Raw genomic sequence first — 72,089 nt, 5'->3', positions numbered from 1 at the left:
GACAGAGCGAGACTTGGTCTCAAAAAAAATAAAAATAAAAAAAGTTAAGGGGGCTTTTTTCACTAGAAGATATCTTATTTTGCTTGAACATCAGGTTTCGTTCTGACACTTCTAGCAAACAAAAATAAGGTTCAAGCTAAGACATTTTAAAGAACCAGTAATTGCCATTACAAAATGGTTACAAAGACTGTTATTATTATTCTCTATGTTCACTTCAATTTGACATTTTGCCACAATTGTTTGGGAGGAGAAGGAATAATGAATGAATCCATTATTTGTCTTCAGCGTGGCCAAGAGCTAGGTGATCCGATTCCCACTTGGTCATGCTTGGCTATACCAACACTCCCCTCCCACCCATCCTTCCCACAGTGGGTGTGAAGTCCTCTCCCTTCCCCATTATTGCCAACCCATCCACTTGCCTACTTTGATCTTGCTTGTTGCATGGAAATAACTCTATTTAAGGATTGTCAGTCTGTATAAAATTCATTGCAAAACTGGATGGCATTACAGAAATAATGAACATCCCATTCCACTTCAGTCCAATTCAGAAAATGGAACAGAAATAAAAGATTCCGAAACTATGAAATATTTGAATTTAATAAAACCCCTTTCACCCTCCAGACCCCCAGTTTTCCAAATAAACCCCTAACAAATAGTCCACGTGAGCCTTGTCAGGCAGTTTTAATATTCATTGTCCCACAGCAGCACTGAATCTAAGGAGAGCAGCATAAGGCATTTACATAATTGCACAAATTAGAGATACCCCAGAATGAAAGGTTTCCTGGTGGTTTTTCTCTGCTCTTTCATTTGTTGGTTACAAAATTAGGAGTCCTCCTGCTGTGCTGCAGCGTCTCCTCTCCTGGGCTGCGTGCAGAGCTCCACTGCACCACACCCCTCTGATAATGGCTATCTGGGGCACCTGAGTGGGTAGCCTGTGCCCAGGGCTCCTACCTGGGGACAGGCTGCTCCTCCAGCCCAGGTGGCTCCTGAGCCAGTGGCCACCTGGATGCATGCCTCCTTCTGTGCATGCCTCCCCACGCCTCCAACCCAACTCCAGGGTCTGTGAAGTGACGGCCAGAGATTAGGCGAAACCTTGCATGACACATTTGTACGAGATAGCTTATCTTTCCCTGCCTCTGTTTATAAACTGTCCTTTAAAAAGTCCTGGAAGGTTAACTGCCCTTGAAATGATTTGCTGGAATCTCCTTCTGCAGATTGAGAACAGTTAATGTTTGAACATTTTTAGAGCATGGGTAACTAATGGAAAAACTTGATTCCACGTAGTTTAACGAAGAGTTTGTTTCTTCTTTCGGAGATGTTGGCTGGTTTAGTGGAAGGAGGATTAAGAGCCTGCAGGCCTGGTTGAAGGTGCTGCACTGCTCCCTAACCAGCTGTGTCTCCCTTAGCAAACCTTCCCTCCCTAGCTTGGTTTCTCATTTGTCAACCTGCAAAAATATAATGTCCACCTCAGCTGTTTTATGTGATACCTGTTAGAATCAGGGAAGATAACTTTATGTTAATCATAAAAGAACTTTATATTATGATGAAGGTATAAGTCAGGAACCCCGGACTTAGATGCTGACTCTACCATGTGCTGTGCGATCAAATGCAGGTCAGCTCAGCTATCTGATTTCATTTTTATTTTAACAAAATAATTTTACTAATAAAAATTTAGTAAAATAATTTCCTCATTTGTCTCCCAACTAGGACAGTGTGAGTTCAAGTTCTTTGTAAAATTGCAAAAATAGTAAATCACATATACTCACTAGGTGACAGGAATTGTGCTAGGTATGCAGTATATTCCTTATTCTTTATAATATGTATTGTTATTTGAAAAATATTATTATTATATTTTCTATTTTAGAGTCACGGGGTATGTGTGCAGGTTTGTTACGTGGGAATATTGTATGATGTGAGGTTTGGGCTTCTGTTGATCCCATCGCCCGCATGGTGAACATGGTATCCAACAGGTAGTTTTTCAACCCTTGCCCCTGTCTTTTCCTCTCTCTTTTTAGATTCCCCAGTGTTTGTTGTTCCCATCGCTGTGTCTGTGATTTTTGTTTCAAGAGATGGGCTCTTGCTATGTTTCCCAGGCTGGTCTCGAACCCCTGGGCTCAAATGATCCTCCCACCTCGGCCTCCCGAGTAGCTGCCATTGCAGATGTGCACCACCATGCTGGGCAACAATGTGTTCTTTTATCATCACAGTGACCCTTTGAGGGGAATAATTATTATCCCAGTTTCCAGCTAAGAAAACTGGGGCCCTGATAAGTGGAGCCAACGTTCAATCACACATTTGTTTCACTGCTGAGCCTGTTTTTAATCACTGTCCACACAGCCAGGATTATTATTTTACTTTTATTGTTTCAGCTAATGACAGTGACATAATGAAGGCACAGAGGATGTTATTTCCTCAGAGATGGGGGTTCTTACGGTTGACCTGGTAACATTCCATTTACAGAGCACCTTATGTATTCCTCAATTATAATTGCATTTCCACAGGAAATGTTAAGTCCCTAAAAGACCGTGAGAAGGCAGAAGACCTCGGCAACCTTGATCCCGCTCCTCACAAGTTAGCTCTACTGCTTAGTACAATTACTGAGTCATCCTTGCCAGATAATCAAATATAATTTTTTTTTTAAAGAGACAAGGTCTTGCTCTGTCACCTGGGCTGGAGTGCAGTGGCGCAATCACAGCTCACTGTAGCCTTGAACTCCTGGGCTGTAGCGATCCTCCCACTGTAGCCTCCTGAGTAGCTGGGATTACAGGCACATGCCACCATGCCCAGCTAATTTTTATTATTATTATTTTTTGCAGAGACGGGGTCTCCCTATGTAGCCCATGCTGGCCTCAAACTCGTGGTCTCAAGGGATCCCCCCTCCTCATCTCCCTAAAGTGCTGGGATTAGAGGCATGAGCCACCAGGCCCGGCCTGTGAATATGTTCTGGATATAAGTTAAGATCTTTTGGAAATGAATTTCTCACTTACTAGATTCCTACTTTAGTACAGTGAATGATATCTCCTCTCTGTTGCCTTTGGTCATTTATATTAATAAAATGAGGAGGAGAGCACAGGGAAACACAAATATATTACACGAGGCTCTCTGACAAAGGATTTTTATCATAAAGGGCTGAATTTCTAAGCTGAGCATGGGTACTTGTTATTTATTTATGTATTTATTCATTTATTTATGTTGGCTTTAGAGTATTCACTTCCTTGTTATTGGATAATAACTATTAGAAGATAAATTTGTCACTCCTCCTTCTGGTCCCTCCTGCACTTACTCTGTGTCTGATAGCATTGATGGGTTAGCGGGGCGGGGTGGGGGGTGTGATTTTCTATATAGCCCGCACCTGATGATTCTGCAGGGAGAATAGTAAAGACCAGAATTGGGAGGATTGGAGGTAAGAATGAAAATGACTTCAGAAAGAAGGAAAAGGTTTTCACTCCGTCGAAATGATCTGTGCTCTAAGGATCCACCACCCAACCAGCCACTGGCTGACCACCATCAACATTCTCAGCACCAGGGATGCAAACGCTCTTGGTTGGAGCTTCCTTTCTAGCGGGAAGGTGATCTTGGATAGGGGGTGGGGGTGGAAGCAAAGGGATGGAAATTGCTCACTTGGGCCAGGTGAGGACAAATAACTTTCAGGGAAGAAGAGCAGAAATCTCTTTCAGGTAGAAGAGTTGGCCGGGCGCGGTGGCTCAAGCCTGTAATCCCAGCACTTTGGGAGGCCGAGACGGGCGGATCACAAGGTCAGGAGATCGAGACCATCCTGGCTAACACGGCGAAACCCCGTCTCTACTAAAAACACAAAAAATTAGCCGGGCGAGGTGGCGGCGCCTGTAGTCCCAGCTACTCGGGAGGCTGAGGCAGGAGAATGGCGTGAACCCGGGAGGCGGAGCTTGCAGTGAGCTGAGATCCGGCCACTGCACTCCAGCCTGGGCGACAGAGCGAGACTCCGTCTCAAAAAATAAATAAATAAATAAATAAATAGAAGAGTTGTTTGATCAAATAGTTTCAGATGCTCAAAATTTGTGGCGACCAGAGGGGAGGAATTCAGTTAAGACATCCTTCTACTGAGGATAAACAACATCTGGTGTCTACTATGTGGGCTTACAATTAGCCTAACTTGGAGGGAGTTTATATCCTGACTCATAGTTGCACCCTTTATGAAGGAAGTCTCAGCAGAAGAAGTCATGGCTTTTGGGGTGCTTTATTTGCAGAAACTGGACTCAGGGCAGGGCTGGGGAAGGTGGAACGGCGGTTATGGGTCATAGCCACAAAGACCCTGCTGCAAATATGTCATTAAAAGCAGGGAGCTCTGTTGCCTCAAGCTTTAGGGTGAGCCTAGGATCTTCCTTCAGAGCGCTTTGCTTCTGACTTTTGTCTTTCCCTCACAATTCATGTAGATTCTTTTATTCGTTGTTTGTTGACTCCTCCTATAGGCCTGATATAGGAAGAAAAATGAAGACATGCTCAGCTAAACTCATTTTGACATGCACCTTTTAACATTCTGCAACTGCCTTGGCTTTTGATGTACAATTTTTCTTCTTGGTCACTTTGCAAGCCAGGGACTTCTGGCTTGTGATGCCCCACCTGGGCCCTGCCTGCATGCTGGCATGCCCTAGCCCGCCTGTGTTACAGCTTGTACCTGCGTTCAGCAGTTCCCAAGCTCCTGTACCACGCCCAAGAAGAATGAGGATACGCTGGACATTGAAGGGTAAGGAGGGTGGAGAAGGATTTTATTGAGTGATAAAAAAACTTTCAGCTGAGAGTGGACATGGGTGCGGTCCCTCTACCCAAAGGTGGGAAAGTTCCACGTGTGGCTGGGTCCAGGGCTTTTCATGGACTCAGAATGGGGAGTGTGTGCTGATTGGTTTGTGAGTATGTGAAAAAGGTTAAAGTGAAGACACCACTTAAATGTGGGCATGACAGTGTAGAAAAACCAATTTAAGACAGATTGGATTAAGAAAATGTGGCACATATACACCATGGAATACTATGCAGCCATAAAAAAGGATGAGTTCGTGTCCTTTGTAGGGACATGGATGCAGCTGGAAACTGTCATTCTCAGCAGACTATCACAAGAACAGAAAACCAAACACTGTATGTTCTCACTCATAGGTGGGAAGTGAACAATGAGATCACTTGGACTCTGGAAGGGGAACATCACACACCGGGGCCTATTATGGGGAGAGGGAAGGAGGGAGGGATGGCATTGGGAGTTATACCTGATGTAAATGACAAGTTGATGGGTGCTGACAAGTTGATTGGTGCAGCACACCAACATGGCACAAGTATACATATGTAACAAACCTGCACATTGTGCACATGTACCCTAGAACTTAAAGTATAATAATAATAAAAAAAAAAGAAAAGCCAATTAAAGAAGAGTAGTTATACGTAAAATAGGTGAAGGGTGGGGACAAATCAGAGGAAACCACACCAAATAGGGAAGACAAGTTCTCAATCTAGTCTGAAGATTTAACTGGTAGCTTGGCTTTCAGGCTTTGAACTGTCTTTGTCTTGGAGGTGGGGTTTCACCAGGACCCACCCCATCTGCCCAGGCATTTGGTTGCCTCCTGTCACTATCACTTTCTTCTGCTCTCAAAAAATAGTCATGTCCAGCAGAGAAAATTCAGCGTTGGTGTGAATGCTGGACATGTAGTCTCCCTTAGTCTTATTTTGTGTTTGGTAGTTGATTCATGACTTCATGTCAATTCAAAAAGTCCTTTCTCAATTTGTCAAAGCCACTGCATATTTTTCTCCCAGGAAAGTGCAGGCAGTAGAACTATCAGATTCAGCTGGATTTTGCAGAGATTCCCAGCTAGCAGCTCTTCTTGCCTTTTCTGATCTAACTTCAAACCTGGGGTGGGTGTGGTGACATTGTTTTCTGAAGTCATAGTCAGACACCCCCCGTGATTTCATGATCAAACACCCTCTATGATCCCATAAGCAGACACCCCTATAATCCTATGAGCAGATGCTCCCTGTGATCCCGCAATCAGGTGTCCTTGGAGCTCCCTCAAGAGCCCCAGGCCCCACCTCTTTCATCCCATTACATGGCACTCTCAGAACCCCTTGCGAATTCCCCCGTTTGAGCACTCGTCTCCAACAAGCATCAGAATTAGGGGCAACAAAAAGTAACTCTTCATCAGGAACAAGTTGTCCTCAACTGAAAGGAGAAGGGTACAGGGAAAGAGAAAGAAATCCCTAAAGGTATTATGGATTTCACAGCTCTAGGGTAGATACTTGGAGAAATAAATGCTCTGAGCCACAGTCTACATATAAAATGGAATGTAGAAAAACTACCCCAATTCTTACCCTTTCCATTCCCTTCTCTTTTCTCTTTCCTCCCTCTCTTCCTACCTTTTCTATTTGTTCAATGCGTTTGCTGTTCACAAGGTCTCAGAGAACACTATGTTTCTAAATGGTTCTCTAAAATGCAGAGGTCTAGTTATATAGTGCCATTAGAATCTTCCTTCTCAACACAAGCTAACCACCTAGAGTCCTGACATTCATTCATGGATCCCTTTGTTCATCTCATTTACTGAGTGCATACTTTGTTCCAGTCCTAGTGTTTCCAAAAGAATAAAAGCAATGACAACTATTATTTGTTGAGTATTTTCCGTCAGTAGACACTATATTAAGTGTGTAATAGGCAAAATACATTCACAAAATGGTCCCAACAGCTTAATTGTTACTGCCTGTTTTCCAGATGAAAACTGAGGTTTCAAGAATTAAATCACTTGGTCAAGGTCAGCAGGGCCTGGGCTGGCACACAGCAGTTTGAGGATGGACTCTAATCTTGCTGTATGCTGTGCTCTTTCTAGGACTGGTTCTCCAACTTTAGCTGCATCAAAATACTTGGAGGACTTTTAAAAACATGCATTTCTAGCCCCTGCTTTCAAAATCTGTGATTTATAAGCCTGAGAATTCTCATTTCCAACAAGTTTCCAGATGTTCTTAATGGGGATCCCACTTTGAGAACCACTGCCCTATGCTCTCCTGCTGCAGCCACAGTCTCCCTCAGGTGTGTGTGCTTTAGGGAAGGTGAAATGCACCTTGCAATTAATTTGCAGCTCAAATTCATGCTACCCGTAGATGGAAGAACCTGCTTTCCTCACCCGGACTCCAAATGCTACCCTTTTCCTGCCCTGTATCTGCAGTTGTGAAGTCACCCTGGATTCTACTTCTTCCTTCTAGCGTTCTAAGAAAATACTCTGGGGAGAAAACCACTTTGACTTGAGGTGCTGGTTGCTCTTAGCGACTGGCTGCAGAAGCTACTCCATGTGGTTCAGGGTACTGGGAATGAAAGTGTGGCACACAATACAGGCTGGTAAAGAATCCGCACATTCACTTCCGCTCAATACACCAGCGTCAGACTCTAGTTGTACTAGAACACCATTCTGAATCCTGAAAACAGATAGCAAAAACAGCAGCTGTACGGGGACTGTTTATTTATGGAATCCCTCATGTAAACAGAGTGAGGGTGATGCATCATCACTTGGCCCATAAACATGACTGTGCTCTGGCAGAGGCCTTGTCCTCATCTGAGCCCACTGACCTCTTCCTGTGTCTGCAAACAGTGGCAAAACGGAAACAAGGGAAATAGGAGTGAGGAAATGGTGTTGAGTTGCAAAACATGGAGAGAACAATTGGCATTGCGATTCCCAGGATGAGCAGGACCCCAGCAGCTTGCAGAGGCACCAACTTGAGAGGGGGTGGTTCTGTTCTCTGGCCCTGAAAGTATGCACTTTCTGCAGCCTTGAATTTGTCCTGCCTCTAAGGAAGTTATTTACAGTTTTGCACAGTGGGATAGTTTTATGAGCCAACCCTCTCATTTTTATGAGGGTTCCTGGGGTAAAGCAGTTATACAATCTTACACCAGCACACCAACTTCAGTGAAGAACAAACAATATAAAGTAGGCCATCCAGACCCATAAAACAGGCAACACCAAACAGTCGTGATTTAAGTTCAGTTCACTGGTGACCTGGCTTATTACGATAAGATAGAGGAATAGACAGGGCGTACGCAGACAGAGCGAGCGAGTGAATGGGAAATAAATAATTCATTGTCTCCTTCCAGAAGCTGTAAGTTGAAGGGACAGAAATCTTGTTATCAGAAAAAGGACTAAAATTCAATTGCTAGAATGTTCTTTCAAATTACTTTTCAGATTTGTTGGTTGAAGGAAATGACACCACCTTCTACCAAATATTTGGTAAGCAATCCATCATCAACACAAGGCTTTCAGATTTTAACATGGCTTTCTATGTATGACAAACCAACTTCTCCTCCGTGAACCTGTGGAGAATGAGGTCTCTGGGTGTGCTTGTATTTACAAATGAGTTTGCTAAGCTTTGACTTCATAAGAAGACAAGGTTAATTAGGAGCTAGACTGTGGATCTTAAATGTATCGGCAGGCTAAGTAGCTGGTGACTGCCCCAATCAGAGTCAGCTTCAAGGAAATGAAACGGGACTTATTTACATTTAGAGTGATGCCCAGCTTCTTAATCACCTCAAAGCATTTACAGATTAACTTTACTACCAGCAGTTCAAGAGGCAGGATGAACCCTGGGAAGGCATGTGCTCCTCTGTCTCCCTCTTCTTCTGGAGCTGCCGATTCCTTATTTCTGCCTGTGTTCCTTGCATGTATCTTTTTGCTAATCCCTGGAAAGTTTCTTTTTGATACTGTTCTGCGAAATAATCTGTGGTTTATTTCGTAAGCCTCCTGGTAAAGCAGTTTTCTAAAACCTTACCAGAATTGCTAAGGGTCACCAGCATGGCCTGGTATATGCACATAATATAAGACAGAAATCATTCTGGTAAACTTTCTTTGATAGAAAATGTTTCTATGAAATTGTTGGGTTATTATGGATTGCACATGCTGGATAACAGAGGTGCCCCAGGCTTCTCACGTGGCTCTGTGGTTGCTTATAAAAGAACACTGGTAAGGATTAGATAAATTTTGGATTGGAAATTTCTAGTTAGCCAATAACAGTGACCAGAGCAGTTAGGATGATAGATACATATATCAACGGCAGCTTCAGTCACATTTTAGTTTAACACAATCTCCAATTCAATTTGAAATTTTTATTACGGTATTCTAATCTGCAGTCTCTAATTATTTTATAATTTCTGAACTCAGCAGAGGATGATAAGAGTTGCTAGAGGGCTGTGAGCGATAATAATACCTTCCCTGCCTTATCCAAATAACTTTTGTAAAGATTTATAAGATTTTTTTTGTCAACTGAAAGGAGTTGTGCAAATATAAGTTATCGTGGCGTTCCATTATTTAATATTTTAATAACATGTTTACCCATTTTTTGTTTTAGTTTTAAAAATTGAAACTACATAAAATACTATCTCTTTAAAATCTTTTTTTTTTCTTTATGCAACAAGCTACTATGCAAAATCTTTAGAGAAAACTGTTTTCTAGAAGGGATTAATGAAAAAAATGGACCTAGTTTGTGCGTTGTCAAGAGTATCTTTTTGGTTATACAGGGAAGAATGGAATATTTATTTGTATTTAAAGGATACGTATGCCTTATATTTAGAAATCCAATATACTAGGAATTTGGATAGGAGGGAGACCCTTCCTTCTTGCTAAATGACAGCAGCTACGAGACCAAGAAATAGGTTTTTGGGGTTTCAACTTTGACCACAGAAGTCAGTTGCTTATTTCAGCAAAAGGTGGTACACTTGGGTTCTAAGAGCCAATTCTTAAAAAATGAGCGGAAGCCAGCGAATCTGGCTTTGTGTCTTCATTATAGGCAGAACATTCTATATGTTACTGTTCATATTGTGCCAAGTCTGCTGGAGGAAGATTGGCGGCTACACCTCTTGGGCTTTCCCATAACAAGATGTTCATCTCTGGAGGCTATCCTGGAGAACCAACTGCACATAAATCCATTCTAATTAAATATGCCACTCTCCAGGGGGAGATGCCTTCGTTACAGGACTTACTTCAGGGGAATATAGATATGTGCATATCTATATTTTAGTGATAGACACCAGAGTCTATTTGCAAGCAAGGGAATATACCATCCCCCTCTTTCCCCTCTCATCTTACATCTTGCTATCTAGAGACTCACGCAAAACAAATCCCTTGGGATTGCACTTACTTTCAGATATGTGAAGTTAAGCCCTTCTCAGACACGCACGTCTTCCCATCACATGTACAATGAGAAGCTTTCTCTAACTCCAAATCCAGTGGTGCCATTTCCTAATTGAGGCACCTGGCCCAATTAGGAATAAATGAGTACTTGCTGATGAGAAAGTTAATTAGCAGTTAGTTACAGACACAACCAAGAAGGATTTCTTTAAAAAAATTATATATATATACATATATAGTCCATAGAAAAAATGTGAGGCTACAAATAAGTGGTCATCTTTTTGCTTGTTTTTAAAAATGAAATATTGTCTGAACTGAGATGTCAAGACTTATAAAACAAAGTTACCCCCAAACCCCAAACTGACTCATTAATCAGACTCTGCCTTGAAAATAGCGAGGTAAAAGAGGATTCTGGAAGCACATTCCATGCTTGGAAACAGTGTTGTCACCTTCTTCTCCCATTCCCTCCCTCCCAGTCCTCCTGGGAAGGGATCACAGGCAACAAGTGGCAAGAATATTCAGGTCAGGTTGGTTTTTGTTTTGCCTCCACTACACCACCAGTGAAGAAGAGTAAGACACTGAGACACTTGAAAAGCCATGTCAGGCCAGGCGCAGTGACTCACGCCTGTACTCCCAGCACTTTGGGAGGCTGTAATCCCAGCTACTTGGGAGGCTTAGGCAGGAGAATTGCTTGAACCTGGGAGGTGGAGGTTGTGGTGAGCCAAGATGGCACCATTGCACTCCAGCCTTGGCAACAAGAGTGAAACTCCATCTCACTAAAAAAAAGAAAAGAAAAGAAAAGAAAAACCATGTGACCTTCTACCCCAAGGATTTAGCTATTGTAGGATACCAGGTACCTGACAAGAGAGAAGTGAATCACGAGGCACACATTTTTAAAAAATCTACATGTAATCATACTCAAGACTTTTGAGCAAGTACTCAAAAGCAGACTTTGACTTTTATATGGAGAATAATTTACTTTTTAAAATGTCTTTTTATGTCAAAAGCAATCACAACGAAAGCAAAAATTGACAAATGGATCTAGTTAGACTTAACTTCTGCACAGCAAAAGAAACTATCAACAGAATAGATGGAAATTATACAGAATGAAGGACATATTTGGAAACTATGCATCTATAAGGAATTTAAACAAATTTATGAGATAAAAGTAAGTAACCCCATTATGAAGTGGGCAAAGGACATGAACAGACACTTTCCAAAAGCAGGTGTACACACAGCCAACAAGCATATGAAAAAAAGATTAATATCATTGATCATGAGACTAATGCAAATCAAGAGCACAATGAGATGCCATCTCAAACCAGTTAGAATGGCTATTACTAAATAGGCAAAAAATAACAGGTGCTGGTGAGGTTATGGAGAAAAGGGAACACTTATACACTGCTGGTAGTAGTATAAATTAGTTCAACCATTGTGAAAGACAATGTGGTGAATCCTCAAAAGCTAAAATTAAACTACCATTCAACCCAGCAATCCCATGACTGGGTATATACCCAAAGAAATATAAATCATTCTACCATAAAGACACATGCATGCAAATGTTCATTGCAGCACTATTCACAATAGCCAAGACACGGAGTCACCTAAATGCCCATCAACAGCACACTGGATAAACAAGACATGGTGCATGTGCATGTACACAGTGGAATACTATGCAACCATGAAAAAAATCAACAGCACACTGGATAAACAAGACATGGTGCATGTGCATGTACACAGTGGAATACTATGCAACCATGAAAAAAATCAGATCATGTCCTTTGCAGGAATATGGATGAAACTGGAGGCCATTATCCTAAGCAAACTAATGTGGGAACAGAAAACCAAATACCACATGTTCTTACTTATAAGTGGGACCTAAATGTTGAGATCACGTGGAAATAGAGATGGGAACAAGAGACCCTGGGCCTACTTGAGGGTGGAGGTTGGGAGGAGAGAGAAAATCAGAAAAAAATGCCTACTGGGTACTATGCTTAGTACGTGGGTGATGAAATAATCTGTACACCAAACCCCCATAACATGAGTTTACCTATATAACTTGCATATGTACCCCTGAACCTAAAATAAAAGATAAAAAGTTTTAAAAAGTCAAGCCACATCAGAGTGCTATGTATTTTATGATCCCATTTATGTGACATTCTGGATAACACAGAATCAGGAAACATCGTTGGTTGCCTTGGGCTGGAGGTGAGGAAGGGGAATTGACTATAGTGAGGCACAAGAGAGCTCATAATATGTGGTATATCAAAGTCTGTCTTTAAGAGAATGTTCTGAGCTAGTGGAATCCTTCTACGTACTTGTGGTGGTGGTTACAGAACTTTATATTTTCAAAACTCATGGAACTGTACACCTAAAAGGGGTAAATTTTACTGTATGTAAATCAATATACCTGACTTTAAAAAATAAAAAATAAATAAAATATCTTATTAAATGTCTATGTTTTCAAATAAATATAAATTATATTAGAGGAATTTACACTCAGGTGAGGAAAAAACACATTGTTCTGATAACACCTGAGAAAGGAGCTTAGCCAATTGTCCATTTCATAGCATGTAGACCTGCTGCTATAGTATTTTTCTGCTTCTATGAAAGTTATCACTAATTTATTTGCCCCACATTGATGATCTGCCTGCTCTTATGTATTTAGATGGTGTGCAAATTCTCTGAAGTTTTCCCTGGAGACAGTATCCAGAAACTTGTGGTGAAATTGGATATTACTACCTTGGTATTCTCATGTTGAGAATACCAGTGAGAAGGCTTACTTCTCACTAATAATACTTAGTGAGAAGGCTCACTAAGGGGCCTTCTTTTTGGTCGACAAGGCTGATATTTCTGGGTTCCTGACAATGAGAATGTGTGCAGAAAGTCTATTTCAAATTGGGACAATGACCTTTTAGTCCCACGTGCACTTTTACTTTTCTTTTTTAAAAAAATTTTACTTGAACTTTGGGAATAATACCCTTTGTTCTCAATTAAAATAGTATCCTGCAAGAATTTCTGAGTAAGAAGTAAGTCAAGACGAAAATAATCCGTGTGAAATGACTTCCTGAGAAATGACTTTTGAGAAAGATTTTTAACCAATACTCCATGGGATCACTGAATTTCTTTTGATTTATTGATGGTGTATTGTAAATATGACACCCTGTCCTAACATGATAATGACATGTCTTACTTCCTCCGATAATATGTGGTATATTAAAGTCTGTCTTTAAAATCTGCATTTTGAATTTTGGGAGGGTACTCTGTGTGCTTTTGCTGAAGTCTTTGGCCTAATATTTATGGTGCATGTTCTAAGATAAAGCCTGCAAAATTTACTTGGCTGATGATCAGGCATAAGTATGAGTATAAACATGTTTTCCAAATGATGGCAACACTGAATATCATGAGGGTTTAGTCAGTGGAACTACAGGAGAATGTTAAGAATGAAGTCTTGACCATACACAGCACACATGCCCTTTTCCGATGGGGTGTGGAGGACACAGAGCTCTGATAACAATACTCATTTAGGGTCTCCCAACCCTGCCTCCGTCTAAGGGACTAAGTATGTACCTAAGTCTTCTTGGTAGTAAGTATATACGCATCATTAGGAGCAAACATTGGTTTCAGAAGCAATGCATCACATGTTGAAGTTGCAACTGGCTTGATAGAAAAGTTATGAAAAAAATACGGAATTGAATTCCAGCAATTGCATTCTAAGCTGTGCCCCGCCAGGTGACACAGCCTGGGGACACTTTTTAATCAAGTCAGAGATTACCTTAGTGAAGGGAAGCAAGGAAGAAAATGATTTAAAAGGGAACGTGGTTATTATTCTTGAGAATCTTAGAGTCTAACGAGGAGATGAAACAGACTTGATGGTTTTAGAACATGATCAAACAATGTCAGTAAATGAAAATACACTTAATGGTTACCTAAAATTTATCCTAAGTTTTTTTTTTTTTGGAGACAATCTTGCACTGTTGCCCAGGCTGGAGTGCAGTGGCTTGATCTCGGCTCACTGCAACCTCCGCCTCCCAGGTTCAAGCTCCCGAATAGCTGGGATTACAGGGACATGCCCTGGCTAATTTTGTATTTTTAGTAGAGACGAGGTTTCACCATGTTGGCCAGGCTGGTCTTGAACTCCTAACCTCAAGTGATCTGTCTCCCAAAGTACTGGGATTACAGGCGTGAGCCACCGTGCCCCGCCTATCCTAATTTTTTCATGTAAAAAAGACTGTCTTGCTACTCTGGCAGAGGAAGTCCATGTTGTGCAACCCCCATGGCTCTAAAAGGTGCTTGAGGCTGGAGCTGAGAGCCAAGTGGACTCTCGTTTTGTCCCCACTTCTTGCTAGCTAGATGGATTTAGGGGAAATTTCTTAAATGTTCTAAGCTTCAGGTTTTTGTTTTTTGTTTTTGTTTTTCTCTAAAATGGAGCTAAAACGAATAGTCTCTCTTTCATAGGTTTTTGTAAGCATTTGCAGACCATAAGGCTACGCGCGGAGAACACACATCCTTGCCTCCTCTCCAAGGCTAAGTGGGGACTAGTGGTTCTGGGCTAGGGTGATCAGAGCTTCCAAGGAGAATCAAGCTTCAACATCTTCACCTATACCAGCTGCAAAAGGGAGGGTTATCCAGTTAGCTGGCTGAAGCATCACTCTCATAAAGTAACTGCTTCCCCTTGCAGGACGCTGCATGGAACATCTCCAGCCCCAACCTGGAGGAGGACAAGAGGAGAGGCTGTCAAAGCAAAGAGAATTCTGCCTGGAGCCCCCTGGAATCACAGAATGGGTGGGAATAGGTCAGTTGAGATAACCAAAGGTGTGGCATCTGCCTATTGGCAGACGCCCTGGCCCCAGTTTGTATCTTGCCTCTTTAGTCATCACTGCTCATGTTCTGCTAAGATGTTTGGTCACGAGAACAGGAAACATCAGTGAGTCCTGCTGCGGAGCCACTTGAGAATCATGAACCAATGGCCAGGACAGGATAAATTCTGGGGCTTAAGCCAGAATGCCAACAAGCTCCGGAAAGGTCTATCCTGAGGTTCCTGTTCTAGCTTGGGGAGTTGGCTCTGCTTTCAGGGGAAAATGCTGTGGATGACATTCTTCCTTGTGGCTTTGGGGCATGAAGTGCCTGTCGACTCCTCTGGGTACTGGGAAGGATCCCCCCACCATCCCTTAGAGGATCCTCTTGCCTGACACTGATCTTGAAACCCGGCTTATCTAAGACCTTATTCTTGTGTGATATTGCCTGATGTAAACTCTTCTTACTTCCCCCTCTCCCATATTCTTAGACTTATTTCAAAGTTGTAATCATTACTTACTTTAGAATAAAAGTGCAGCTAAGAGTGCAAATGTCTCCCAATTGTGAATCAAGGAAAGCAATGCCAGAGGGCAACACTGGCTTAGTTTAGGATGTAGGAACCCAGACTATGCAGAAAGTCTGCTCTCACAACAAAGGCATGATGAATACTCCTGCTGGGGTCTACAGAGTTCTTCTTCTTCTTTTTTCTTTCTTTCTTTCTTTTTTTTTTTTTTTTTTTTTTTTTGAGACGTAGTTTTGCTCTTGTTGCCCAGGCTGGAGTGCGGTGGCGCGATCTCCGCTCACCGCAACCTCCACCTCCTGGGTTCAAGCGATTCTCCTGCCGCAGCCTCGTTGCAGGCATGCACCACCATGTCCAGCTGATTTTGTATTTTTAGTGGAGACGGGTTTTTCCGTGTTGGTCAGGCTGGTCTTAAACTCCTGACCTCAAGTGATCCACCTGCCTCGGCCTCCCAAAGTGGGATTACAGGAGTGAGCCACCGCGCTGGGTCAAACCTGCTTTCTGCTCCGGTTAAATCACAGGATGGAGTGGCAGTGGAGAAGCTGTGGGTCCGGGTCGTGGTAGGTGGGTAAGCTGTCAGGAGCAGGACCAGGACTGTGCTTAGGGGATGTCCCAAATTGAGCGGTAGCCTTATTTTGGGAAAAAAAAAATCCTTAAAACTCACCCCACAATAGTCTCCCTCCGAGAAGCAGCTGCCCCCTGGAGGTATCAGAAAGCTGCACAACAAAGCCGTCTGGCTCAGTTTTGCAGTGGTCTAACCTCAGTGTGCGTAAGACAGCTTCTCCCACTGTTTGTTTCTTCTCTCACTCACTCTGGTTAAATGATAGATAAATCAGCTTGGCAGAAACATTATGTTTCTATTCATTTGCTGGAGTGCTGGGCCCACAGAGCAGCCTTGATAGTGTTCAACGCTAATACCGTGACGATCAGGCAAAGCCCTTGAGCCAGGGGTGGCATTTGGAGAAGACAGTGGGAAGGAGGGGTCTGTAAATATGTACAAGCTTGGGCACATTGCTCACCTTTGCCATTAAGTGGCTTCCAAAATAGACTGTATCCTGCGAGGGATTTGAATGGAGACATTCTTCCTGAGTGGGAAAGTATGTGCAAATTGTAGTGAGATCAAGCTGCGAGGACAGGAAATCTCACACAGGGGAGCCGACAGAGTGGCAGCGGATGAGCAGGCTAACGGAGTGACAGAGCCCAGGGGCAGCGTGGACGCTGCCAGCATAATTATTCCCGGATCTCGTCACCTTAGCCAGCTTGGCACCTGGGCCGTGGCTGCAGGTGGAGGATGGAATGCAGCCAGCCAGCTGGATACTGCCTTTCCAGGGCTGTCCTGGGTGCTTTGTTTGCTCTCGTCCTGGGATGAGAGATGGTGGCTCCTGTTAACCAAAACACAAGATAGGAAAATCATATTTTTTAAGACGTTTAATTTTTATGGGTACATGATAGGTGTATATATTTATGGGGTACCTGAGATGTTTCAATACAGGCATACACTGCATAATAATTACATCAGGGTAAATGGGGTATCCATCTCCTCAAGCATTTCTCTTTATGTTACAAATATTCCAATTATACTCTTTTAGTTACTTTTAAAAATACAAAAAATTGTAGACTGTAGTCACCCTGTTGTGCTATCAAATACTAGATCTTACTCCTTCTATCGAACTTTATTTTGTACCTATTAGCTATTCCTCCCACCTCCACCCCACTACCCTTCCTAGCCTCTGGTAACCATCTTTCTATTCTCTGTCTCCATGAATTCAGTTGTTCTTAATTTTTAGCTCGCACAAACGAGTGAGAACATGCAAAGTTTGTCTTTCTGCACCTGGTGTTTTCACCTAATACAATGACCTCCAGTTCTATCCATGTTGTTGCAAATGACAGGATCTCATTCTTTTTGATGGCTGAGTAGTACTCCACTGTGTAGATGAACCACATTTTCTTTAATCATTCATCGGTTCACGGACTCTCAGTTTGCTTCCAAATCTTGGCTATTGTATTGTGAAAAATAATAATTTTTAAAATAGATAACGTTCTATTAGCTGTGATTAGCTGTGAAAACAGACTTGCCGCCATTAGAAAATAGCCAGTCATTCAAAAGTGCATAGTTGCATCCTCTAACATGCCCAGCATAGTAGTTTGAGTCATTGCCCTTGGGAATTTAAAAGGCCACACCCTGAGAATGCCAGTCCGCAGGGACTTGGGGTGAATTTCTCCAAAGGCTTGTGTGTGTGTGTGTCTGTGTGTGTGTGTGTGTACGTGTTCTCCCCAGGGCCCTCAGCAGGGTACTGACCCCAGATAGCCCACAGTGCTCTGGGCACCTCAGCATGGCTTGGGAAATAACGGAAAAAACAGGAGGGCAGACATAGCTCCTGTTGTGGGAGCCAAGGACACTGGAACCCTGCAGTCCCTGGCAAAGCCCCCTTTCATCCTACCTTCCTCAGAGACCTCTGGATTTCACAGTCCCCAGGGCCCCTTCCTGCGGCTGCCTGGCCTAGGAGGGACTTTGGAGAGGGAGTGCACAGCGCTGGATTGGTGACAGGCTTCCTGGTTTATGGGGTGGATAGAGGTTTCCCACCTCATGGTGTGGTGGGAAGGGGTACATGGCAGAGCTTACAGTAGTGTCTGCAGCATGGGGTCTGCCCCTGGACCCAGCCAGTACCCAGCTCCTGCCCTGCCAGTACCCAGCTCCCAGACCCACCAAACCCAGTTCTGATCAAGTTTCTCCATGGAGGAACCCATGGAAGATGGATCATGAAGGCCAATTGTCTCCATGACCTGAGGATCCACTGAAGCACAGGTGGTCTTCCGAGGCTTTTGGAGCCTGGGTTCTTCTAGCTCTTGCCTATAGCTGCCTCGCTTCAGTTTATGAGCAGTAGATAATAATAATTCCTTGCCTTTGAAGGGAGAGCATTTCAGAATTTTCAAAATCTTCTTGCATAAGTCATTTGATCTTCATGGCCAGCTTTTATGGGGGATATTATTTTAAAGATGGAGATACCAAGTCAGGGAAAAAAGAGAGAACTTCATTCATGTGTTTGATGTGGATGAGTTATGACTTGAACCCAGGCTGGTAAGTGCCAGCCCTGTGCCACTGCCCCAGAAGGGCCTGGAAGCCATGAGGCCCCACAGTGCAGCACAATGGTAAGGTCTGGGCCCCGTAGCCAGGCTGCCCACCACCGACTAGCCATTCATCTGAGACAAGCATGTTCATGTCTGCACCTCAGCCTCTGCATAAAATGGGACTAGCACCTACCTCATAAGGTTGCATTAACATATGCTTGTTAGTACAAGTTGGTGTCTATAATGATAGCAGTTCTCTTTTGGTGCTTATTAAATACCTGGCACTGTACTTTGCACTTTATGGCATTCATTCATTTAATCATCACGGTAACCTTAGGGGATAGATACTCCTTATTTTCCCATTTCAGAGATGAAGAGACTGAGGCGCAGAGGCACAGATAGACTAAGTCATTTCATAACAGCAGGAAGACCAGGGACTATGGCCCCCAGGCTTCTTTTTTTTTTTTTTTTTTTTTTGAGATGGGGTCTTGCTCTGTAGCCCAGGCTGGAGTGCAGTGGCGCCATCTCGGCTCACTGCAAACTCCGCCTCCCAAGTTCACGCCATTCTCCTGCCTCAGCCTCTCGAGTAGCTGGCACTACAGGCGCCCGCCACCATGCCCGGCTAATTTTTTTGTGTTTTTATGGAGACGGGGTTTCACCGTGTTAGCCAAGATGGTCTCCATCTCCTGACCTCGTGATCCACCCGCCTCGTCCTCCCAAAGTGCTGGTATTACAGGCATGAGCCACTGCGCCCAGCCAACACCAGGCTTCTTTTAAAACAGAGGTTGGCTCCCAATAAATACTCAAAAAATATTGGCTACAGCTGGGTGCAGTGGCTCACGCCTGTAATCCCAGCACGTTGGAAGGCTGAAGTGGGTGGATCAACTGAGGTTAGGAGTTCCAGACCAGCGTGGCCAACATGGTGAAACCCTGTCTCTTCTAAAAATACAAAAATTAGCAGGGTGTGGTGGTGGGTGCCTGTAATCCCAGCTAGTTGGGAGGCCGAGGCAGGAGAATCACTTGAACCTGGGAGGCAGAGGTTACAGGGAGCCAGGATCGTGCCACTGCACTCCAGCCTGGACAACAGAGTGAGACTCCATCTCAAAAAAAAAAAAAAAAAAAAAAAAAGAACAACAACAACAACAATGTTGGCTGCTATTGCTATTGGGGTTGTTGTCGATGTGGGGTGGTATGATATCTGGGCCCCGCTATCCCAGACACCTCCTCTGCAAGTTAGTTCCCAGCGGCTGAACACCACAGTCAAGACTTCAGTTTGGCTAAACAGAATTTTGTCCCCTGTTAAAATGCAAAGTCCCCCTGGAAAGGCTTCCATTAAACCTGAACTTGCTTGGAAGCCCTGGTGTCAGTGAGTTCTAAGGCGATTATCTGGGGAAGTTTGATGGAGGGGAGAGAGAGAGAGAGCCTGACCATATTGCTTGGAGTGGTAATGAGGGACAGTGGTGGAAATGTGGCAGAATGAGGTAGAAATTAGGTAAAAAGGGAGGATGAGGACTCGTCTATCTTACGCCTTTTCCCAGCTGTTAACATGATCCGTATCGCGTAGGACCTCATTAGAGTTCATTCTTGGAGGACTTTTTTCATGAATTGTTTTAGGGCTGTTACGTGTTGGGAATCACAGACTAATAGGGCTTCTTTGACAGATGAGGAATTCAAAGTATGGCTAGGTCACACTGCTAGGCAGTAAAAAATCCAGAGCCAGCACCCTAGAATCCTGCCTGCCTGTATGAATACCATTTATTTTCCTATTCTCTGATAAGCTTTAGAAGGAGTTATTGTATATGACCTTTGCAATAAATTTTAAATTTTCAGTGTTGATTTTTCTTCTTGGCCTCAGCTTAGCAGTAAGGGTCAGGAGTTCTTCCTTGCTGGTTTTGGCACCAAGGCTGAGCCTTTCTGGTGGAGGGCTTGTCATTTAACGTGTAGTTTCCAATCTCCTCTCCTGAAACCCAGGTTTAATGATGCTTCCCTGCCTTCCAGGTATGTAGTGAGGGTTAATTAGATGATGCTTGCACAGGGCTTTGAAGATTAAAGCAGCATGTAATTGTTATTACATATCATCTCTTCCAGAAACCAGGAATGCTTCTACTTCAGGGAACACTTGAACGTGTCTCCACTTGTATCATTCACTTTAGGATAAAACTCGTCAGGCGTCAGTGAACTAATGATACTGTGTAGCACACTGGGGATCACACAGTCCAAACAAACAAACACTCAGAACTCCTTGGATCACCAGGAAGCAGCTGTTGGTGGGCTTGGTGATGGAATGAGCCCACCCATTCAGCGGAGAGCTGCTGGGAAGTTTTCCCCCAAACTGGGTCCCCAGCATGAGAAAACCTGAGACATTAAGAGAATGTCAGGGCTCCAGAGACCAGAAAGTGCTGGAACAGACAGGAGAGGCACTATGTGACATTTTGGAGGAGCTGGGGCAGGTCGTGGAAGAGGAGGGCAGCAGAGTGAAAGACATTTCTTACAGTGTTTGAAAATGATTTCAAGAGCCTCCTGATGGGTCTCCCTCCCTGTGGTCTGATTTCAACATACCAGTCCATGTACCTTCCACTGCCAAGCTAACTGTACTTCCCTCAAGCAAGTCCATGGGTTGTCAACCTTCAGGGCCTTCCTCTTGCCTGGAAAATAAAGTCTAGTTCTTTTAAACCATGCTATGGCCTTGCTGTGACTCTTGATTTTCTGCCTCTTGTTGATTTTCCTTCATGCTCTTCTTCCCTGCCTAAGAGCTCTCTTCCCAACCAGCTCATGCCACCCCATCATACTAGCGCTAACGTGACTTTCCCACCCTGCACCTTTACCAGATGAATCCTTGACATTAGCCCAGCTGCTCTGTCCCTGCTGATTCTTTCCCTGATTCTGCAGTTCCCAAGAGCGCCCTCCTTTTAGTTAGTTCTGTTTGCTGTTCATTTACTTAGCACTTATCTACATTTTGTTATATTGGCACGTATCTGTTAATATGAATATTTCCCTATTTGCTATTTGGACTGCAAAATCAGGGAGACCAGGGCATTGTTTCATATAGTCATGCAGAGTACTCCATGGGAAAGTTTTTTTAGAGTTGGGGTCTTTTTCTGTTACCCAGGCTGGAGTGCAGTGGTGTGATCATGACTCACTACAGCCTTGAACTCCAGGATCAAGCAGTCCTCCCTCCTCAGCCTACCAAAACACTGAAAATACAGGCATGAGCCACCATAGCTGGCTACGGTCAGCAAGTTTTAAACTCCATTAGGGGACGGTCTCTCTAATACTAACACAGTGCCTGACATACCTTAGAGGCTTTCCCCAGTTATTTACTGCTGTGTAACCAATCACTAAAAGTTAATGGTATGCAATACCAACAGTGATTTATTATTATGATCTCTCTTGGTCCTGGGGATTGAGTTGGCTCAGCTGGGTGGTTCTGGCTTGGGACGTCTCATGTGATTGCAGTCAGATGGTGACTGGGCTGGGTTCATCTCAAAGGCCTCCCATGGCTATTTCCTGAGCTGAGAAGACTTGAAGAACTGCAAAAGCTGATGTTCCTCAGGTATGCCTCTCTGTATTTGAGCTCTCCAGGTGGTCCCTCTAGCATGTCAGCTTCAGGGTAGATGGACTTTTTGCATGACAGCTTAGGGCTCCAAAGACACATGCCCCAGAGAGCCCTGCAGAACTGCACCCTCTTTCTAATGCATCTGGGAGTCAAGCAGCAGCGAGTCCACTGTGTCATGTTCATTCACAATGTTATATGCCAGTCCCTATTCAAAGGCAGGGGAATTAACCTCTTTGGTGGGGGAAGTGTCAGAGAATTTGGGGGCATATTCTACAACCACCAGTTCTCAATACACACTTCTTAATTGATTGAATGAATAAGTGAATGGATGAAGCCCCATTTTTATTTATTTATTTTTTATCACTTCCAATATGAAAGAAAGACAATGTGATAGTGTACTGAAATTTTCTTACTATCTTCTTCAACATAACAAAGATATTTGTTTATTTTTTAACATGTTTACAACTCATGAGAAAGTATGAATTTCTTTTGTCCTTCTTATAAAATCACATTATGTTATTGACTGGAATTAATGGGTGTGGACTTCATTTCTCTAGATATTAATTTCCTTCTGTGGTTGCCTCAAAAATACCCAACAATATTAGCTTTGATGAACTTTTGCTGTTATTTTAAAAAAATGTTTTTTAAGAGTCCAATGTCATTGATACCTGTTATTTCTTGTTCATCTCATACTAATGTACTACTTTGCTAGGGCAAGTTAAGCAAGATTTTGGAAACTTCATCAAAGTTTTTAAATTGCTCTGGGATTCCTAAGAGTAAAGCAATCAATAAAAGAATGACAATTTTGTTGTTGTTGGTTGTTTTGACAATTTTGTTTTATTTTAGGTTTAGGAATACAACTGCAGGTTTGGTATTATATAAGTAAACTCATGTCATGGGAGTTTGGTATATAGATTATTTCATATTTCATCACCCAGGTACTAAGCATAGTACCCAATAGACATTTTTTCAGATCTCCCTTCTCCTTCCCTCCACCCTTAAGGAGGTCTCAGTGTCTGTTGTTTCCATCTTTATGTTCATGTGTTCTTATCATTTGGCTCCCACTTAGAAGGAAGAACATGCGGTGATTGGTTTTCTGTTCCTGCAAACCAAGGATAATGGCCTCCAGCTCCATCCATTTTCCTACAAAGGACATGATCTCATTTTATGGCTGCATAGTATTCCATGATGTACATCCACCATATTTTCCTTATGTTATGTGCCATTGATGGGCATTTAGGTTGATTCCATCCATGTCTTGGCTATCATGAAAAGTGCTGTGATGGACATTCACGTGTATGTATCTTTATGGCAGAAGGGTTTATATTCCTTTGGGTATATATCCAGTAATGGGATTACTCACACTGCTTTCCACTGTGGCTGAACTAATTTACGCTCCCACCAGCTGTGTGTAAGCATTCTCTTTTCTCTACAACCTCACCAGCATCTGTTATTTCTTGAATTTTTAATAGTAGCCAAAGGATGACAGTTTTGATGTTGAGAAGATGAGCTAAGTCTCTCTCATTCCCTGCCAGCCTAGGTCTTCTAGGTCCAGGTGCTCATGTGGTTGTCCTTGAAGAATCTCATAGCCTCCAACATTGTTCTTAGTGACTAAGAAAAAAGCTTCTTCGGCCCTAATGTATTGGACATCAAAACTATGACTCATCTATTCTGATGGCTCTGGTGGAAGTCATTAGAACACGAGCATCTCCATCTGATGCTTCCTGCCTTTGCCTACAAACCTGAGCCTGCATCTGAGCCATGTGACTGAAACAACTTAGAGGAAGCCTTGGTTAGTCCATGTCTCTCTAGTCCTGGTCATTGACTCAGTAATATTTCTTTTTTACCTCCTCAGTGGCAGGAAGTATCACACCTGGAAGGTTCTGTAGAGGAGAACACACTGAATTAGAGTTGAGTTTTGTATGATAAGGTGCTTTCCAGCCCAAAAAGTAGTGGAGATTGACAGCTGAGATAAGGTAGCATCAGGAAGAGGAAACGGCTGGGCTGAACTTCCGGGAGTGTGACCTGGGCCTGAGAGCGAGTGAAGGCAGTCCCTGTAGTGGAGCAGAGGGTCTGGAGGGGGTTGAGACAGTGAATGAGTCAGAGGCAGAAGCTGGGGTCAGACTGTGAAGGTCTTTGAGGCCCTGCTAAGGGCATTGTTTTTTATCCTTTAGGAAATGGGAAGCCATGTGTGGTGGGAGGAATTTTAAGAGGGAAGCAATGTAGATTCATGTTTGAGATAGAGAATTATAACATGGGCAGCAATGTGAAGGGATGGAAGACTGTTTAAAGAAAAAAGGAGAGAAACTAGAGTGAGGAAGACCATTTAGAGGGCAGCTTAGTGGTCCAGGAAAGAGACAATGAGGCCTGACCTTCAGCTGTAAGAGTGAGAATAGAGGCAGGACACAGAAAGAGAGATTGGGAAGGCCCACCTGACAGGACTTGGGGTCTGGTGTGGTTGAGAGAGAAGGGGGAGCTGAGAATACATTTCTTGGGTGGCTGACATTGTCACCAACAGACCTAGGCATGTGGCGACAGGCATAGGTCTGTGGGGAAAATCAAGAGTTCAGGACTTGGGCCAGGCACAGTGGTTCATGCCTGTAATCACAGCATTTTGGGAGGCTGAGATGGGAGGATTGCTTGAGGACAGGAGTTCAAGATCAGCCTGGGCAACATAGTGAGACCCTTGACTCTACAAAAAGTGAAAAAAAAAAAAAAATAGCATGGTGTTGTGTGCCTATAGTCCCAGCGACTTGGAAGGCTGAGGCTGGAGAATTGCTTGAGCTCCAGGTGTTCAAGGCTGCAGTGAGCTATGATTGTGCCACTGCACTTCAGCCTGAGCAACAGAGACACCTCGTCTCTCTTTAAAAAAAAGAATACAAGAGTCAGGGCTGCACAAGATGAGCTTCAGGAACCTTAGGAAACACTCCTCCTGAGGCAGGGCAGGTGCAGTCATTGACTTCACGGGGTCTCCTCCATTATATGGACTCAGAGTCGTTTTGCCACCTGTCACCTCCTTGTGCTTTCTTCCTCTGCTCTTTGAAACTTGCTTAGTCAGACCAGGCCCACGCCTGGGAGGTGGTTAGAAACGTGGCCTCCAGCCCCACCTCCACCCTCCGGAATCGGAATCCACACTTTAACAAATCCCCAGGTGATTCCCATGCGAAGCGCTGCCTTAGAACTCTCTGGTCTCTCTTGTCCTCCACCTCCTTCTTTGCCCACATCTTAATAACTTTATTGAAATCTCAAATGTAAAAGGATATTCTTATCTTCAGTTTCAGATACTCAGTCCTGGCAAAGCGTTCTGATTGGTGATGAGGGACGCACTATTCAAATGACAGTGAGAGACCTACTGCTGATCACTTTCAGGGGTCCTGGCTGGCTCATGGAGGGAGGGAAGCTCTGTGAGGACAATGTTGTTAGTAATAATTTCTTCTGCTAGATGCCAACTGAAAAACAAGTCCCCAGCCTCTGGGGCAGGGGCAGTTTGCAGAGGCAGAAGCTGCTGCTCATTCTAAAGGCAGTCTTTTGCCCACTGAACATACTCGATCCTAAATGAATTTCTTCTTACTGATTTTGCTATAATTGGGGCAAAAGCTGCTGCTAAGAATACACTCATTTACCTTATGTTGTGTTGCTTACAGAGTGCCTGCCTTTATTTCTCTGCATCTTCTGTCACTACTCTCAACAGGGTGGATGGAAACCTGCTAGGTCAGTTTCCAGACAATATTTATGCAGTCTTTTTTTTTTTTTTTTTTTTTTTTTTAAATATTCTTCTAGGTCCCTCTGTCCTTACATAAATGGATGCATTGCTTTTTACCAAGGAATTACTTTTTTTCATGGTACTGACCTGCAGGCCAATGGGGTAAGTGAAATTATTTTATATTGACTGTTATGTAGGGGATCCCTTCCTGTGCTATGTGAGGGGGAGTTAAGAATGTTGAATGTCATCCCAAGGGCTAACAAGAATGCATATTACAGTCTTCTCTACTTCAACACAGCTGAGAGACAGGCTGTTCTCTTTCCAAACACCCACAAATATCTGGATCTGAGATTCTTTATATGCCAGTCACTTTTAGGCTTGATTATTTTTAGTCTGTAACATATCTAGGAGGATACAGGAAACTTCTAACTGGCCACTCTTTCACAAATAATGGCAATGAATGTGGTGATCTCTCCCTTGGTTAAAAGATCTGAAATATAATAAACGATGGTTCTGGTTTGCTTCCCTAAGTCCCCAAAATGTTTCCTCCTGTATCCTTGCAATGAGTAAAAAAAAAATGGCCTCTCTGTCATTTTAGAAGTTAAGAATTTTTAAAAGTATATCATTTTCCATACGAGTCACACTCTGCTTCTGAATAGCATGTGCCTATCTTTTGAAGACGTTAGGTTGTCTAAAAAATAAAATCAAAATTCTAATTTTCTTAGTAGAATTCAATTCAAGTTACATTTCAAACCATTTCTCCTTTTAGGACAACTCTAGCTACTGGAATTTCATGATTACATCTTGAAACATTAGCTTAGGATCATTAAAAGAAACACCATTTTAAAATAGCTTACAACTGTAAAAAAAATAGGATAAAAATTTAACCGATCGTACTGCCATACGACATAAACACACACATGGGCATGTGCACACACACACTCCCTCAATCATGCACAGTGTGTAATTCTGTGACAGGCAAATTAGCTGGCTGTGTAGTGATTTCGCATATATTCCCAGTTCTTACATCTATTTAGACCTAGCTCATTTCCCTGGTGCTTAAGCTGTTAGCTTGCATGCAAATACCTGCGTCGAGGGGGCTGAGGCCTGCACTGCTTTGGGCCTAAATTGATTGCTGAAGTTACAGGACTGAAATGCCTCAGGTAAAAAATTCAGTCAAAAGAAAAACATTAAGTCGACAGCTATGTAAAGCATGCTGCCTGACAGCCGGGGATGCTGGGAGGATGGAAAAGCTACCGCAAATAAGGTCAATGGAATTAACACTCAATTACCCCTTGACTATGAAAGGGCTATCGAAAGGAGTTGCCACTCATCCCAATACATTTCTGACTTCAGTGAATTTTAGGTTAACCCCCTTTTTACATTAACTATCCATAAATTAAAGACAACTGATTTATTTTTTTTCCTCCTCCTCCCTCAGTTTAAAAATGTTCTCTTTAGTATTTATAGCTGCTTTGGCCTTTAAGTGCAGAAAATTGCATTAATATGACCAATGCTACTCCTTGTGCCACATTAAAGGAATAATTCCAATCTTAGACTCTTTTTTTCTCCCCCTTTGTCTACTAACCTCATTATCAACTGCCTGGCTTCCTATAGGGTACTCATTCTCGTGTGCTTAGCGAGTGTCCACCTTCTCCAGATGAGTATCTAAGAAAAATATATAATGTGGTTTTATATATGCTCTGAGCTTGACCTAAATATTACTGTAGAGTACTCCAGGTTGAACTGAAATATTTTTAAATCAACATTTGTTTTTCCATTGATTGTCCTTGGCAATCAATCATCTTTTGACCCTTGAGTAATAAACCATTGTATGCATAAACCATGCTTTAATATTTTCCCCTTACTTTGCTATGATAGTAATTGTAGTAAGTGTCTCTGTGTTTATTGAGTTATCTGGGGGTATATATCCAGAAATTCCTGTGTTATAGAATACGTGCTTACAAAATTTTACTGTCTGTTGCTAGCTTGTACCAAAATGGCTGTAATAAATGTTTGCAAAGTCACAGCGCATGTGATAGTTCCTATTTCTCCACAGCCTGGCTGACGTTGGCTATTATCTGAGTGTTTATTTTTTATCAGGGTAGCCATCAATTGATGCCTGTAAGCTGGAATTTCCTGAAGACCTATCACGGAGTAGGCACATCTCTTCCCCATTGTCCCAATTTCTACTTCAGAAATTAGGTTCAGAAATCAGAAATGGGTTTCCTCTCTTGTTTTTACTAATTTGTGGGAGTTTCTTCAGAAGCCTGGGTATTAACCCTTTCTTGGTTATATACAGCAGAACTATGTTTTCTCCATCTGTCATCTGACTTTTAATCTGCAGTGTATTTTGTAGAGCAGAAATCGTTAATTTTGATGTCCTCAACTTGTTTCATTTCCCTCTTTAGAGTAATATTTTTTCTGACATGTTTGAGAAATCCTTCCTGATCCAAAGTCATAAAGCTATTTTCCTGCTTCCCTCTCCCTCAGTACTTATTTTATATAAAGGTTTTAAATCCTTCTGGATTTTTTTTTTTGCTTATGGAGTGAGGTAGGGATATAACCGGATCATTTCATGACAATGAGCTGATTTTTCCAACAACATCAATTAAATGATCCAGTTTTTTCTCTGCTTATGTGTGATGCTGCTTCTATTATTACCCACTTTTGATAGGGTACAGGTCTGGTTTCAGGCTCTCCATTTCGTTCTCTTGCTCAATTTTTCTCTAACTGTATCAAAAATGTAGTATTTTCATGATTTGGCATGCTCCGTGTCTTAATGTCTGGTTGGGTAATTTTAACAACATGACTCTTGTTTGCCAGAATCCATCGGAGGTTTTGATTGGCACTGCATTGGTTTAATATGATACTTGGTAGCTTTTTGCGTTTTATCTCTGCACGTATAGAATACTTTCTCCAAATAGCACAGGAACTCTGAAAATTTCAATTTCAAAGTGTCCAAATTTATAGAGAAGGAATGAATTTCTGTGCCACATTAAGTTTTAAATTATTCAGTGATATGAAGAATTACCTGTGATGGTGGTTTTGAGAAACTCTTATCTGCTGAGTCCTCATTTGTTGATACGTGAACTCACCTACTTGCTGAACGGTTATTGAGCCCTGGCTGTGTGTAAGTGCTGCCAGTAAACATTTCTAAACTTCTATGTCATTCGCAAGTTTTGCATGAAGCTGCTGTTCTCCTTCATTGTTAGTAGACTTAACTACTGCTTGAACAGTGAGACTTTGGGGATCTATACCCTATATTAAGAAACTCTGCTTGTATTTTTAATAATGATGCTTACACTGTCAGAAATTAACGTTGTCAGATTTGGATCCAAATTCTGGTAAATATTCTCTGGTCTGGACTTTAGTCCATTCTCCCACCAGCCAGGAGGTCGGTTAAATGGTCTGAGCTCCCATTTCCTCATCTGTGAAATTAAGACATAGGACCAGATGTTTTCTACAGTCTCATTCACCTCTAAAATGAATTTATGAATCTCTGACAAGTAGGGCATGGAGGTTCTTTGATTACACATGAAAGGGTACCTTTGGGTCTTGGTAGTGAAGTGACTGCCTGCCATGGGATGGAATAAGATCCTGAGGTAGGTTGCTATGGAGCAGAGGTCTGCAGGAGAGGAGGATGTGGGTCATTGAAGAATATACGAGGCCAGGATAATGGCAAAGAAATACAACCCGTATGTGAAGGTGGAGGGTAGATTTTTCTGGTTGAAATATATCTGAGCAAAGGCTGAACATCAGTGAGAGGTGAGAGTGCCAATTGTTGGCAGACCTTAAAATAATAATTAATAATGCTATCAATAGTTAATTATGTAATTATAGAATGCTATTAATAATAATATTATTATATAATGCAATTATATAACATTATATTTAATAATAAGTATAGCATTTGTCTACTTATGCAATATAAAGTGAAGTCATACATTATCCATTTGGCCCTAAGAATCCCATCTTTATTCATGTTAAGTATTCTTAGCATTATTTTGCACCTGAGGAAACTGAGGCACAGGAGTTCCAACAGCCTGTCCACAGCTTGTCATAGCAGCACTGGCACTTTATTGTCTTCGGACTCCCCAAACCCCACAGTTTCCACCTTACCACAGTGCAGAGTTTCAATCTGATGAGATAAGCATGCAGAAAGGGCCTGTGGTGATTTCTCTATCTAGGGACTCAGAATGAACTATCTTAAACCTGAAGGGTTTATTTCACTATCTTAAGTAACCAGGGCTCCGATGGAAGCCCCCCTGATTAAGGAAGAATTATGCTCTACCTTGATTTTTAAAACATCTCAGTTTATACCTGTTGTTGAGAGAAACCTTGCCATCCCGGTGGCTTTTCAGACGCTTGACTGACCTCTCCAGATCAGACAGTCAGTGTGAAGTGCAGCAGAGGAAAAAACAAACCCTGATTTCCTTTCTTCATATTCGTGCCCCTGTGTTTTGCAGCTTCCTGATTTCATAGCATAGGAGAGTTTCAATTAGTCAGCATATAATTGACACATTTTTTAGTTCAATTGGCCAACATGGGCTCTTATCTTAAAATAGCATTTAGAAAACAGATGGAAATGGGCTTTGAGCCTGGCAAGTCTATCCAAGCATCTGGAAAACCCCTGTTGTTAATCAGGGCATGGCTGGGAGCCGCAGGTTGCACATCTTGTAGCCTTTATATAGGGCTCACGGCCTGTTTGTCGTGATTTACAGAAAGATGGTTTGGATAGCACTTCCCTAGAACTAGCAGGGATTCTAGCAGTACTCATCAGAACTTTAGATGCTTTGAATTTAGATTTTATTTTTTAAGATCAAAAAAGATTTCATTTTTTTCTTTTAATTCAAGCTCATCTTTCTTTTTAAACCACATTCATTTTTAACATCCTAAGAAATGGTTTCCCAAGAAAATGAAAAAGAAAGAAAACAGGAGAGATTCTGTAATTGGCTGCTTTAAGTTTCCCAAATGTGTTGAGTCCATTCTAGTTACTATGTTACTTATTTTTATATTGCCAGACTTCCCTGGGTATCTCAAGGGAGAGACAAAAAGGTAACAACTTTGCTTTCTATTATGAGAAAGGGACAATTGATACAGATGGCAAAAAAGTGCATCTTTATGATATGGTTATATGAGGTTTTTCTGTTTGCAAACTAGACTTTTGATGGTATGATGAAATTGTAAAAAGTTCCTGCTGCCTGTCAGCAGAGGTTTTGATTTGTTGTTATTAGAATATCTTAGGTGATTTAAATGCTCTAGCTGGGTTGAGAGACGTTGATGCCTGGATCATCCCTGACCTGAATCTGCTCATTTCCTTAGAAGCCAAGTATGGAAATAGACTAAGGAGGGCATTTTTTAATAATTAAAAATTTAATATGACTCAATTTATTTAATTTTATTTTCAGTTAATGGAACAATTTTAGTTGTACAGAAACATTGGCAGAGAGTAGAGAGAATTCCCGTACACTCCCCTGTACTCAGTTTTCCTGTTACTAACATTTTACATTAGCATGGCACATTTGTAACAAATGAACCAGTATTGAGTTATTGTTAATTAAGTGCACGGTTTATTCAGATTTCCTTAGTTTTTACCTAAGGCCCCTTTTCCATTTCAGAATCCCATCGAAGATATGGGATCCCCACATTACCTTCAGGCATCATGTCTCCTTGGGCTCCTTTTGGCTGTGACAGTTACTCAGATTTGCTTTGGATGACCTTGAGTGCTTTGAGGGGTACTGGTCAGGCAGATTGTAGGATGCCCCTCTACTGGGATCTGTCTGATGTTTATCTGATGATTAGGCTGGGATTAGGGATTTTGAAGAGAAAGAGCACAGAGATAAAGTGGCCATTTTCCTCACATCATACCGAGGGGACATTATCAATTGTCGGTGTTGACCTTGATGACCTGGCTGAGATAGCCTTTATCAGATTTCTCTGCCTTAAAGTTATTCTGCACTTTCTTTCTATATTTTATTCTTTGGAAGGAGGTTTCAAGGGAATGTCACTATTAAAAAGCAGAGAGTTATAGTTCCCCCATTTAGAGTGAAGTATCTACATAATTTATTTGGATTTTTTATGCATGTGAGATTTGTCTTTATTTCCCTCTTTATTAATTTATTCGATTACTTCTTTATATCAGTATGAGCTCATGAATGTTTATCTTACACTTTGAATTATAATCCAATACAACTTGATTTTGTGTTCAGATGGTTCCAGCTGCGGCCACTGGGAATTCTTTTTCACTGGCTTCTGTCCCAGTGACACGCCCTCTCATTATGGTGGGATTTTTAATGTTTTTTTTTTAGTCACTTTTCCAAGCCACGTTGGTTCCTTTTATTGGAGAATAGTATTAGAATCTCAGATCTGGGAGCTCAGTTTATTTTTAAGAAATTGAAATTCCACTGGGTAAAAACTCTTTTAGCCTGGTCTGCTAATGTGTTGTTCTGGTAAATGGAATATTTGTATCAACTGGGATTATTCAATTCATATTATGACATTTTGGAGGAATTTGTCCTTAATTGCTCTTAAATTCATTCAAGTATAAATTGTGATATTGGTTTGTGAATGACATGCTCTCGAACATGTTCAGAAGGTGGAAACAAGTTAGCTGGGTCTGTTGCACTCTAGGTTTGGTCAAGTATTTGTTTTCAATGTTTGCTTCTAGGTAAATAAAACACATTTTTTTAATCCTTCTCCCACCCACAACTATGACCCCCCAACCATGATATAAAATGGAAGGGCAACACATGGATGAAGTTCTGAGACCTTTGTGTTACAGAGTCACGAAATCCCTGGTACTATTTTTAACACACAACTCCTGTATTTTAGTAAAAAGTGACAACATTTTGGTGTGATAGGTCACTGCTTAAGAGCTAGTGGAACTGCTTGATCATAACTCAATGTAAGTATATGCACAGGATTTGAAGAAAATATATCAACATGTTAAGAGTGGTGCTTGGTTTCCCATGGCCTATAACTGACTTTTAACATTTTCATTTTTAGTATTTTTCAAATTTAAGAGAAAATGAGAATAAATCAAAATGAAAATTGAAAACACCCTTTTCACTTTAAGGACCTATGCAGAGGCATCCGTGGGGCTCCACCCAGCTGTCCCACCAGCTTCCTCAGGGTTTGCTGTCCTGATACCTTTTATCTTGCACTCTGCTCTTTATCCACCCTACTGAATTGCACAAGGCTAAATTGCTTGTTCACTTCACTCTTCTCAGTATAATTTTGCATTTTGAAAGTGGAGTTTATCAAATACATGAGTGACTAACTGGCAGAAAGTGTAACAGAGGAACCTTGTGTTTTATTCTGGAGTCCCTGCCCTTCGTTGTCCCCATACGCACAACTGAACGAGTTCATGCCAGATACTGTCATCAATGCCCTTTGACTTTGCCCAAATTGCTTCACCCCTGGGCCCCTGTTTCCATGTTTTGAAAAATTAAAATTTTGAACTGTGTAAGTTTGTAAAGTCATTTCTATATTGAAACATGATGTAGAAGGAAAACTTTTTTTGGATCATTTTTAAATTTTGTAACTATCTACAAGATAGTTTTGGGTGATTATTTTTCCCCTTTTTCACTTGGACATCGTTCCTAAATTTTTGATGAAATGTTTTTCATGATTAATTCTTCCCTCACCAAACAATATGTAAGTTTACTCTTTGGTTGAAGGAAATAACACATATTTAATTTTATTTTTCACCTTACGTACTTGTTCATTTGCCCCTTATTAAGGGACAAATGAGGAGACTTGTCTTCCTTGGACAGAAGTTTTTAGGGCAGTAGTTTTTAAAGATTTTTGGTTCAAGGTTCATACTACTGCCATTAAAGACTCAAGAGAATCAACTCATTAAGTATTTGGGAGTCAGAAAATGTCAAGCTTTTAGTGAGTCACTAGTGAGCTGGTAAGTATTTTTGCTAAGCCATTACTTTATATCAACGACACCTATAGAATCTTATCATTTAGAAAGCACTAATAACAAAATTGGTAGAAGAGACCTTAGAGATCATCTTATCCAACTTTCTCATGTTAAAGAAGAAATGGAAGGTGAAGAAGTTGGGCAGCTGGTTCAAGATTCTAGAACTGATTAGTGGTGGAATTCCTATAATCCTGCCTACTCGACTGGTAGAAACTACACCACAAATCCAACGTTCAGTTTATAACAGATGCTAAAATATGGGTAGCGTGGGGCAAGGGACACGTGTTATGCTCGTCACTAGATCCGTATTGCCTAGAACACTGCTTAGCTTGTTGTAAGTATTTGTTGGATGATTAACACTGAATAATGATTCATAGATCACTCTGAGAATGTCTTGGGCTTACCAAATGCACCTTTGTAATATAGCACTCAACGTTCATCCCATGAGTTTTTGTTGAACACTCAAAATATGTCAAACATTGGGCTAGCTGCTATGGCTACAACTTTGAACAAAAGTGGATATGGTCTCTGCCTTCAGGGAGCTTGCAGTCTCATTGGGGTGACAGAAGAACTACAAAAATACAGGTAGAATTACAAATGGAGCAAGTGGTGCAAAGGAGAACAGTCTCTGAGGAGCCATCATAGAGGGATCCGAGTGGTCAGGAAGGACGGGGAAGCTTCTCTGGGGAAGAGGCTCTGGCGTGCAATGTCAGGAAGGAGGAAGCATCGGCTAGGTGAAAAGAGGGAGGTCCCCTCCAGTTGTACTTGTTTATGCTGAGATTGAAGATAATTGAAGAAGAGTTTTGGGAGTGTGTGGTGTGTGCGTATATGTATGCACATGGGAGAGACATGATCAGAACTGACTTTTACAGAGATGATGCTCCTAAGTCATAAAATAGTTACCGTAGTGCTCTGAGGAAAATCTGTTAGGCTATACATTGTCAACTTAAGAAAGTTTTAATCTAGCCTGATGGTTTTATATATAAAACCCCAAGTGTTCCTGTCTTTAGGTGATTTTCCCACTAAATTGTCTTTCTGCACTCCCTTTTCCTCTGTCACTATTTTACTTAATAAAATAACACACACAGAAGTGCCATCACTTAGGTTGTGGTCTTCAACCATTAGAATGCATAAGAATTGCCTGGGCCAGGCGCAGTGGCTCACATCTGTAATCCCAGCACTTTGGGAGGCCGAGGCGGGTGGATCACCTGAGGTCAGGAGTCCAAGATCAGCCTGGCCAACATGGTGAACCTTGTCTCTACTAAAAACACAAAAATTAGCTGGGTGTGGTGGTACATTCCTGTAACCTTAGCTACTCCGGAGGCTGAGGCAGGAGAATCACTTGAACCTGGGAGGCAGAGGTTGCAGCGAGCCAAGATTGTGCCACTGCACTCCAGCCTGGGCAACACAGTGAGACTCCATCAAAAAAAAAAAAAAAAAATCGCCGGAAGAGGTTCCTTACAATTTGGATCACTGGGCTGCACCCTCCTGATATTCTGGATAAATTGATTTGTGGGGGGAGGGGAGCTCACTGATGTGTCATCTGACTCATCTATTGTGTCCCCTATGAATTTTTCCTGCTTTCTCAAATTGATCTCTTCCAAATTCTCATAATAATTTGTTGATTTATCTTCCACAGTCATTGCAGTGAACCTGAAATATCAGAAAGTATATGCATACTTGTTTCTTTGTTGTAGTTTTGCAAATAATTATCTTTCTACGCTGCATTACACAATCACAGCACATTAGCAGTGTACTACCTCAGTAAATAAAGTTAATTTTATAACAAGGGCAAAAAAAAAAGTCCTTTTGGCAGTGGTAGAGTCCATAGTTTGGGAAAAAGTCAGAGTGGATTCGAGCCTCAGGGTGCTGAAGTTCAAGTGCAGACAGTGGAGTTGGAGAAAGGCAGGAGGGCTGGCGATGGAGCAGAAGAGGAGGGTGAGGGAAAGAGCAGTGTCATGGCTTCCTCCTTATTTCTGCCTTGAGCCTATGGATGAATTATGAGGTTATGACTTCTTTGCAGTAGAGAATACTGGAGGATAATCAGGTCTAAAAGCTGGGTGGGAACCACAGTGAAGAAGTGGATATTGAAGATCATGCAAATGACTTACTTGAGCTTTTCTTGAAAAATTACCTAGATTGCCCTCAATAATTTTAGAGTTGATGTTAAGGTATTTTAAAGAATTTTATAAAGTTATGCACTTGTTTTTCTTTCCTTTTTTTTTTTTTTTTTTTGAGATAGAGTCTCGCTTCTGTCACCCAGGCTGGAGTGCAGTGGCATGATCTTGGCTCACTGCAACCTCTGCCTCCTGAGTTCAAGCAATTCTCCTGCCTCAGCCTCCTGAGCGGCTGGGATTACAAGTGTCTGCTACCACACCTGGCTATTTTTTTTTTTGTATTTTTAGTGCAGACGGGGTTTCGCCATGTTGGCCAGGCTGGTATTGAACTCCTGACCTCAAGTGATCTGCCTGCCTTGGCCTCCCAAAGTACTGGGATTACAGGTGTAAGCCACCGTGCCTGGCCTACACACACACTTTTGTACATTCCCACCAGGCCACTGAGTACAATTACCATGTGATAGACGTAGGAGGGAAGCAAGAGGGCATCCTGTCCACTTTTGAGTTGAGGGAATGGAGGCCGGGACATGACTTCCCTAAGGGCCCCCGTGAGTGAGTGACATAATTGAAAATGCAACCTTCTTCTCAGCATAGGATCTCTGCATTGCACCAACTGCCTTTTAATCCCTTTGTTCCTTGTTGCTGAATAAAATTTGAATTTTTAACATTAAGTATTTGAGTTGATTTCAGGTTTGGGGAAATCCTATTAAAAGAGAAAAAATAATCCTTCCCTTCCCGCCTTATTGTTTCTTGGATATCCTTAAGCCTCCCTGGGGAACCTGGAGGCTGATGAGAATCCTTCAGTGCCAATCTATCAGCTCTGTCTGGGGCCACAAGACTTGAACTTAAATCCAGTATTTTATCTCATGTTTTGTGTCTACACTCCAGAAGTGTATTAAAACACATTGGCATGTGGCCTCTTGACAGGGATTGTGCAAAATATTCTGTAGCCATGAAAGATCCCAAGAAATATTCTATTTTGCTGATATTGTAGAAATACATCTACAGGACAGAATTTTAAAAAGCTGACTATGTATTTGCTTTGTTTACATGATACAATTGTTTTGCTAAACTAGTCATATTTATCTTCCCCTTTGACCCTATCTCAATTGGCAGAGTGGAGAGAAACAGAGATGTGAGAGGCTGTTATCTAGGTAATTCCATGGAAAATACATGTACTTTTTCAGTAGTTGAAATGTTTCATATTTACTAGAAATAAACACCATAAGTTAGAATTCCATTGTTTTCTTTAGTCGCATACGTTAAACTGAAGGAGTCAGTCCATAACAGGGTTGAGCTGATTATTTTGAAGTGGATTGATCCAATTTGACTATTCACATACTGGAATTTTAAATCACCTAGACTAGACAATAGTTAATTTTATCATATTTCCACTTTACCTTAGGCAAAAGAAGAAGGCCCACTACAGATGTACAGAGTTCATTTGAACCACGTGGGTGTACAAATGTTCCTGCGGCTTCTCCCTGTGGACCAAGGTCAGGTAAGGGCAGTACCCACACACTCTCCAGGGTTAGCCGCCTTCTCCCCTGAGCAGTCCTTATCTAGTGAGGGGAGCTGAGGGGCATTGTAAGGGTCCCAGACCCCAAATATCTTCCTAACTTCCTCTTTCCAGAATGTTTGTGTGTTTTGCCTTTGTGTGTCAATCTTTTCATAAAACCCAATAGATTGAAATCGTATCTCATGCCCTTATCAGAAATAGAGGAGGCAGCAGTCTGTTAATTGTAGCATGAGAATTGGTGATTGACATGAGTACCGTAGGTGATACTGGGGTGCTAACAGGGTCGTTGGGAAGCCAGTAATGAATGAAATGCACCTGGTCCTAAGTTTTCCTAACGTTGGCCAGCTGAACCTACAACTCAATACTTCAGTTTGGGAGTGCATGTTGGTAGGATACCCCAATCACAGAAAATATACTTACTCTTCAGGTCTTACTTTCTGTTTATATAAAGTGGGAGGCTGGGTACATGACCTCTGACATGTCCTCCGGGACTCCCTGGGGCCTTCCTTTTAAATGATGTAGTTGACAATGAACTCTTTGGAGAGGCAGCTGCTGCTGGCCAGTGTGTTGCCGGCAGGGTGTTTTCACCCAGACGCTGCTGGATGTGATGGAGCAAATGCTGCAGACGCACGTGTTCTTCTAAGCTGCAGCAGTTTCACGCCATGGCCTTCCTCAGTGAATCTGGTATCGTCAACGCTGGAGATCTGCTAATAATTTATGAAGTGCATGAAAATATTATTCTTTATTTATTTATTTTTGGGACAGGGTCCTGCTTTGTCACCCAGGGTGGAGTACAGTGGTGTGATCATAGCTCACTGTAGCCTCAACCTTCTGGGCTTAAGCGGTCCTCCCACCTATGCCTCCTAAGTAGCTGGGACCACAGGCATGCGCCTCTACACCTGGATCATTTTAAAATTTTTTTATTTTTGTAGAGATAGGGTCTCACTATGTTGCACAGGCTAGTCTTAAACGCTTGGCCTTAAGTGATCCTCCTCCCTCAGCCTCCTAAAGTGCTCAATTACAGGCTAATTTTTTTTTTTTTATTACTTTTGCTTTTTGTAGAGACAAGATCTCACTATGTTGCCCTGGCTAGTGTTGAACTCCTGACCTCAAACAGTCCTCACATCTTGGCATCCCAAAGTGTGGGGATTACAGGTGTAAGCCATCATGCCTGGCCTGAAAATCTTATCGAGAGAAAGTTTTGCGGGAAAAGGCTGCATTCACTCAGGCTAATAGGCTAGAAAGACGTAGTAACTCAGGAAAATGTGCATTTGTGTGGTTAGAGAGCAAACCAGTGTGAACTATGATATAAATGTGAATGAAATAATAAGTGGGTTTGAAGCTTTAGGAAGTATGATGGGTTGAATTCTAAAGATTTAAATGGAATTAAGAAAGAAATATATAATATTTTTTATCTTCTCTCATCCTTTTTTTTTTGTCCTGAAAGGAAACAAAATCTAAATAACAGAAATAGGACAAAAAAAAAGAACTCAACTTTTCCAGTAAAGGAACTATGTAAGACATAATTATAGAAATGTCTATAATGGTTTGAATTTTTGCAGGGTAATGGTGCACATTCCCAGACACATTATTTAATCATGATTATCTTGGATAGAGTCAGGTTTTTCTTGACACCGTTTGCTTCTTTCCATGGTATCTGGGGTAAACATCTTAAACTGGATCTTTTACTTCCTAAAAATAATAATCACAGGTTTTTACATCCCTTTTCATTTTTGATACTAAGTCAATGTGAATCCTTACATTGCATCTGCAGTTTGACTAGGACTGTATCTCTACATGAAAGTTTCTTGGGAAATGGTTATTTGACAAAATCTGTTTTTTGTTTGAGCATTTAGTAGGATATAGAAACAACTAATGACCTGCCCAGACAGGTACTCGACACTGTGCAGATGTCAATAGCCATATCATTTAGATTGGATTACAACAATGGAATTGATTTTTAGCGTGAATCAAGCCTAACACCTACCAGCCACTTATCAAAGGAGTGAATCACATTTGAAAGAAAGAGGAGTCGTGTCAAAGTTTGTGTCAATATATGACGCGGTAATTTTCTAAGTCTATTCATGAGACTATTGGCTCAAGTTTGGGGGAAAAATGCAAGCACTTGGAACCACTGAATTCCAGGTAATTGAGAAGCCATTGCTGTCATGCTGTCAATAGAAGTCCCGCTGTCTATCTGAAGCTCGCCGCAGCTGCTGGCGCTTTCGCCCCCACCAGATTTCAGATGAACTGTCATGGACACTCAAATGAACTAGAGCTATCTCTTACATAGAAGCAGATGTAGCAGAAACCAAAAGCAAGTCAAAACTATCACTCGTACACAATTCACAAACATTGCCTCTATTTGTTGCCAAAATAATCTAGGGGCAGTGTTAAACATTCTGTGATGTTTATTCCAAACTAACAGCTGAGAAATGCTCCAAAATTAATAAGGGATTACATTATCTTTTAAATTTCTTGTTCAATAAATAACATTACTTTTCTGTTAGGCAAAAATCTAGAACTGATCAAGATGCTGTTATTAATTACCAACAATATTGCGATCAATAAAAGGATGCTTTTAGTTTGAAAACCTTCTCTTAACCTTTTCTAAGACTCTTTTTAATTTACTAAAGCAGACAGCTGAAGAGTACAAATTAAAATAAATTATTTGATTTAAATTAACAATTTAATTAACAATTAAATCATTTCTTTGTCTCTATAAGACATTTTCCCTGCAATAATTGTTCTGGTACCGTGAATAATAAATTGAGAAAATCCAACTACTCTTTTTAGAGCCTGTTATGGGCCAGTCACTTTCAAATGCATCCTGTGGGTTATGAAGTATTATCTTCATTTTTTAAACAGGGAAGGTTAGGCTTAATGTGGTTAAACTGTTTGCCCAGACGCTTACTATTAACAAGTCCTGGGGTTTGCACTCACACTTGCCCAACTGGGAAGCCTAACTCTTTGAACATGCCATTCAGACAGGGCATGAGAAACATCTCCTCTGTCACCAACACTCTGAAAGAAAGTCAGCTATTTAAGTCCAACATAAGCTACTGTGTATTACTTTTCTTCCAGGAGTCTCAAATTACCGATGGACAATCTGGTGTGATTGTTACTATCTCATGCTTATTAAACAGAGTCACAGTCTTGGGGCCAGTGGAGAGAGGAACAGTGTAGCACTAAAGGACATTACCAAAGTGCATTAGAGACATTCTTAGAAGCCTGTTGAAAGGAGGATTATGAAGCCTCCCCCACTTCCCAGTCGCAAAAGCACAATTTCTAGGTCTAACAATCACCCCTTTCAGACTTTTCTAAAGTTGTGGTCTCTCCCAAAATATTAAAAATTATATAATATAGTGAGAAATAGTTTAATCTTTCATTACGGACTGTGAAAGTTTCTTTTCAAAGCATGATAGGATTTGACAGAGTAACGCCCAGCTGTCTAAGTTCAGCACATGTGAAAATCCAGGAAAGTGAAAAAGACAAAGTGTTTGTCATGTGTAGATTAAACCACAAACAACAGCAAGCTATAGTAAGGTTAACGTGAGATGTACAAAGCAGTTTCCTCTGCATTTGGACGAAGCGGATGCGCTGTAAATAAATTCAGTCATCTCAAACTTTTATTTCTTCATCTTTGAAATGTTAATTATCAATTCTAGCCATTCCTGAGTGTTTGCATGTGTATGTGTGTATATGCATGCGTGTGTAGGTGTATATTCTGTGTGGGTGTGTTTTTTGTATGTGTGCATTGAATAATCAAATGATTAATTGTTAATTATTCATTAAATAAGAAAAACTACCAGAAAAATACAGCTTATTCCAATTTTTATAAAATATGAACTAGAAATATGTGATATAATTGAAGAGCACATTAAAGATTACATATTTTTTTGCTGTATAATGTCTATTGGAACAAGTTTTTCCTAGATTTATAGAAATAGTGAAGGTGATTTTAAAAATTCCAAATTCTTCATAGGAAAATAAAAATCGTACTGAGATCTGCTTGCTAGCCACTGTTGGTAATGAGATAATTAGAGGCAATAAATATATTAACATATTGTAGCTCTAATATACAAGTTAATAAAATAACATTTTGACATTATATAGAAGTTAAAACTCTTAAAGTGGCTTTGCTATGTAGCAGGTGCCCAAATATTTAAATATTTAAATATTTAAATTCGAATTTAATTTTTGAATGGTTAGTCAGTGTTAGACACTAGGTAAGAAATGTTTACACCCATGATCGCCTAATAATTTTGGTGTATTTTTTTTGTTCCAACTTTACAGATAAGAGACTTGGGAAAATAAGATCTAAGGAATATTTCTTGCTTTGATTGCTAGGAATCTTAGCAACTAATTAAAAACCCGACTAGCATCGTAGTTTTACATTTTTATATTGTTAATTTTGTTCATCTTTTCTTACATATTCTTACATTATTCATGTTATTTTTTAACCTGTTGTATGTCTCTCTATAAATTACCTCAATTTCTTGTTTACTCTTTTGTTTGATTTTGTTGTAAAAAGGGAAAAATTAACTTGATGATTAAATGACATGTAATGCTAATATTCACCTCAGCTGTTGTGTTTTGCTAATTTTTGACAGTCGAGGCTGGAACTCAGGCTTCCTGACTCCACTCCTCCAGGGCTAGATTCTCAATGATCATAAAAGTCTCAGGTGAAATTACTCCTTGCGAAAACTACAACTCCACCCTCAAATAATCCATAAAGTGGTTGGTGAGAGACAGAGAAGATGAAGATTTAAAACAGAAAACAAACATACTAATGGACCAAGAAGCCATTCAAGCAGCATCCAGGAGCAGAGGGGATGGTCCCAGGTTTGCTTCCTTCCTTCCCTTCTCTGGTCAATCCCTTTAAGTCTGCAGCCTGAAGTTACAGACCAGACCTCACTTAAACCGAGTGAAAGGAGAGGAAGCAAGTCTGGCCACGCAAGGCTCCAAATCAGAGGGAGTTTCTTTCAAACAGGGTGACTTGGTTAACAAGAGGCACTTTTCTAGACATCAAAAGGCAGACACAAATGGAAACAAATGCCAAATGGACCTAATCAACCCTAATTGAGCATATTTTGTCAACACACTGTCAGGAGACCTTCTTCTGTAGACACTGGTGATGTCAGGCGGCAACGTGGACTTAGCCAGTGCAGCTGTAAACTCACAGCATATGAAGTTGAAAGCAGTGGGCTGATTCTGAGAACCACATTGCAGATCCAGAGCTGTCATTTGCTGTGGCTTCTCTGTCATTTGTACCTATGTGTTTATGCAACATCTATCAGACAAAATTATTTTTAGTGTATTGACATTCTCCAGAAAAAAAAAAGAGAAATGACTTTAAAAAGTATCTTCCACACAGGTGTTTATTAAGTGTTGTTGGGCATATAAATATGCAAATGAATGAAAAATGACAAAGTGAATTGAAATGATGCCCAATGCAAGAATGTTGTAAATTTTTGTTCCAGAGAGAGGATTCCAATTTGGTGAGAAACATAACTGCTTCTTTTAATGCAGAAGTGCCGTGTCACAGAGTTTTGAGGATGCAGAAACTCAGAAAGCTGTGACCTTGAATGTTATTTTTGCTGGAGAGAACCAACATGATATGGAACAAATTATAACACTGAGAATATTTCTCTTGGAAAACAGAGACAGATCTGTGGTTTTAATAGATTAGCAAGTAAGCGTGAGTTCTGCATGCAAGCACAAGCAAAACAACGACTTACTAGATCATCAGAGGAAACTCCGGAGCAGCAGCACACAGTAAGGGCTGCGCTGTGTTTCTTGAAAAGTTACAGCAAGTCAGAGGAAGGAATGTGTGAGTCATGAAATCACAGGTAGCATCTAAATGGCATTGGAGAGGGAAAGGAGAGGGGGTTACGAGAAAAACATTTTAGGGTTTGGCTGGGGTAAAACTAAAAGAGAGGCTCTGTGGGGAAATCATACAAACTAATTTATAGAGGAAGTAGGAAAAAATCAAATTGTTGGAGCACAAGATTTTGTATGTTTTGCTGTAATGCCACTGACAATTTGAGGCTGCAGGCAGAGGAACCAAAGATGGTTAATAGTGCCACAGCCATTTCTTATTTTAGTAACATGAAACTGAGAAAGAATTAAAGGAATAAAGAAGACTTATATTCCTGATTTAGCGTCAGATTAAAAACAAATTTTTATCCATTTTGACAAGTTTTCTTAAACAAATTACATGTGTTTAAGCATCATTCTTTTGGCCACCTCTCCCTGACAAGAGAGCCCAGAAATTAGAGGTATCAGAGGAGGGCTAGAGAGGTTGGCAAGACTGGAAACCTGGAGAAGTGAGGAGAAACCAGAGGATGGATTTAAACATTCCTGTAACCCATCATCATTATCAATGAGTTTCTCTTCGGTTCCCACATTCTTTTCTTCTTTGGCTCATGTGTTCACTCATCAGATACTTACTCTGCCTTAACTGTGGGAACACACTGCTCTGGTATCTATAAAGGATATTACATAGAATAAAAGAAGAACTCCCAAGGGTGGTAGGAACTGTGGGACAATTGAGATACATTCACTTACTTTCCTGAATTCCAATTGTGTATTGAGTGGAATGTAGAGGCATTGTTTTGTAACTTTGGCAAGGATAGCAATCCCTTATTTGGGCAAGTTAGGTAAACTTATTAGGGGTGAAAATGTGAAGTGATTTGCATCCTTGTAGGGCCAGAAGATTGAGAAGTGGCTTCCTTCTAAATTCCCACTAGACTTCCCTTCCCCCAGTAAAGACAGAGCAACACACCACCCACTCCCTTCTCTTTTGTTGTCCTGGTTGTTGATTTTAGAAGAAAGAGTAATGAGGACTTTGAAGGTTTATCATAGTGGGCAACAGGAACTACTCAATTTAATCTGTTGTCCTTTCCCTTAATTTTAAAATTACAATTCTTGCACTTCAAATAGGCTTTGATCTTTTTTCTAACTAGTCTTTGCAGAACTACAGTCTGGATAATTTGTGTCTAGTGTATATCCTATTGATACAAATGTCAGGTGTACATACACCCACTTATTGGGTTAGCCTAATTTATCATTACCGGATTTTCATGTCTAGCCTAGGGCTGGGTTGTAAGAGAGACAAAGTACTTCCACATTTTCTTCTGCTTGCCAAAAATTTCCCTGCATTATATTACGTTGAGTCTTTGATTTTTTTTTCCTTCAAATCTTGCTTGACTTTATTTGTGAGTTGAATTATTTTTGTATTTTTATTTCCATTTTGTTCTGAAAGACATTTTAGAAAGTATTCTTTCTTTATTTAGGATTTGCAAATTATTTAAGGCAGCATTCTTCCAGGAACTGGAGTGCAGTTTTTCCCCTTATGTTTTATGCAAACACTTTATCTTCAAAGGAAAAGCTAACAACCCTTTGTATTTACTAGAAAACTGCAGACGAACCATCATGTTTGTTAAGTAAGTGAAGATGGTGCAGAAAGCTCCTGGCCCATCTTACAGGCAAGGACACAGACGCATGGGGACATCTTGCAGCTCGCTCTCGATCCCCAAGCCCGCTAAGCTGAGTGAGCTCCCTGGACTCTCTCCCAGAATGTCACTGTGTTGTGCTGCTTCAGCCGCTGCTGTCTTCTGCTTTAAACACCTTGTGCAAGACCCTCCCACTTCCTCTGCTCCAACCACTCTGGGTCTGCTGGTCCTGCCTGCTATGGCAGAGATAGAAGAAAGAAGTACCTCCTGGATGTGATTATGTTCTGGGAGGCTAAGGGGCTCCCTCTGGCTTTTCCCTATCCCGTGGAGATGTCACACCTGTAATCCCAGCACTTTGGGAGGCCAAGGTGGATGATCACTGGAGGTCAGGAGTTTTGAGACCAGCCTGGCCAACATGGTGAAACCCCACCTCTACTAAAAATAGAAAAATTATCTAGGTGTGGTGGCGCATGCCTGTAATCCCAGCTACTCAGGAGGCTGAGGCAGGAGAATCACTTGAACCTGGAAGATGAAGGTTGCAGTGAGCCAGGGTCGTACCATGACACTCCAGCATGGGCAACGGAACTATCTCAAAAAAAAAAAAAAAAGAAAAATTGCGTCTCATTCACCGTGCTCTGTGCTTACCTCTTCTGCAGTGCTGTCTTAGTGACACAAGGAATGATGAACAGACTTCCCTTCCTGGGGCCTCTCTATGCATCTTGCCTGCTCTGCATTCCCCTGCTCAGACATTAGACTGATAAACATTTGGGGAATGGAAGAGGAAGAATTCTAGAACCCACCAAGGAGGCATGCGTGAACATGCTTTTCCCCGAGACTTACTGACCTCAGGTAAACGGTCAAATGGTTAACTGCAAATCTGATTTATGTCCTGACAGAGACTGAAAATATGGGGGGTTTGCCAGAACTGTGAGTTATGCTTTGCATGTTTGTTTCCCCAGCAGCACTGGCTTTCTTGACTTTATTTTTCTGTCTTGACTCTATCTTCACTCATCAAGTTATGACCTCTCAGTCACCCAGACTCGCCCTTGGTGATGCAAGACCTTTCTCTCTTTCTCACCGTGGGGAACAGCATCAGTCCGCTCCATCCATCCTGTTTCACGCCTTTCCAGCTTAGTTTTAAATTCCTTACTGATTAATTCTGTAATTAAATGATTTAGATTATTTGAGGGATACAGAGGATAAAATGTCAATAGAAAGAGATCTTACTGAGCTCTGTGTTTAAGGACAAAACTAAATACTAGTAACAATTATTTTGTCTGCTTGATTTGTTCGCAAAGTATCTTTATGAAGGTACTTATTCATATGGTAGCAACGCAACCAAGTTATGCGTATGGCATAAGCTAAAATTTACCTTCACAAATACTTATTTGATGAAAACATGTTCTCAAATTTTATGTGTAATTTATTCACTGATAATTAATGTAGCATGTGGGCCCCCTATGTAACGTTTTGCAGTTGATCTATTTGTGTAATTTCCACTGGCAGTGTCTGTGAGCTAGGCTCCCATGATATGATGTGGGGATACATTTTCCATAACTGGTGTCTGGTCCCTCGCTCTTGCTTGGTGCCAGTTCTCTCTGTGAAAAGAGAGGTGCTCTAAGAATAGCTAATGACTCTTTATTGGATGTTTTCGAGAGTGATTCCAGACCCAAGGATTCTCAAATAAGATGTGAATACTGAAAATACCTTATACTTTTAGTGGTGCCCATAGTCCATCCATGGAATAACAGAGACTAAAAGCGTTTTCTGAATTTGAAATTCTCTTTATCAGAGCATTCTTTTATAACCATTTCTATGTGCATTCAGCAAACATCTACTGGTTTGTTGCCAGGCACTGTGCTAAGCACTGGAGGTCGAAAGATGAAGAACATGGAAACCCTGTCTACAAGTTTACAATGAAGTAGGTCAGAAACATGCACAAAAATGATTACCATTCCATGCACCATGTGCCACCACATGTACATATACGCACTCACATTCAGGGCCGGCTTTATGGGTGTGTGATTTGTGTTGTTGCACGATGGGGCCCATAGTTGGTCTAATACTCCACTGTTGCCATGTTGAAATTCTTCACAACTTTTGAATAAGGGCTTTATATTTTTATTTTACTATGGGCTCTGCAAATTACGTAGCCAATCCAGCTTATAGTCATACCTTTTTTTTTTTTTTTTTTTTTGACTCTTGGCTCTGTTTAATACTGTTAGCAAACTCAAAGGTTTGAACAATCCCCTGTGCAATAGAAATAACATATTTAACATGTTTACACATTAGGCTTTGGGCTTTTATTGATGTCCCAGTAGTGTAGTTTTTGTATTTCTATTTTAAGAAAACAGCCTGTAATCCCAGCACTCTGGGAGGCTGAGGTGGGTGGATCACAAGATCAGGAGATCAAGACCATTTTGGCTAACACAGTGAAACCCCGTCTCTACTAAAGATACACAAATTTAGCCAGGCGTGGTGGCGGATGCCTGTAGTCCCAGCTACTCAGGAGGCTGAGGCAGGAGAATGACTTGAACCCAGGAGGCGGAGCTTGCAGTGAGGGAAGATCACGCCACTGCACTCCAGCCTGGGCGACAGGGCGAGACTCTGTCTCAAAAAAAGAAAAAAACCAGTATATCTTAGACCCTGGTCACCAAGACACAAAGTTAATTTTGAAAATGTGGCAATTGTGGTAAATGGATTTTCTTTTTTCATTGCTTTAATATACATGTTTTCTCTTTATTTGCATCAACTTTTATTTTAAGTTCCAGGGTACATGTGCAGGATGTGTAGGTTCATTACATAGGTAAACATGTGTTTGTTGCACAGATCGACTCATCACCCAGTTATTAAGCAGAGCATCCATTAGCTATTCTTCCTGATGCTCTTCTCCCCCCAACCCTCCCTGACAAGCCCCAGTGTGTGTTGTTCCCACCATGTGTCCATGTGTTCTCATTGTTCAGCTCCCACTTATAAGTGAGAACATGTGGTATTTGGTTTTCTGTTCCTGCATTAGTTTGCTGAGGCTAATGACCTCCAGCTCCACCCATGTCCCTGCAAAGGACATGATCTTGTTCCTTTTTATGGCTGCATAGTATTCCACGGTGTATATGTGCCACATTTTCTTTATTCAGTCTATCATTGATGGCCATTTGGGTTGATTCCATGTCTTTGCTATTGTGAATAGTGCTGCAGTGAACACATGCATGCTTGTATCTTTATAATAGAAAAATTTATATTCCTTTGGGTATATACCCAGTAATGGGATTGCTGGGTCAACTGGTATTTCTGCTTCTAGATCTTTAAGGGATTGCCACACTGTCTTCCACAATGGTTGAACTAATTTACATTCCCACCAACAGTGTAAAAGCATTCCTTTTTCTGCACAGCCTCGCCAGCATCTGTTGTTTCTTGACTTTTTAATAATCGCCATTCTGACTGGTGTGAGATGGTGTGTCATTGGGGCTTTGATTTGCATTTCTCTCATGATCAGTGATTCAACATATCTTTGTTGAGTGCCTAATAACTGTCAAGCACTGTTCTAGGTGCAAGGATGTATCACTGGGCAAGACAGCAAAACTCTCTGCCCTCATGGAGTTCATATTCTAGTTGGTGGGGAGAAAACGTAATAATCAAGTGACGTTATGTTACATCATGTTTGAAGGTGGTAGATGCTATGGAAAAAGCAGAACAAGGGAGGGAACATCAGTATTCAAGGAGGGAGTCCAGTTTGAGTAAGGTCAGGAGCTGCAGTGTAAAACGTCTTTTCGTGTGTTTGTCTTTAACAGCGTGACTTTAGTATTATAACTAAAGAGTTTCACAAAGCCATGAGAGATATGTAGAACCCAACGGGGTGTTTGGGGGCGAGGCACGGCAGCTCACACCTGTAATCCTAGCACTTTGGGAGGCTGAGGCAGGAGGATTGCTGAAGCCCAGGAGTTTGATTTCTTCTGCACCTCAGCCCAAAATTTCTCTGGTTAATAATTAATCTTGGTCAACTAAATTGGAACAAGCTGGAAACACCCATTTGTTTGGAAATCCATAAACACTGTTTAACCCTGGGAATAATGAGCATAGTTATAGAAATAATTAAGTAAACCTGACCCACAATACTATTTAACAGAGTGATACCCCATCTCTACAAAAATGGTGTAAAAAATTAGCCAGGTATGGTGGTACATGCCTGTGGTCCCAGCTACTCAGGAGGCTGAGGTGGGAGGACCGCTTAAGCCCAGGATGTTGAGGCCGCAGTGAAAAAAAAAAAAAAAAAAAAAAAAAAAGTGGAGGTCTTCACAGAACAGGAAAAAATATTCTTGAATCCGATCTACTGAAATCAGATGATACAGCCCAAAGAAGCAGAGAAGGAAGTTAACTGTGCCTGAAAAGGGATGGAATGAGCTCAAATCCGAGGGAAGAATTAAGTAATATGGAATTTTAGTCCAGGGTTGTCAGCTGGGAGGCCTAGTCTTCTATATGATGTTATAGATTCACTGATACAATGACTAAGATTCCACACGGTTTATCAGTTTCTCGGGTAAGAAACTGATTTCTTCTGCACCTCAGCCCCAAATTTCTCTGGTTAATAATTAATCTTGGTCAACTAAATTGGAACAAGCTGGAAACCCCGACTTGTGTGGAAATCCATAAACACCATTTAATCCTGGGAATGATGAGCATAGTTATAGAAATAACTAAGTAAACCTGACCCACAATGCCCTATTTGAGAATCATCTATTTGTACATGTTTGGGCAATTTAAATAGTGGCCAAATCAAGATATCTAACAAATAGGCCTCATGATTCAAATTTAAAGTATAGTTGACATTATTGTGCTTCAAAAGTTCTAAGTTTACTAATTGTGTTATCAGTATTAATAATAAAATCTAAAATTTGTCAAGCTTATGCATTAAATTTATTTCATTTATAAAAACATATTTTAGAAAGGTTCTAGTTCTTAGAGGCAGTTGAGGAACATAATAGAAATCAAACATATTACATTTTGGTATGCAGTTTAAGGCAATTAATGAAGTTGTAGAAGACTCCTTATGAAAGGTTTCTAAATTTATCATATTATATATAATAAGTTATAAATAATTAAGATATATAAGATTATAAATCTTTAAAGATCTTTATTGAATTATAAATTAAATTTAAAAGCTTAGGTAAAACGTAAAGAGTTTTGATTAGTAACTTTAATAAATCATAATAATTTTAAAGTCCAAAGTAGCCATAAATAGTTTTCCCTGTGCCTTAAGGCTTTTTCCTACCATTAAGGACACCTGGGTTAATTTCACCATTTGAGCTAGAGATAGTGATAGCAGTTGAGTTTGGGAATCCAACTTGCAGTTTTTTAAAAGGCCTAACTTGCTCTTTTGTTAATTATAAGACAAACAAGGCAGGGCAGGTGAAGTTTCTCTGTTTCCTTTAAAATGAGTGGTTATGAAGGATTTTTCAGAAACTAAGAAGATTAATTTTTATCCAAGTAATACTCCAATGCTTGAGATTCCTATAATTAAAAATACGTTCATTGAACACAGGCGATCCTAGACTTTTGAGGGATAAAAAGAAAGGTTCTTTATCCTACTGGATTTTATAGTCTTTTTTTTTTTTTTTTGAGATGGAGTTTCACTCTTGTCGCTCAGTCTGGAGTGCGTGCAGTGGTGCCATCTCAGGTTACTGCAACCTCCGCGTTGGTGGTGCAAGCTATTCTCCTGCCTCAGCTTCCAGAGTAGCTGGGATTACAGGCGTCCACCACCATGCCTGGCTAATTTTTGTATTTTTAGTAGAGATGGGGTTTCACCATGTTGGCCAGGCTGGTCTCAAACTCCTGACCTCAAGTGATCTGCCCACCTTGGCCTCCCAAAATGCTGGGATTACAGGCTTGAGCTACCATGCCCGGCCATATTTTATAGCATTGTTAGGGAGACAGGTATATTTAATAATGACTAAGAAAGAGTACAGAATATGATAAGCGCCAGAAGGAAAATCCAGGCGAGATCCAGGAGTGGAGCACAGAATTTCGTTTAGGGAGGGGTTGGCAAGGAGGTCTGGAAGTGTGTTCTGGAGGAGCAGCCTTTGAGGTGGATGTTGGAGGATCTTTAGAGTACCTACAGGTAGAGGTGAGGTGGGAGGGCAGGCAGCCACACAAACTAGTGTGGCCAGAGATTCAGGGACTGGGACGTGAGAGGCATGTGTAGGGAGTGATAAGTGCGAATGGTGTGGCTGGAGCCTGATGAGATAGGGATGGGGAGGGGAAGCCAGGCTGGATAATTCTATGCTCACTTCCAGCTTCCCCAAACACCATTCCAAATCTTACCTCTAGTCCTAAGAATGCCTCTTCTTCCATTCAAATCCTCCCTTTGAGACTCAGGCCTGGTTTGTTCCCTTACTCCAGCATGGTACCTCCCCTAAAATTCTTGTCCACACTAGTCCTTTGTCAGGTAATCACATATTGTGTTGGACAGCTTTCATGATGAATTATAAGGGGAGAGGAACACTTATTCCCAGCTCCTCTTGTTTCCAGGAGGGAGGAATTTTTCCCTGAACACTCTGGCTTCTCACCCTGATTGGTGAGACTGGGATAAAAAACTGGGTGGGCATAGCTTGGCCCTTTCCCCTCTCCTCCTCTCTCCGGAGCCAGGCTGCCAGATATTATAGTGTGCTTCTCTGCTTGAGAAGGTTCCTGGGGACAACTTCAACATGTGTTTTTGACTAGGTGGGTTTGTCTTATTCTGGGGTTTTGTGTTAGAAAGTCCATTATTGCCTCACAACACACATTTTCCAACCCAGTTATTCACAGCAATGAACGTACTCTAAATTTCCATCTTCCTGCTCCTTACCTATTTCTTAATTGATTTAAACATGGTTATGATAACTCTAAAATAAATATTTTATCTCTACACTGAGACCACTCACACAAATAGGGACATAATATGTGCTTTTTTTTACCCCTTGGATCACTCTCTTGTATTTTCAGGAAACATTTATGGTTTGTCTGCCATATCTTCTGTAGATAGATACTTTTTTTTTTTTTGTATAGGATTATACTATATATTAGGACCATACTATAAAAATGTTAAGGGCTCAAATGTTTGTTGACTGAATGTTAAGGAATTTGGACTTTACGTCATAGGCAAAGAAAAGTAATCAAAAGTAAATAAGACAAGGTCAAAGTCTCCCTCTCCTTTCTTGGCTTAGAGATCAGGTTGAAAAGGCAATGGAAACAGGAGTCACATTGGCTTCACTGTACATTTATGTATAAATCACTGGGTGTTCCCTGCATTCAGGTTTTCTAGGACTAGCATAAAGATACCATAAGGTAAATCTAAGGAGTGGAAGGGGTGATGGCAGCTGCAGAAAAAACAGGTTGAGAATACTTAAAATAGATTGCAATGAGTGTGTTTCAGCAGAGAATAGTGGAACATTTAGGCATAGAAAGTGACAAAAAGGACTTCCATGTGTCTGCCCTTTGCTGTTTTTCTTGTCTCCTTGCAAGGTACCCTAAAAATCATGGTAACTAAACAAAACGTTTATTGATTTTTATGCCGCTTGTCTCTTTAAGGCCATAGTACCAGTCCTGCCAGGCTGTTCATTGGCACAGCCCAGCTATTTTGACAGGTGGACCCAACTAGATCTCGAGTCTTAAATTTATTGTATCAAGATACAGATTATGACACCTGATAGTTGACAGTAAAACTATAACCTGGAAGGCTCACATCATTAGATTTATTTACAACAGAGGAATGCAACGTGTCAAATAGCTGCCTTATAGATAAATGGAGCCAGAGACAAGGGAAGATCATCGTTTTTCTCCTCTGCCTGGGAAAATTTTAGCCCTGCTGGGCTATGTCTGGGAAAAGATTCCCATTCTGGCTTCCTGCTGCTAGGAGGATTGGCCTAACTCAAGGCAGAATTCAGCTCAGAGCATTGAAGAGCGGTGCACACAGACCCTCCAGGCAGGGTACATGGGGCTCCACCCAAAATCTGCAGTCCGATACTGCATGATGCTTAAAAAAATAGCGCTCTCTCTCTTTTTTTTATTTTTATTTTTAACCAGAGGCGTTTCATGTAATGAAAACCAAAGGCTTTGTGGTTCTTCTCAGGATGGTGTGCTACTTGTCACAATGTGTTTGCAAAATCAGAAGGAGCCTGAATGAACATGTGTGTGTTTAATTCCCCGGCCAAGTCCACCACCACAGCAGGGGCTGGCGCTCAGTGTGATATTGGTTTTCACCAGCTGTTCGGGGAGCGAGACACATGACAGGTGGGGAAGGCTGGCAGACGCAACAGCTTGCCTTCTTGTTGCCAAGAAATAGATCGGCCAGCTACAAATGTGGTTGATCTGAGGAGTGGGATGCTTTTTGCATGGCAAGGACAGGATGGCCACCCTGACAGTGAAAGATGCCAGTGGATCCTGGGTGCGCCTGGGTGGTCCCAATTTCAACCACTGTAGGCGCTGTCAGACCATGTGACAGGTCGGTCAAACCCTGGGTCCTGATACATCCGTGGACCTAGAGAGGTTGATTAACAGGCATCAGTAACACCTGTTTCCTCCAAACTGCACTCAGTTGTCACAGAGTCTGAAATTCCATTATTAGGAATTCACTACTTTGGTCTTGAAGCCCTTTGTAAAAACTTTCAGGGGTCCGCATTAAAGCAGCCGATTTCATAAGTAGTGACTAATGGAGAGCAAAGCACTTACCACGAGGTGAGTGAGTATCAGGAGTGAAAGAAGCCACTGAGGGCTTCTGAGGCCCCCTTCCAAGACAGCACTTATGCTGAATGCAGTTTCTCTTTTTCCTATTAGATTATGACCTGTATAAGATCAAACACTAAATTTTCTTTATTTTTGCCTCTCTTGTTGCTACCCACAACTGTATTGACATAGATAGGAAACTCAATGAAGAGCTGGAAGCTGAACGCAGGAAAGCCCATCCTCAATTGTATAAAATGGCTGCACACTCACATGCCCAGACAATTCTCTTTCTCATCTCGTACCCTTGAATTTTATGTATTGTGTTGACCAAACAGTTCCTTGTGCAGCCAGGTTGGACCAATTTCAGATGCAATTAGTCCACCGAAGAGAAAATGATAGAAGTTGGTGGGTCCAAAGTCCCTTTTGTTTATTTGGGGAATTGGATAAAATTAGGTTATCCCGCGTCATCACACTTCACTGCAAGCATGCAGGTTCCCATTCAAAGTATGTACAGTTAATCTAAAGAAAAATTCACCCACCCACAGACCCTAATTCTCCCGGCTGATAACCACACCTTTTAGGTTACTAGAACAGAATATGCCTATTTTCAGGAGCACAGATTGTCAACTTCCTCCCTGCCCATCTTCCATATCAAATTCATTTATCATTTCATCCATCTTTTTTCTGCTTCTCTGTGGTAGAAAAAAGCGTAACCTCTTTCTCCCATACTTCATACCACTTCTCCTCATTCTTCCTTCCTTTCTCCTTCTTCTCTACCCTGGTGTTCTAGCCTCCTTCCACCTTTCTAGTTGACCCCAGACTTAAACAAAAACTTTAAAAAAGTCTTCCATATAGCCTTATTTGATGGTCCTTTTTCTTATTCTCAAATATGTTTAGCTCTTCCATCTTAAAAACATTTATCCTCATGTGTGCCCTGCTTCAAGGCCTCAGCCTAAAGCCCAGTTCACAATTGCCACACTTCCAGAAAGAGGAGTCCACAGCTCCCTGTGTGCCCAGCTTCCAGTCATCTCCTCCTTATGGCCTTATCATTTTGCTGATGCTGGTCTTGCTAACATCACCTCACAATTATCCTCTTCCCAGGTCTCTTTGTCATTGATCTCTTTGTGGAATGAGACACGGTGGACCATGCCTTCCCACATCTTTGTGGTACACTTCCTCTTGCTTTCATTTCTGACTTTCCTGCTTTTGCACCTTAGCTTCTCTAACAGTCTGCCAGGGCTCCCACAACCCTGTACCACAGGCCAAGTGGCTTACACAACCTAGACTTATTTCTTCACGGTTCTGGAGGCTGGAAGTCCGAGGTCAAGGTGTCAGTAGGGTTGATTTCTTCTGAGGCCTCTCCTTGGCTTGCAGATGGCTATCTTTTTCTTGTATCTTCATATAGTCATCCCTCTCTGGATATCTGTGTCCAAATTTCTTGCGTGTATAGGGACACCCATCACATTGGCTACCTATGCAACCTCATTTTGCTGTAATTACCTCTTTAAAGGTCATATCTTCTAATACAGTCACATTGCCAGGTACCAGGGGTGAGGACTTTGACATATGAATTTGGCGGGGGGCGTCATTGAGCCCACAACACTGCCTAATGCTGGATTCTCCTTCTTTGCCTCTCTTATTTTCTGGTGCTCTCTGCAATTATCTCAGACATTTCCTTGTGTTCTGTCTTCATCTATGTTTCTTAAGAATATGGTTGTAGGCTTCTGCTTACAAATACTCATCCCTTTATCACATCCCTGACCTCTTGCATCAGAATCTCCCGGGAGAGATTCAAGGAGTGCATCTTCTGCAGCCTTCGTAGATGATTCTTGTGCACCTCAGAGTCTGAGAACTAGGACTCTGCATGGTGCCTGGTCACCTCATTTACTGCCATGTCTTCCACTACCATCTCCTGGCAGATGTCTTTACATTTAGGGCTCTTTACCTACTTTGTAAGCTTCAAATCCACATTTCCAACTATTATGTGGACAAATCCACCCTTGTGTCTCATTGATATCTCAAATTCCACATGTTCGAGATGAAACGCCTCCTCATTTGTCTCCAAGTCCGTTCTTCTAAATGCCGGACCCCATCTAATGGCATTCCTGTCTACTTACACTTCAGAGCTGGAAATCGTAGTGTTCTTCTTTATTTCTCTTATTTCCCTCACCTTCTTCCCTATAAAATTCAGGTGATTCTTCCACAGAAATGTCTCTTCAGCCTGACTCTCCTCTTCCCTGTAGAACTGTGTTCCTCGTGCAGACCCTCACCACTGCTGTCTTCCTTAGGTCACTGCACCAGCCTTACCTCTGGTTTCTCATTCTCTCCACACTGCCATGCAACTCCACACTGCTGCTGGCCTCATTTGTCCAAAACCTCAATGTCATCGCCTCCCTTTCCCTATTTTAAGCCCTTCTGTGAGCTCCCCTGTTAGATGACGGCATGCCTCCCAGCATGGCTGGTCATCAGAGGAACCAGGGTAGTTTTTAATAACCAGACTCCCAGGCTCCAAGGTTCTCCTGATTCATTGGTCTGGGCTGACATCCCGGCTATCTGAGGATCAGCCAAGTCTGGGAACACCTAGGAGGTGGATCCTAGCCCGCAGGATAAAAACCCAACCCCTCCACTTAGGCGGTTCCCATATGACTTAACCAACCTCCCAAGTCTTGCCTCCCTCTGCCTTCCTCCATGTCCATATAAAACAGGGCTTAGGTTTTTCTAAATCTGATCTAGTTTCTCACCATAACTTTGCAGTTTCTTTCACCTGAAAGTCCTTTCTTTACTATTAATTGACAAATTCCTATTCACCCTTAATGACCCAATTTACAGATCCCCTCTTTTGTCAAGCTTCCCTAGCCTTTGGTGCCCTTCAGCTTGTTATTCCTATTTCTGTAGCATAATTATTACATCACAATGCAATTTACCTATGCATATATCCAATCTCTCCCAAAGATCGGAAACTCAAGTATCTAATATCTAGCAACACATAACAGGAGCCCAGTAAATATTTGTTGGATGAATAATCTTTTAACATAGGTGCTCTGATCTTATGGACAAAGAAAAACCCAGAGTGTTTTTGTCATGATCAGAACATGCTTCTGTTTGGAACAAGAGCCCAGCCAGGCTCTAGGGGTACAGTTATTCTGTGAGGAACAGGGGACAGCCAGAATGCAACAGGCTGTGACTCAGAATAGGACTCTAGACCCCGTGAATTGACCAATGCCCATCAGAAAATAGATTCAATATCACAGTTAAAGAATGTGGATATATGGGGCCTGGCACTGCAGCTAATGCCTGTAATCCTAGTGCTTTGGGAGGCCAAGGTGAGAGGATTGCCTGAGGCTGGGAGTTTGAGACCAGACTGGGCAACATAGCAAGATCCTGTGACTACAATAAATTAAGAAATCAGTCAGATATGGTGCTGTGCCCTGTAGACCCAGCTACTTGGGAGGCTGAGGCAGGAGGATTCTTGAGCCCAGACTTTAATGAGACTGCAGTGAGCTTTGATTGTGCCACTGCACTCTATCCTAGGCAACAGAGTGAGAGTCTATCTCTTAAAAAGAAGAGGATGTAGATATACAGAAGAGGGGCATCACCTAATGCTCTAAGAACACTGAGTTGGCTTAAAAATGTCCACACGCTCTTTGAGGCCCCTTCCCACTAAGAGGTGGAGCTTATTTTCCCACCCCTCAATCTGGACTGCCCTTGTGACTTGCTTTGTCCAATAAATGACATGGACATTACAGGACATGACTTCAGAGTAAGGCCTCACGAGCCCTTGTAGTTTCTGTTCTTGCCTTCTTGAAATGCTTTTTCCATCATGAAATAGAGCCCTGCTCAGCCTCCTGGAACATGAGAGGCCACATGGAAGACAGCTGAAGTGCCTTAGCCAACAGCCCCAGGTGGCCAAAAGGCAGGTGAGTGAGGCCACCCAAGATTAGCCCGTCACCAGCTGAGCTACCACCTGACTGCAGGTGCACAAGGATGCCCAGCCAATACGACATGAGCAGATCCCAGCTGCCCCTGCCACACCCCACTCTCACTGCAAGGACCCAAAATCATAACCAGATAAATGAGTGGAGATTTTGCACCGCTGAGTTTTGGGATGGTTTGTTGTATAATCAAGATAACTGGTACATGGGTTGGTAGGCATAGTAGTGGTATTTTGGAACAAGAATTACTGAACTGACAAGACATTTTCCACAACCTCCACAAGATAAGGGAGGCTCTGATGTTCTATAAGCCTTAGGCAGGATTGGCTTAGAGACTGGGTGAAGTTGAACCTGAAGCTGAGATCCAGATCTCACTCTTGGCCGCTCAGAGACACCAGGGGAAACGGATTGACTGGAAAGGAGAGTCAACAGTAAGCACCACTAAACTCCACAACCACGTTTTCAGTGACCGCCTAGTGCGCTTGAGCATGCGCTGTGTGGACATGGATGCGGCCACTGTCAGATACATAAAAACATAGCTGGAACTATAATGGAGTCTTACAATGTGATCTTTTCCTGAGAACTCCTGGAAAATTATGTGTTTTTCAAAGTTGTCTTTTATTGTTAGTGTCTTTAGTAGTGTTGCTTTAAGCAGCTTCCTAATGCCACACAAATCCTGAATTGTGTGTAGGGATAATTTGTAGGTATAGCCTAGTTCTCTTAAGCAGAGTTCTTCCGAAACGTCAGCCCCACGGTTCCACAGCTGACACAGACGAACTGGTGACGGACGCTTAAGCACATCAGCACGATCAGTAAAGGTGTGGGGGTGTTTGACCTAAAGGGCCTCCTGGTTTTGGGGGCCTGCTCTTCCGCAGACGCAGTGCGATACTCCCCTGCATTTCACCCTCATGATGGTTTTTGTCTGTCATCATATCTCAGTGCATTTCAGAACTCAGCTTCTGTTGTCATTTTTTTCACTCTTCTCTTTACAAGATTTCATTACATTTTCCATGTTTTAATCCAAACAGCCAGTGCCAAAAAGAAAGAAAGAAAGAAAGAAAGTACAGCTGTGGTGAGTCATTAAAGTGATTTTTCCAGCTGTTTAACTATTATGTCTGGCCCCACAGCAGCCTCTAAAAGACTAAGAAAATGTTCTGCTTAGACTTTCTAGGGCTGAGAGTTTACAGATCACCGACTTCTCTTACGTTAACAAACCCTTATTACCACCTCTCGGAGCAATGGAGCAGAGGAAAACAGGGAGGAAACGAAGGATAAAAATGTTTTAGTGTAGTCATAAAAATCGTGAGCACTGGAGTCAACAGACCTAGGCTTCAATCAGGGATCAGCTGCCGATGAGCTCAGGACACTGAGCATGTGACTTAGCCTTTCTGAGTCTGTGTCTTCATCAGTGATATGAGGGTATTATCTCAGTTACAGAGTCATTCAGGAGAGTAAATTGATTGATGTAAAAACATTTACTTCAGCAGTAACTGCCACATAGCCCGCGCTCCAACCCGGCGATGATTTTGCTAGTCTGGAGGCCTTGTCTGCGGCCCTGGCTCTTCCCTCCCTGGCGGGGTGTGGGCTTTGCATTGTGCTTCTCCCAGCAGTTGGGGTGTGGAGGGGGAGTGCACAGCAGGCTGCAGTGTTGCGCCAGATGGCCCAGGTGTATTGCTTTCATGAAATTTACAACACGGGATATTTACACCTGTCACAGCTGTCACTCACTACAGGCGGATCAGACAGCCCTCCCTGAGAGCTGAGCAGGAATCTGTCACAATCTAGCTCTGCAGAGAAGCCAGGCTCTCTTCCTTGCTGCCTGGCAGAGCGAAGAGGATGCTTTTCCATCTTCCCCACTAGGCAGCGAACTCAGTGCAAGGAGAGTCCCGTTTTGTACGCTTGCTCCCTCATCCCCTAACACCCTAGGGAATTTAGGTATCTAGTGGGAGGGTGGTTCTACCTTTAAGAGATTGCTGGGTGTATAAGAAAATAACCTGGTGCAGCTGGGAGGGTCTGGGACTGGAGTCTAGCACTAGACTTGCCGTGGTGTTGCTGGTTAGCAGTAGCTTCTTCTGCGTAAGAGTCACTGAACCTCTTCAGATGCAAGCTCCTTTTTGTTAGGAAAAATAGTATGCATTGTGAATAGGAATAATCTCAAGAAACCTACTATCTCTATATACTTCTGATTTTATATCAGGAAGACCTCATCCCAGTTGCTAAATGAAAATATTAGACCCAGCAATAAAAAGAAAGGAGGTCTCAGTGACACATTGACCCCTTGGCTTTACCTCATAATTCTTTCCAAAGTTGTCATAATCATGGCTGCAATCGATCATGGCTTTTGGTTCACAATGAGAGGAACTGAGAGAAATCCAATTCAATACCAGTTCTTAATAGAAGCATGAATCCTTTTGTCTGTGAGCATGAAGCAAAATGTCCATATGAAAATAAGAAATCAGTATACATGGTAGAAGGATACACGTTCAGAAAAAGTTATAAGACAATTTTACTAGAAATCAGTTGAATGTTGACAAAAGGGAGATACATTTTGATTAATCTGAAAGTGAAAAAACACAAATTTTATTTCTAATCATTGTCTTATCTCAGAAGAGGTAAAGTTACAGAAATATATTATAAAAACCCAATGTTCTCAAGAGTTCTTGACCAATCATAAAGTTATGGAGAAGTCCAAATTAGTTACTTAAATATTTGTATACTGTTGGGGATTTTGATTAGGGGAAAGGAGTTAATTCTAGTGATTGATTGGGATGTTATTTAACATTATGTTTTATATTGCACGTTAGGAAAGATGGTGGAGGTAAATCTCACTATTAATCATTAGACAAGTATAGCTTAGCCCCAATCTTCACAGAACTTGAAGTTCTAGTGGCTTGTGGTTCAAAAGCTTTCTGACCTCATGAATGGTAGAATGGTAGGTTCATAGCAATGAATGGAATCCACAAAATGCAGAGTTATAGGTACATGTTTGAAATAACATCCTCCAGCACCCTTTGACCCCTTGCTTTCCTAGTCCCCAATGGTGCTGGTAGCAGAGGGCAGCTGGCTATGGTCCACTGCACAGGATGGCTGTGATGTCATTTAGGAAGCCATCTAGAGGTTTGACTATGAGCCTGTCACAACTTCACCTGTGCCATGACAAAATGCTGAAATATTGCGGATTTCTTCCAGGCCCTTAGCTTCTGCTCTAGGGACACATTAGGACTTTGAGGATCTCATAAAATATTTCTTCCTTCATCCTGGACTCACTTTTTATCCAACAAGATGCATCTAGTGCATCTTGGGAGAATAACTCAGCCTAATTTCGTGCCTCCTTCTTTCATTTTGGGGTCTATGTTGAATAAAGTGATTGACGTATCAATACATTTGGCATATTTATATTATTGTGTCTTTAGGCTTCCTAGAAAATCAGATGTATACAGGCTGGGTGCAGTGCTCACTCTTGTAATCCCAGCACTTTGGGAAGCCTAGGTGGGTGGAACTCTTGAGCTCGTGAGTTCAAGACAGGCCTGGGCAACATGGCAAAAAATACAAAAAATACAAAATAATTTAGCTGGGTGTGGTGGTGTGCATCTGTAGTCCCAGCTACTCGAGAGGCTGAGGTGGGAGAATGGCTTGAGCCTGGGAGGAGGTTGCAGTCGGTTGAGATCAGGTCACTGCCTCCAGCCTGGGCAATAGAGCCTCAAGAAAAAAAAAAGTAAAATGTATCCTACTGTGATCAGTGGACAAATAAACAGGGCATTTGGTTAGAAATAACTGTTAGGGGATGATGCGTGATTCCCATGAAATGGTATATTAATGGCTTATTTCAATACTCTTGAAAACTTTTTAATTTTATCAAAAATCTTTAAAGTCAATAAATCTTAAAATATTATAATTGAGCTGATTCTCCCAACTGCCACCTTTTTTCCTTGAGGATCCTTAAAATCTCAGGATATTTTTTTAAAGCTGATACTAGATGACTGTGGAGATCAGTTTATATGAGTCAAATATAAATTTATAGATGTAATTTTTCATTAAGCCTTAAAATAGCCAGAGACCTTTTTCCCTGAGGTCAGTCTATGGCAGAACCATTTTTTTTTCACCTTCACAGATTTTCATGACCAAATGGAGTTTGATTAGTGACATGATTTATAAACTCTAGATATAACTCTCAGCTACAGGGAGATTTCCAGTCATTGGGAACCGCCCCTTTTCATGTAGGCAAAGAAGCCGTTGCACATTGTGGCCAAGAACACATGGCTGCCTTCCGAGTTGGTGTTGATTTCACCTATCATGGTGGTTGTGAACCACACTGCAACTTATTATTATTATTTTTTGAGATGGAGTTTTGCTTTTGTTGCCCAGGCTGAAGTGCAGTGTCTCACTGCAACCTCCGTCTCCGAGTTCAAGTGATTCTCCTGCCTCAGCCTCCTGAGTAGCGGAGATTACAGGCGCCCACCACTGTGCCTGGCTAATATTTTATATTTTTAATAGAGACAGGGTTTTACCATATTGGCCAAGCTGGTCTCAAACTCCTGACCTCAGGTGATCCACCTGCCTCGGCCTCCTAGAGTGTTGGGATTACAGGTATGAGCCACCAGGCCCAGCCTGCAACTTATGTTGATGGGCTCCTTGATTTCAGTTCAGTCTATGTGCTGCTTCCCACCGCTGTTTGCTTAGTGATATTTACACGAATTTTTTCATGTTTGATACATAATTTATTATTTTAGCTAGTAGTTAAAATGTATACACAACTGTATATAACTATGGATCCTTTTTATTGTTGGAAATCCCCTAGGAAGAAATAAATTTGATATTGTAAATATGGAACTGTTAAGACCCTAACACATTTTCCTTCAAGTAAATCAGTTTTTTTCTGCAGATCAAAACCACTATGAAATACCATCTCATACCAGTTAGAATGGCTATTATTAAAAAGTGAAAAATAGCAGATGTTGGTGAGGCTACAGTGAAAAGAGAATGCTTATACACTGTTGGTAGGAATGTAAATTAGTTCAGCCATTAGGGAAAGCAGTTTGGAGATTTCTCAAAGAACTAAAAATAGAGCTACCACTTCACCCAGCAATCCCATTTCTGGGTATTTATCCAAAGGAAAACAAAACATTCTACTAAAAAGATACATGCACTCACACGTTTGTTGAAGCACTATTCACAATAGCAAAGAAATGATATCAACCTAGGTGCCCATCAACAGTGGACTGGATAAAGAAAATGTGGTACATACGCACTATGGAATACTATGCAGTCATAAAGAAAGAATGAAATCATGCCCTTTTTAGGGACATGCACGCAGCTGGAGGCCATTATCCTAAACAAGTTAACACAGAATCAGAAAACCAGATACTACATGTTCTCATTTGTGAGTAGGAGCTAAACACTGGGGACACATGGACATAAAGATGGGAATAATAGACATGGGGGCTACTACAGGGAAGAGGGAGGGAGGAAAGTAAGGGTTGAAAAACTGCCTATTGGGGCTGGGCGCGGTGGCTCACACTTGTAATCTTAGCACTTTGGGAGGCAGAGGTGGGCAGATCACCTGAGGTCAGGTGTTCGAGACTAGCCTGGCCGGCATGGTGAAACTCGGTCTCTATTAAAAATACAAAAATTAGCCAGACATGGTGGTGCATGTCTGTAATCCCAGCTACTCGGGAAGCTAAGGCAGGAAAATTGCTTGAACTCAGAGGGCAGAGGTTGCAGCGAGCTGAGATCGCGCCACTGCACTCCAGCCTGGGGGACAACAGCAAGACTCTGTCTCAGAAAAAAGAAAAACTACCTGTTGGGTACTATGGTCAATACTTGGGCAATGGGTTTAACAGAAACCCAAACCTTAGCACCACGAAATATACCCTTGTAACAAACCTGCACATGTACCCTCTGAATCTATAACAAAAGCTGAAAAAGATAAACCCAGATTTCTTGACACTGGCACCATTGACATTTCTGGCGGTATTATGATTGTGGGGAGGGGCTGTCCTGTGCATTGTAGGACACTGAGCACCATCCCAGTCTCTGCCCACCTGCTGTCAGTAGCGTTCCCTCCCTTAGTCCTAACAACCAGAAATATTTCTAGGAATTGCCAAATGGCCCCTGAAGGGCAAAATCATTTCTGATTGAGGATCGCTAATTTGAACAGTTGCTTTTATGATATCATTTGATAACATACAGTTTCTTAGAAATTCAGCTCTCAAATTACAGCGGCATAGATTTGTAGTGCTTAGAGAAGTATTTTAATAACATGTACAATTTGTTTCATCAGCACCAACATAAAAGCAAGGTATTTTAAATATTTATCCACATTTTGTCACTGAAACTTACCACCCTACTGCTCTAAACCCTTAAACATTGAATGTTCATCGGTCAAGAAAATTAAAACTCATTGTGTCAGATCACTGGGATCTTTTACTTCTTTATTTTTTGCTTTCTTCAGTTTTTAAATATTATTTTAAAATGTTGTCAAAGTCAACTTAACAGCCTTCCCCATCCCTTCAGTTTTACCACTTTAAATTCCGGAAGATAGTCTAGTTTTTTGGAATTATTTTCAACACAAACATATATAGAATCTAAGTAAGAGTTTGAAGCTCTCTTTTATGAAAACCATGTGAGGTCTTTAGGCAGTAATTTTGGAAAAACCCATATAATTGCTCTAAAGTTTTCTAGATCTTGACTCTATGCTAAAGAGTTGAGGTTACCACGTAATGAATCTTTGAGTAAGTATACTATTCAGAGCTAACTGGTGCTCTGAATTTTAGGAGGTTCTTTTTAGACTGAATCTCCAATAACCCTCTATTGTTGGAATACCTACTAATTTTTATGAAGAGATTTTCCATGACAACCAGCTTACAACGTGATACCCCATGTCTTGCTACATCTGTTAGGGCCTCATCCCTCTGTTTCCATTAGATTTTGCCTTTTTAAATGTCTCTTCACCTTTCGACAGACTGTTCTTTCTGCTCGAGCTGCCTTCTCCCTCTTTTTTTTTTTTTTTTTTTTTTTTTGAGACGGAGTCTCGCTGTGTCGCCCAGGCTGGAGTGCAGTGGCGCGATCTCGGCTCACTGCAAGCTCCGCCTCCCGGGTTCACGCCATTCTCCCGCCTCAGCCTCCGAGTAGCTGGGACTACAGGCGCCCGCCACCTCGCCCGGCTAGTTTTTGTATTTTTAGTAGAGACGGGGTTTCACCATGTTAGCCAGGATGGTCTCGATCTCCTGACCTCGTGATCCACCCGCCTCGGCCTCCCAAAGTGCTGGGATTACAGGCTTGAGCCACCGCGCCCGGCCGCCTTCTCCCTCTTGTGTCGCAAACTCCTACTCACACTTCAAAGCCCAAGTCACTACTCAACTTCTCTGTGAAACTATCATACATGTCTCCAAAGAATGTCAGCCTCCTCTTCCTCAGACTGCTAACAGCCTTCGAACTTTTCTCCATATTTCATTTACTCCACTTTATTTCATTTGCAAAATTCTCTCTCCTCCAGCAGGCTGGGCACTCCTGGGGGAAGGAACTTCATCTTTTTCAATATTGGTGGCTCTGGCACTGGTCCTTTCTGTCTGGGACTGTTCTGGTTCTGTACACACAACTGTCTTAAACTTCTTGCCAGTTACCCTTGTCTTTGCCATTCAGGGCAGGGCAGGGTCCTCATATTGATTCATGAAGGACACTCTCTTTGTTGGGCGATTTGCACAGTGGTTGTGATAACTAATGGTCCTTACTCTTTCTGTTTGATTAAAATAGAGGCAGCCTTTTCCCTTCATTCCTTTCTAGAGGCTATCTTTCTGTAGAAGAAATGCTATGGAGAAATTCCAGAGTTACTGCAAGCACTGCTAGCAGGGATTAGTCTGAATCAGACCATCATATTCTGTTAGTCATAGTAACGGAAAGAGAAGGGCTTTGATATTCTTGCTGGTGCAACACAATGAGGACAGGGACCAGACAGAAGCTCGCACACATCTGGTTGTTTAATACTTTTTGTAATTTATCCGGGACAATCTGTCTCATTTTTGAAGGTAATTGGAGAGAACAGATATGGAGGAAGATCTAGACAAAAAACAAAATAAAATAAAATAAAACAAGAAACAAACAACTAAAAAAGTCGACTTGAAAATGAAAGCTACACAATAGAATATCCACTGACCCTGGTCCTAAAGAAGTTCATTCAAGCAGGGAATATTTAAAACGCAAGAAAGAAACTCAGACTTCCCTGTTCATGGAATACAGTTATAGCCACTGACCAATATAGTCTTGAGACAGAGTGAAAGATATTGAAATACATGCCTGAGCTGTTTTCTCAGAGGCTTTGACTTTGTAGCGTGGCTGAGATTTCATTTGCTCTGTAGCTCTGGCTTCTGGGTTGCAGGGGACGAGGAGACTTTGGGGAGGTTGGAGAGTTGGGGAAAAACTGGCAGCTAAGCAGCTTGCAAGCTTCAGGCTTCTTCTTATTTTCTTCCTTAAAGGGAGTCCTGGAAAAGGAAAATGTTTTGACTGGGGAAGCCTTGGCCAGGTTTGACCTGCTTCTCCTTGCAACTTCAAAGAACCCTGCTCTCACCCCGGACTCACCCTAAGGTCAGCTTTAGACCTAGTGGTTGTAAGTCTGCATCAGGAATGGAACTGTCGCAGCACGAGAGAATGGCTATTTTCTTCAGAGTCCAAGTCTTAGCACAAAATACTATGATTTCCTCAAGTTGCATCCACATTGGTGAGCGTCATGGTTAAGATTAATGATCTGACTTACTCGTAAATTTCAGGTTGACTAAGAATCAGGAATTTTAGGGTACTGTATGGCCCAGTACAAATATTGTAGGGCAAGAAAATACCTTAGTCTTTCCTATACTTTTTCTCATAATTTAGCTCTTTGTCCACCACGGGATGCAGCTGAATTGAGCCAAGCATTAGTGGTGGGGATAAAAATAATGCTGGAATCACTCTCCCCCATTCCAACTTCCACTGTCTTCATGTGCACAGCTCTACTTTGTACAACATTGTCAGTTTTAGAACCAAAGTTCTCCAACATGTTACCAGCTGAAATACAATTAAGTAATTTTATTTTTTTTTAGAGACAGGGTCTTTCTCTGTTGCCCAGGCTGGAGTGCAGTGGTGTGATCAAAGCTCACTGCAGCCTAGAACTCCTGGGCTCAGGCAAACCTCCCACCTTCAGCCTCCCTAGTAACTGGGATGACAGGCGTGTGCCAAGCCTGGCTTTTTTTTTTTTTTTTTTTGGTAGAGATGGAGTCTCACTAGGTTGCCCAGGTTGGTCTCAAACTCCTGGGTTCAAGGAGTCCTCCCACCTCACCCTCCCAAAGTGCTGGAATTATAGGCATGAGCCACTGTACCCAGCCACAATTAAGTAAAACTTATGATAAGTCTATAAAGAGCAATTAAGGGGGTAAGAAACTCTTTGGAGCGTGTAGTTTACCACTAAAGAATCACGGCTTACCATAACCTTCTTCCACTGGAAGAAGGCTGGAGACAGCCTTGTCTGAGTAGGCTGAACCCACTCAGTTTGGAAAACCCTTGCTCTTCCCCAGGTCTTACGTTATTTCAACAGGTAGGGTCCTAAGCTCGAGCTGTTCTTGACATGTGAGGGGTCTTCTGGGTCTCCTGACTTGGAGTACAAGTTGATTATGCAGATGACCAGGGTCCAGACTTTATCTCCCTGTGATCCGAATGCACCCCACACCTCCTCTATTTTAGCACACTTCCCAGTTGATTCCAAATGCGTGCTCACTCATCTTTCTCCCCACTAGACAGTAAGCCTGATCTGGCTCACTCGCAGTTAGCTTCTGGACAACTTGTGGCATCTAATAAATTTTGCTCAACAAAATTTATGAAATAAGTGAGTCTCTCCAATTTGAAGCCCAACTTTGCTTGTTATCTTGGAAACTGCCATGGGAGCTGTGTCTGAATGCAGTGACGGGTGAAGGTGTCATACTGTCAGGACACTTCCCTAGGTACCGAGCCATGCTGGAGCTGCCTTCCCACTGAACTGGTTGTCATGCTAGCTTCTGGTGGGTGTGTTTAAGCGGATACACTCCAATCTCCAAGTAACATGCCAATCTTTATGTTTCCAGGAGGTTAGGTAGCTTGACCGCACTGGGGGCTGAGCTGGTCTCCGTGAGGTTGGAGTGTGCAGACTTCATACTGCCCATCCACCTGCCCTTCATTTCCATCTTTCAAGAAGCCTATAAACTGAGATCAGAGCTACAACCCAGCTGAACTGTGTCCCCTCTACCTGTTTTTGTCACATTTCTATTACTTGTTACTTTTTTTCCCTCAAAAATTAACTTCCAAGACTTAATACACCAAGAACTACCCCCAGTGGAAGGCAATAAGAGGGCATGGGTGTGTTTAGCAACTATGAGTTGTAGTGGCTCCATTTGAAGCATTTCAACTGTAACACTGGGATTAGAATGTACAGGGCTCAATAACTTGAGCGACTGCTCACCCTCCCTTGCCCAAAAAGAAGGGGGCTTATTAGAGGCAGTACTTTGCCTTAAAGAGTGACTGTTGTTCAGCGTATTTCTATCAAGCACATAATACAATTCTCTCTCTCACTCTCTCTCTCTCTCTCTGTCTCTGTCTCTGTCTCTCTCTCTCTCATAGAGGCTAACCAAGTCCTGAATTCCATCGTCTCTCAACTGTTTGATCCAATGATTGTTATTAAGCAGTAAACCCACACCAACCGTGCAGTCATTGTGCTTCTAAAAAATGTAAATGTCACTGTTTTGGTCTTTAAAAATTATTAAGCAGAGAGAAAGATAGCAATTTCCAGTGTTTGCTCGGATGGTAAGATGCAGGAGAATTCACATTACTCTTGAGAGCTGCCATTGGTTAGCTGGAGGGAAAAAGGATATCAATTATACATAATCTAAGAAGCCTCTGCATAATGATCAGGCCCAGTAGGGGCTTTGGGGCAGCTTCGTTATTCTCTTGTAAACACAAGAGCCCAGATAGACATGTCAGTCAGCAGTAGCGGCAGCAATTCTTCCTTTTTAACACCTTCACATTCTATTGCTTCAATATGCAAACAAGGCTGTTTAGCTGAGGGTAGAGCGGTGCTAATGAGCTCCCTGCACTAACCCTGAAGTAAAAAGGTTCTGTTTCACAGCTGCTCAGAGACAGCTCCTCTGGGCATGCTCAGGTATTGGAAAATAATGCCTTTTAAACAGAGAAATGCCAATCAGGATTTTGTGCATACTTTCCCTTTTCTCTATGTGCTAATGCAATTACCTCATAACTTGTGAACTTCCAGTGCATTTGTCTGGTGTTTTCTCCCTAAACGATATGTTTGGAATGTGGATGTGGAAGGAGAACCCTTGCAAAATGCAGGAACTCGAAAAAGTAGGCATTCTCTTAATGCTTAGAGGACGCTACCTCAAAGCCAATGCTCACGTTTCCGCCTTCAAGGTGGACCGTTCTTTTATCTCTTTTTCCCCCCAAATATTATTATTCCTTTTCCGAGGTCACTTTAATGACCTGAATGGACAATGCAGATCAGGACAGGCTTCTCAAGCTGCAGGGTTTGTGCCCCAGCCTCTGTGGTTTGGGAGCTACCGTGGGTCCCGGGCTCTGGGCATTGCTCCATCTTGGCAACTCCATAATTGGCTGAGCAAAGACACACAGGACCGAGGAGAGGGGGCAGGGAGGGAGGGGGCTTCACATAGCAGTTGACAGTTTCAAATCAAGACACCATACATGATGGTTTTTCAATATCCAATTATTCTCATGAATAAAGAAATCTCTTGCACAGAAATATTCTTCCAATCCCCACTGGGTTAATTTACCATCTACAGAAACCACTCAGTTTTGCTGGCTAAATAGCAGAGTCTGTGATTTCTTGTGTAATTATAGGACCTCCTCCTTCTCACCATTAATTCAATCTCAGGGCCATGCCTTCTAGGTGCCTGACATGGGAGACAGCGCCTGTCCATTGTGCCTGATAAATGGATGTTAATACCAGCATGAATATCCTCCACTCTTAGCCAGCGTCTTAACTCTTTCCCATAAAAAGAGGTGCCATGTTTCCCATCCCTTAGTTAACCAATCAGTGGGCAGGTTTCTAACCACCGTCTCCGTTTATGACAGTACAGTCAGGCACTACACAGTCAGCAAGAAAGTCTTCCTGCTGGAATATTTCAGCATTTCAATTATTTATTACATTAGCTTTATGGCATATCACAACCTATTTGAGACAGGTAGAGTGAACTCTCTTCTGCCACACAGAGGCTCATTAAGTGGCCATCATGACTGGTCAGACTTAATTGTTTTACACCGGGTAGTTCTCTGTCATGATTTAAATCCCTAGTAAAGCAGCTGACCCCAATTCTCAGGGTGATTTGGTTCCCCCACCTAACTTGGAAAATCAGAGCCAGCTGAGAGCTGGCTTGCACATTTTAGCATCTGGTAAAAGCGTGCAAGCTGGTGAGCTGTGCAGGGAACAAGTCATTGGCAATTGTGTGTGAAAACAGTTAATTAATTGTTTACACGATAATAGAATTGTTCACATTATTTTGAAGATGTCTCCTTCATGTTTTTAAAACTGTCTTTATGTCTTCCACATGTTTATAAAAGGGAGTTATAATCATTTAGCTACTCATTGTTTATGATTAGAACCTAATGTGCAGAACCAGATTAACAATGCTATTGTAACCAAATTCAAATGCCAAGTGCTTTTGGCAATGATTGCATGTACATCTGACTGATATATAGATAGACAAATGCATAGATATAGATATAGATATAGATCAAGAGAGAGTGGGGAGGGAGTTCCTGCTCTGTCACTCAGGCTGGAATGCAGAGGTGTGATCATAGCTCACTGCAGCCTTGACCTCCCAGGCTCAAGGAATCCCCTCACATCGGCCTCCCAAGTAGCTGCCACTACACCTGGATAATTTAAAAAAAAAAATTGTGGAGATGAGATCTCACTCTGTTGCCAGGCTGATCTTGAACTCCTGTCCTCAAGTGATCCTCCTGCCTCGACCTCCCAAAGTGCTAGGATTACAGGCATGAGACACTGCGCCCGGTCTGACTGATATTGTAAGGCCATGTTGTTGGTTCTAAGTAAAATGATAAACATGTTCAGCCAGGTGCATTTTAGGTTTGTGAATGTGCTGCTGTGTTGGTGTAGTGTTTAGATTTGCCTTCTTATGTATAAGGAAGAGTACAGCCTGTAGATGAGAACGCAGACTTTTGAGCTGGACTTTTTGAATTTTGACTCTGACTTAGTGGCTGTGTGATCTGGGTCAAGTTAATCAACCTTTCTGTATTTCAGTTTCCTTGTCTGTAAAATAGGTACAGGAATAGTGCCTACCTCATAGGGTTCTTGGAAAGATTAAATTACTGAATATATAAAAAGCTTCTTTTAATGCTACACATTAAAAGAATGTGTTGCTCATTGCTGTAATATACAATAGCCTTAGTGTTGTTTACATGGTGGAGACATCTAGGTTATCTTCTCATGTGATTATCACCATGTAGTAATCTGGATTTAGAATTTGGTGATCAAATGCTACATCAACAGTTTGTCTTCCTGACAACAATGAATCCAATCTCATTGTCGGTAATATTGATATTTGTAGGTCTGGAGTGCATTAAGGTTTGCATCAAGATGAAGCAACTATTGATGGATTCACCCATTGCTTCACGCTAAGCTCTTTATGATAGCTAAAAGAACCACAGACTAATATCATTTAGTTCATTTTATATCATGCATGCACCCTTTATCATGCTAGATATAATGTATATTGATATAATTAAACAAATAATAGGGGTGCTGTGTCTATGACTTAATTTTCTCTCGTCCTATAAAGTGGATTTATCTTTTGATCATATGTTCTGGAGTGGAAGACACTCTTAGCAAAATAAGAGTTATAATAACATACATAACACATTCAAGTCTGCTTGGAAGGAAGGAAGCAGTTTTTCAAGACAATGCAATCTGAATGAGCTGCAGCTTGACTCCCCTCTTTTGCTGTATCCTGGATGTGAATAGGAGGAACCAATGAATCTTGCAAAACTGGTGTAAGTTGTTGTTAAAAAAATTATTCTCCTTTTTCATTAAGTGCCATTTGCTCTATAATTTAAGGGGCTGTTATGCCCAGAGTGAATTTGGGGAATTCAACAGTCTTCTCCATAAAGGGGAATCTCTGACAGCCTTATAATTAGCTGGATGATAAAGTAAAGGTGTGCTGAGATTAACATACTTTATTCCAACTATCAAAGGGAGGGAGGGAGGGGAAAAGGGGAAACACTTCTGTTTTGCATTTTGATCAGCTCAGGGAGCTTTCCTTTAATTGGAGGATGGATATGGCAGGAGGGTTGAAGAACTTAGAGTGTAAATGACTGTTTTTGAAAGACATCTTCAAAAATAAGACAGTTGTGTTGAATGATTTGGGGATCCTTTTTTCTACCATCTGGAAATTAACCATGTATTTAATTCCACAGGTTGATTTCCTTTGTTCCCCCCACAACCACCCACCATGAGATTGGGCAAGTCTAGTGGGTAGTGGTCTAGAGGTGACAGATCTTCTAGAAGGGTTAAAGTCAGAGCTGGCTTCATGAGTGTACAGAGGGGTCCCACACATGGCTGAATGCTTTCCTTCACTGCCTTAAAATTCTTAATAGTGTTTGAACAAGGTATCCCACATTTGTTTTCATTTCCTCT

This window comes from Theropithecus gelada, chromosome 9 (genome assembly GCF_003255815.1).
Source record: "Theropithecus gelada isolate Dixy chromosome 9, Tgel_1.0, whole genome shotgun sequence".
Lineage (NCBI taxonomy): Eukaryota > Metazoa > Chordata > Mammalia > Primates > Cercopithecidae > Theropithecus > Theropithecus gelada.
The sequence above is the reverse complement of the archived record's forward strand: the minus strand, read 5'-3'. Positions refer to the sequence as shown.